Below are 72,089 nucleotides of genomic sequence, written 5' to 3'. Positions count from 1 at the left end.
ACTTAGCTTATACTTACACAGGAAAAGTGAAAAGTTCAAAAAGACTGAAATGATCCTTAACCCCATGACCTAGAAGACAGGGCATGTTTATTAAACGAGTCTCTTGAAGTTAAAAGTTTACAAAACATGGGCAGTGGGGAACAGGAGTGGTAAAAACCTCTGAACATGAAACATTTCACTCAGCTCTCCTGATGTATCTTGTTTTGACAAATTCACACCCAGTGGCCCATATTAATGAGGTGGCAATTAAACCACAAGCTATGTCAGAAGCTGAAGAATGACTTTAGGACAAATGTTTATCGTTCCAGGCCATGTGCACACCTTTGAACCTTTGTGAAGTTCAAACATGCAGAACGCACCAGGCCTTTCGCCAGTGTAGGACTCAATGCAAAATAAATAAATGAGAAAAGAAAAGCAATAGCTGACCAAGTATAATGTCATTATACAGTTGTAGCTTCAGAATTGCAGATTATCTTAGTATTTAAATATAAACACACTACGTCTATAAAGACATCTATTCACACAAATTAGAAGTGCTTGTCATATTGGATTAGAAAAAGAAACCTATCATTTCTCATCAAAGGTCAAAGATAGAGTGTAATTATTCTACTTTTTGCCATCTTTATGGTGAAGAAGCTGACATCTTTGAAGGTGACCCAGAAACTGTATTTGGTGATTGCGTACCTCTAGTTAATTGTAGGGTAGGTGGCAGCAAAAGATTCTGGAGCCAATTCACAAATACTTCCAGGAGATGTTAGAAGTGAGTCTACTCACTAATGCTAAAAAGTACCTGCATTTCCCAAATCATCTCTTTATCAACTTTACTATCTCTTTGCCATCTCCAAAAGAGAAGAATCCAGCTTTTAGCATTTTTTAAAATTTATTTTTGTACTTTTTCAAAGTAAGCCTTATTTTAGTTTCAATTTGCATTAAACACTAGGGGCAGAGAACACTATATTTCCCCCTGGGTCTCATATAATCTTGGCATTTTTGCCACTTCAGGAAATGTAGTGAAGAAATAGAGGTATTTTCAGTGCCAAGGACTGCAATGAGTTGATTTACAGGATTTAAAAATAAAGGATATGATTAAACAAATGTGAGGTTAGGTCAGTAAACTATGCATGTTTGATTGCCACATATGAACATACCCCAGACACCAATAAAAAAAATATATGGGAGTAATCTTAGGGCTGGAAAGCTGAAATATGATTGAGACTCGATGAATCAATACGGTGATAGACAAAAGCCCAATCAATTTTGTCATACACATTTTTGGAGAGAGGTAGTTGGTTGAGAAAAGCAAAGAAAAAGGTAACGCAGAAAATAAACATTTTATTGCCCACACTGGTCACAGCGACTAAAGCAGTATTGTTTTCTTGGCAAGGCCAGCCTGGTAGAGGTGGAAATGTTAAAACCATCTTAATTGGAAGACAGAAATTAAGATCAACTCCTTCCCATTGTTTTAAAGCCATATTCTCTTGCAACTTTCAGAAAATGTGGCATCCCATGTCACTAATCTACAGGGAGACAATAAATTTATCAGGCCAACTCAACATTCTCATCAGACAAATGCATTTCTCATTATAAATTGATAACTTGGCATTCTGATTACAATTTGGATCCCCATGTTGCTTCTCTGTGGGGAGAGGAGTCTGTGAATTGTTGTTGACTTGCGTGCCATGGCCCATTTAACAGTTATATTGCTCACTGTAAATAAAAAACTTGGCATTCTGGTTTGTATTTAATACAATATGTGAACTATGTTAACATGAACCTGATTCTGAGGAATGAATCCGCTCCTACCTAGTCTGCTAGCAAAGACACAGTTCTCAGCCTGCAATACTGAGGGAATAAGACCCAGTATCATATCACCAAGGAAAACACCGCCAAGGGGGCTCTATCTGGGTAGCCAGTCCCCGTTCAAGTCTTCCAGTCTCTGAGTATACCTCTGAGTTAAAAGATATAAGAAAGACATGTTATTTTAAAGTGGTGAGTAAGAACACAGCTATTGAAAGCAAAAAAAAAAAAAAAAAGTGTCAAAATATGTAGTATACCTTCCTATAGGCTTTGTGACAAGGGAGGAGGGAGAGAAGAGAAAAAAAATGAACTCAGATTATATAATTTGCCAAATGTCATTATAGTAACTTTAGGTTCTATATTCGTCTTCTGAGAAATGCTTTGCCTTACTGTAATCTCTAAAACAGCAGCTAGATTTTCAATGGAATTACATTTGAAGAAATAGTGTGGAGAAGAGAGCTTAGACAAGGCCCATAAGCATATAATAAATCTATTATATTAATTCCCAGAAGGAAATGACTTCATTCTGAATGAAAATGATCAATGTCAATCAGAAAATTCTTGCAACTGGAACATTAAATAGAAATTGAAATGTGTTATATAGAAAGATATATTATTATCCTCAGAGCTCAAATGTTACACACAAAAAGTCACCTAAAGCTATCACATATTATGTCTTTATCCTCAAATGTTTGAGGAAGAATAACAACACTCAGCTAGTGCAAAAGCTGGAGTTTCTCTCTGTAATCCCAGCACTTTGGGAGGCCAAGGCAAGGGGATCATCTGAGGTCAGGAGTTCGAGACCAGCCTGGCCAACATAGTGAAACCCCATCTCTACTAAAAACACAAAAAAAATTAGCCAGGCATGGTGGCATATGCCTGTAGACCCAGCAACTCGGGAGGCTGAGGCAGGAGAATCGCTTGAACCTGGGAGGCAGAGGTTGCAGTGAGCCAAGATCGTGCCACTGGACTCCAGCCTGGGTGACAGAGTGAGACTTCTCAAAAAAAAAAAAAAGAAAAAAAAAGAAAGAAATCTGCTTTTCAAGGGAAATGCTTGCTTTTGAGGCAGTAAACACCCAAGTTTAGGTAAACCTGAGATGGAGATTATGCTGAAGAGGCAGAGAAGCCTCTGCGTAGGTGATACTAATTCCTTGATATGTCAGAGTGTTTCTAATTACTTTTTGCCTTCATTACCCAGTTAATTACTACAGTGTAGAACTGATCTATAAAACAGCAATAGCCCTAACACCATAACAGCAGAAAAAGCAAACAGAAAGGAACTTCCAAAACTTGGTCAAATTTTTCTTGGTTTTGCACACAACTTCCAAATATCATCATCTAAATGTTTTAACAATAACACATGATTAACATAGGCATTAGGGTAGCCTTGGAGTTTAAAGCTTCTGTTGGTGACTGCAGGCCACACTTGTCTTTCTCTTGACTAATTCTTACCGCATTTATTGTCACATGTAATTGACTCTTTACTCAATAAGCATTCACTCATTCAAAGTGCTAACTGAACATTTTAGCCAACACCCTTGGGGATACAAAGATAAAGATATTGACCACTGCCCTCAAAAAGGCAGAGTCATGTGATATGCCCTAATTACCACCACTGCACAGCATGGTATTAGCCTGCTGGACAAGAGTTATGCCGTGAGAGTTCCCCTTATGTTTATTTATCATTTCCATGTCTGTATTGGGAATTTCTGTATATACCACAGTATACAATGCAGTGGTGGGCAAAAAGGAAGTTTTCTAACAGTTCTTTGTGTCTGATTAAGGGATAAAATGCCACCTTCAATTGTAACTGCAGGAATGTACAGCTAACAATGTCATATTTAGGCAATTACATTATAGCACCTTTTAACTGTCTATATATTTTTTTCATTCATTTATTTTTGATAATGAGCCAATACTACTTCTGTAATCAGGAAAATATAACCAATGAAAATTAGAAAAATGGAAGTTAATGAGAAAGAACTGCTGAATGTTCCAAATATGTTTGTGCTGTCCCACAAACAGCACAGATATGTAGTAACATTTATAGCATTTAAAGAATATTTAGCTCAATGTGGGGGAAATAATTCCTGCTTTGCCTGAGAAGAGAGCTTCTGCTCACCATGACTCCTCATGATTCTTTTTGCTCATGTATTCAACCTACTAGAAACTGTTATAACAACAGAGATGCAGTAAAAAGCCCTTTGCAATTCACCTTTAATCTTTGACCCTTGTTATGTCTGTCACTTTTAATACATGTGTTCTCTCCATGGTATTAGCTGACATGTTTGATAACTAAACATATCATGTCCGAGGCCACCCAGTAGCTTTCATGATGAAAAGAGGTTTGATCCCCAAAACATGACCCCCTCATCCTGGTTGTTAAGTTCATTTCTAGTGCTGCAAATTATTCCACAAAGCCAAGCAGAAGAGTGTCCCAGAGCATAAAGCTCAATCCAGACTTCCTGGGGGCTATTCTTATTAATTTTATCCTCAATCCATGGCTACTAGTGAAAATATTATTCTATTCATTTTCTCATTCACTCATCCAATACATGCTTGTGAAGCGTGTATCTGCCCGGTATTCTGACTAGCCCTGAGGACTCATGGCAAGTGATGAAATGGACACAGCCCTCACACACTTTTGGTCAAATACGGAGACTTGGCGGCCACAGAGCATCATTTCTAGAGTCAATTCAGCCAGCCAGGCAATTCATGTCCCCTGGCAGTTAAGGCGTCTCCAAAATAGATCTGCATCAATCAGTTCTTCCATCAGCATTTCTACCAATGTTTTCATCATTCATTCTTATTCTTTCGTACCTTAGCCAAAGAATGGTTTTCTACTTTTAAGGAAGTTCATTCTGTGTTTACTCCCACAGTTTTCTGAGTGTGTGTGGTGGTAGGAGACACAGTATAGCTAACGACATTGGCCAGATCAAACGTTGAGCTGAAAAGGGCAGCAGAAGCAGTAACCTTACCTTCTCCACATTCAACATAAATATGTAGGAAGAACCCTGGTTCTCCTCAGTTTCAGACTGTCTATAATGAGCATGTCATCCATAGAACTATGAGAGAACATAACTATTAAAAATTATGGCAAAGTGACTGTGATTTAGGATTTTGCCTTTTTGTGCTAACCCACTACAACTAGCACTCTGCCGTGCATAAAAGCAAGGTAAACTAAGGGTTCTCATTCTTCCACATTTCTCAATGAGATGAAACTTGCTTTGATTTTGTTTGCCTACTCAAAATTTGATTTCTGGCCTTTACAGCTTGCTAAAATAGAAACTCTTAAATCTCTAAGGTGAATAAGTCCTAAACTATTTTTTTAGATTTGAAAACGTAGAGGTGGGAGGATCACTTGAGGCCAGGAGTTTGAGACCAGTCTGGCCAGCACAGTGAGACACCTGTCTTTAAAAAAAATACAAATAAAAAATTAGTGGGGCATGGTGGCACATGCTTGTAGTCCCAGCTACTCAGTTGGCTGAGGTGGGAGGATCACTTGAGCCCAGGAGTTTGAGGCTGCAGTGAGCTATGATCACACCACTGGACTCCAGCCTGGGTAACAGAGCAAGATCTTGTTTCCAAAAAAAAAAAAAAAAAAAAAAAAAAAAAAAAATGGGGAAAGAAAATGTAAAGAACTTCAAATAGTTGTATAGCACAAAGCAAACCAACTACCCAACCAAACCAACTATTACAGAGATGGAAGCTTAATATCCCTTTTGGGATTCTCTCCTGTATCTCAGACCTGTTTGTATCTTACTAATGACTCTGCTATCTACCTGTATATCCCATAGAAACCCCAACTCAACATTTCAGTCATTTGCATTCTCCTGATAATAACCGCTCTTCCTCCTACCTGTCATGTGGCCTCAACTCACTGGGATGCCAGAAATCAAGGTACTAAGTTACCAAGTCCAGTGCTAAGTCTTCCAAGTCCAGTAAATTCTACTATTTTAATGTCTCAACAATCACTTATCCACCTCCCTGCTGCAAATACGAACTTATCTCTCTTTAACTTAAAATACTATGTTGTAAGGATCAAGTCAACATTATGTAGTAGGTCACAAACCAGCTCATGTGTGCTGGTTTTTTATTTGAATCCCCCTGCCCTCCGACAAATCTCCCATCATTCCCCCCTCACATCTTGTGGTCCAGGAATATTTGATTTGTTGTTGTTTTCGTTGTTGTAGTTCCCAAACACTGCATTCTCTATCTCCCTGGAGGCTCTCATGCAAGTGTTTCTCTTTGCCCTTCACCTGGCTGAGGTTGCTGGCATGCCATAATTCTGCTCAGATGTAATTCTTTGAGGAAACTTCCTTACCCTTTCTTCTCCACAACTGGCAAACTGTTGGAGCTAAATGTCCCTCCTTTGAGCTCCCACATTTACATACCCTGTCTTTACCAGTATCACAGCATGTAACACATAGAAATGACAGATAGTCAAAGTAGTGGACATGTCAAATACCCTGACTTAATCACTACACATTCTATGCATGTAACAAAATCTGACATGTGCCCCATAAATATGCTTCGTTATCTGTCTCCTAACATAAGACTGTGAGCCCTTCCAAGTTGGGCCCCTGGATTCCAAGTGCATGCACTGGACCTAGCATTGAGTCTAGCAGAGGTTGTTATACATCATTGGTAGTCAATACATATTTTAAATACATAAACGAATGAGGCATTCTTTTATATTCATTCTAGAAAATACACACATTCATTAAAAAAAATTTGGAACAAATGTTTGGGTGAAACACAAGGGCATCTCCTGCTCCTCTTGGCATCTTTGGTAAGTCATGAGGTTTCTGTGAATTTTATGATGGAGAACATGGAAGGATTCCATATTCTACTTTATATTAAACTCTCTACCTACACAGAAATCGATTCCAGTCTCTTATCTCTCCCCTTTGGCTTTTTCATTTTCTAATCTGTAATACTTTCTCTATGTTATAAATCATCTGTCTTTATGTTATACATTACACTTATTCATAGTCATACTTTCTACTTTCCCACAATTTCAGCTTAAATCATTCCCCATGATGGCTATCTCAGTCTCTGTCACATAAACTTTCATCTCCACTGCTCATTGCTTTGTTCCTTCATACCAAATTCCCCAAAGATAACCTCTTATCTTTTCAAACAAGGCCATGCCAAAGGTGCCTGGACAGCTTACAAATGACTGGCCACCATAGTCTCAGCTTTGGGCATGGAAGAGAGTGAAAGTGAGGTGAGGTCATGTGGTCTGTATACAGTTTTCTTCTTAGCAGAGAGAACACTATGTATGGTTGGGTATGTGTGGAGGGGGTATTCACAAGAAGCTGTCTGTGGAGGGGTGGAAACGGGAAGGTGGCAGGCATTTATGGTACACCTGCTAAAGACTTTCTAACCACTTTTGATCACATGTTTGGTCAATAAGCGCAATTCTTACTTTCTATGATTAAAAAAAATACTAGTTGTCAATTTTCTATCATGAAAAGAAATCCCCAGAGTTTCAGAAGTGACAGAACACCACATTCAGTGGAGGATCCCAAGGAACAATAAAATAATAACTCATTGAAGGTGTGATATCCTAGAAGTCAGACACGATGTTGCCTTCCAGCTGCTTCCTAACCTATTTACTGGCAGAAAAGAGAAAAAATATTTTGTTTGTTTACTTGCCAAAAACAGATACAACTGACGTAATGTCTTTAAAATTTTTCCTTCAGTATTTCTTTCCTTCCTGCCATTATGAAGCACTTTACTATATACCTTGCTATATGCTAACTTCTTTATACAAATAACCTTATTTTTTGTTACCACATATGACACAGATATTATCTCAGCTTTCAGGATAAGGAGGCTCTTCATAATCTATATTCCTAACCAAATGCAAGCTTTTTCTTCCTCTATTTCTATGAAGGATATTCTCTCTAGGATGAATGTAATAGAATCATCTTACTCATGTTAGGGTGGGTAAGCTTGGGATCCCAACCCACCTCTGCCTGATGTAAATATTCATAGTACTGAGAAGGCTCAGAGCTCATCAGGAGTGTTGCAAGACAGATCAGGCTAATTGGAGGGTCTGCAATGACAATTTCAGAAATTCTCCACTTCAGGCCATGACCTACATTGAAAATCATAATCTTCCCTTTCATTAGCAAAGGCTTGTAGAATACAGAACTGTCATTCAGAATCTTGCCTTAAATTTGTTTCCTCTGATGTTCTATACACACCCAATTTCCTTTTAAAGAAAACAATATTGTATTTCCTATACTACAAGTATCTGGAATACACCAATTACAAATATTTGCTATTAGATATCATTTCACGCAGTCAAAATGAAGCTTTAAGGTTTCTTTCTAATGGTAATGAAAAGAAGATAGTATTTCTCAATCTTCTGTTTAAACTAAAACTGATTAAATCTGTGACACCTTATCAAAAATTAGCCAGAGGCTCAATGAAAAATAAAGAAAACAACATGTGTTCCTGGGCTTTTCTATCTGCCTTCACCAGGGCTTTCAATTCTCACTGAAAGGGCAGAAATCTTACACTCAGGTGACTGGACTCTGATCATAACTGGATGGAATATACTTAGTATACATCACAAATTTTTCATAAGCTTAGAATGTTAATTCTTAGGGAAAGATTAAATACAAGCAATGCCTGATACCAAGCTCTGCAGAGTCGCATGAATAATCCATTTCTCAGGGTTTCCTTAGCTTTGGAGAGGCTTTTATAGCATCAAAGCTGAGCAAATATTTTGCAAATGAAACTGGCTTTAAGTGATCCAGTGTTAAATTCAGATCATTAGTGGAGGAGAAGCTCCTTCTCATCTCAAGAGAAGAAGCTTTGCAGTCTTCAAGTTCTTTAAATATTGACCTGGAAAAGAGCATCCTGAAAAAAGCATGCCAGAATCCACCATGGAGCCACAGAATGCTCTTTTTTTAAGCTTTCCATTAGGCCTCCCTTAAACCATCCCAAATGGTTAAAAATCTATCCTGTGGGAAAACATATTTGTAAAATATACATTTGATAAGGGGTTCATATCCAAAATATATAAGGAACTCAAACAACTCAATAGCAACAAAACAACCCGATTAAAAAACGAGCAAAATATCTGAATAGACACTTCTCAAAAAAAGACATACAAGTGGCCATCGGGTATATGAAAAAGGCTCAGCATCACTCATCATTGGATAAATGCAAATTAACATCACAGTGCGATATCACCTCACACCTATTAGAATGGCTTTTACCAAAAAGACAAAAGATAACAAGCGCTAGTGAGAATGTGGAGGAAAGGGGACTCTTGCGCATTGCTGGTGGGAATGGAAATTAGTGTAACCATTATGGAAAACAGCGTGAAGGTTTCTGAGAAAATTAAAAACAGAACTACCATATGATCCAGCAATCCCACCACCAGATATATATATACGTATGTTTATATGTATATATATACGTACACATATATACATGTATATATGTATACATATATGCATACATGTATATATGTGTGTATATATGTATACATAGATGCACACATATATGTATTCATACATAGATGTACATATATGTATATATGTATATATGTATACATATATACGTATATATACACGTATACACATACATATATATGAAATAAGTATGTCAAAGAGATATTTTACACTTCCGTGTTTACTGCAGCACCATTCACAACAGTCAAGATATGACATTAACCTCAGTGTCCATCAGTGGATGAATGGATATTTTTTATTTACGGATATTTACGGATATGACGTTAACCCCAGTGTCCATCAGCAGATGAACGGATATTTTTTTATTATGGTTGAATAGTGTTTTATTTTGTTACATATATAAAATACTATTCAACCGTAATAAAGAAGGAAATCCTCTCATTTGCAATTAAGATGGATGAGCCTGGAAGACATTATGATAAGTGAAATAATCCAAGCACAGAAAGACAAATATTGCATGATCTCACTCATACTCAGAATCAAAAAAAGCTGATCTCATAGAGAATAGAATGGTGGACTGACCTGGTTGGAGGTGTTAGGAAGATGTGGGTTAAAGGATACATAATTTCAGTTAGATAGGAGGAATAAATTCAAGATATTTATTGTACACCATGGTGACTATCATTAATGATGTATTCTTAAAAAATAAAACAGTAAATGTATTACATTTAATGTAATACACATGTTAATTTGATAAAATTTAGTCATTTCATAATGTATATATATTTGAAAACATCATGTTGTACACAATAAGTAAATAAAATTTAATCTGTCCGTTAAAAAATAAAAAGGAATATATGAATATATCCTTAAAGACATCTAGAGAATAACTGTGTGACCAACCTCAGCCACACTTTTCAGGAAGGTAAACAAATTTCCTTAATAGGAAATTTTTCTATACAGCATGATTAATCTATCATGGTATAATTGATGCATACTTCCTTTTTTTGTATCCTTAGTTAAGATGACAAATACTTATTTACCATTTATGTGAATGGTTTATATTCTCCTTTCAACCATATTTCTTCTAGAGTAAGTACTCCCAGCTGCCTTTATCTTTTCACAGGGGTATTGGAATCATGAAAAAATGTTCAGGTTGTCAGTAGAATGAAATTAATCCTCACCTACAAAAGTCTTAAAAGCTCACAGATGAGAACATTGATCCCTTTTCAAGTCTTTGAAAACCAAATGTGTCTTGGGTGAATTAGGTAAAGTTCCAACCAATCACATCTGCCAGTTAACCAGCTCCAGATATGCTGCTGGTCTCAAATAATCAGCATTGGTGAGGTTGTATATTATAACTCAGATCTTTAGGGAATAAAGAAAAACTAAAGTGAGTGAGACACTGAGAATAGATTCACAACAATGGTGGGCAAAAAAATACGTTGGGAAAATGAGTGTAGCCAGAGTATGGAAGCCATTCATCGCCTGCTATGGAGTTTGGAAGATAATCTAAAAGCAACTGTCAAGCATTGGGAAGACTTTTTTCTTCTAGTTTTATTTTTAAAATTAATTTATCGTCATAGAAATTATAGTTTTATGAATTATATCACATGCATAGATTTATATAATCACCATGAGAATCAAGATGTGGAACAGCTCCATTAGTTCTCCCAAAACCTCTCACGCTATCTCACTGTAGTCACATTCTTCTCCCACCCCAACCCCTGGCACTCACTGATTTGGTTCCACCATAACTCTGCCTTGTTGAAATTCTATATGTTATGATAGGTAAACTTTTTGAAGTTGACTTCTTTCATTCTGTATAATGCCTTTGAAATTCATCCAACGTGTTGCACATATCAATAATTCATTCCTTTTAATTGACAAGAAGTAGTCAGATACCACAGTTTTTCTATTCACCTGTTGAATGGCATTTTGATGATTGTCAATTTCTGACAAATATGAATAAAGCTACTATAACTATTCATATATGGTTTTTTGTGAACATAAATTTAAAGTTTGCTAGCATAAATACTAAGGAATGGCATGTATGGATCATATGATAAGCATTTGTTTACCTTTCTAAGAAATTGCCAACCAGTTTTTCAAGCAGCTTTGCCATTTTGTATCCCTATACTCAATGTGTAAGAATTCTAGTTGCTCCATATCTTACCAGGAGTTGGTAGTGAAAGGGTCTTTCGTTTCGTTTTCTTTTTATAATTATCATTCTAGTGCTATGACATTATTATTTTAGTTGCATTTCCCTAAGTTAAACTAATGATGTTGCACATAGTTCTGTTTGATTACCTTCCCCATATCTACTTTGGTCAACAATCTGTTCAAGACTTTTGCCCACTTTTAAATAGTGTTCTTTGTATTTTTGCCATTGATTTTTAAGAGTTTTCAAATATATCTTGAATGCAAACCCTTTGAAGAATATGAAATTTGAAAAGATTTTATTTCTGTCTATAGCTTATCTTTTCACTCTCTTATAGTGTCTTTTACAGAGCACAAGTTTTAAATTTGTATAAAGGCTGATTTAAATGATCAAATGTATACATATATTTTCTTCTTAGATATGCCCAAACTCACTGCCTAACTGTAAGTCATGAAGATTTTCTTCTAAACATTTTATAATTTTGTGTTTTACATTTACATCTATGATCCATTTTGAGCTTCTTTTGCATAATATGTGAGGATTAGGGTGCATTTTCTTCTGTATACCAATTGTTTCCTATTATTCCATTACTATTTGTTAGAAACATTACCCTGTCTGCAGTAAGTTGCTTTTGCAACTTTGTTAAAGATGAGTTGGCATATTTGTGCAGGTCTATTTATGTCCCATTGATCTATGGGACCCATTGATCCCATCTCTGATACCAGACTCTTGATTACTGAAGCTTTTTAATAATTCTTAAAATTGAGCATATAATTTCTCCATTTCTTTCAAGAAGTGCTTTGGCTGTTCTAGTTCCTCTGTCTTTTCATATGAATTTTAGTATTAGCTTGTCTATATCTACAAAATATTCTACTGTGACTTTGACTGGAGTTGCATTAAATCTATAGATCAACTCAGTAGAATTAACATGTTTAACAAGTTTAGTGTTTTAAAGCATGAACAAGGTACATGTCTCCATTCATTTAGGTCATCTATGATTTCCTTGTACATGTTTTGTACGTGTTTTGTACATGTTTTGTTATCTTGTACATGTTTTGTTAGGTTTATGTCTAAGTGCTTCACATTTTGAAAGCTATTTTAAGTGAAATTACTAATTAAATTGTGCTTGCTAATTATTTATTGCTACTATACATAAATACACACATAACCTTCTTATGCTTTTAATGCTATGGTGTCAGTAGTGGTGATTCTTCCATTTCTGATATTGTGTATTTTATCTTTGTTCCTGTCAGTCTTGTGAGAGGTTTATCAATTTGATTAATCTCTTTCAAGAACCAACTGTTGGTTTCATTAATTTGTTCTACTGTTTTTCTGATTTCAGTTTTATTGATGTATGCTCTTTATTATTTTTACTTCTGATTGCTTCGTGGTATTTTTTTTTGCTTTTCTTTATGTAAGTTCTTAAGGTGGCTGCTTATGTTATTGATTTGAGAACTTATTTTCTCATAACATGAGCATTTTACTTAATAAATTTTATTCCAAATATTGCTTTGCAGACATTCCACAAATTTGATATGCTGTACTTTCATTTCTATGCAGTTTGAAATAATTTATTATTTTCTTTGACACTTCTTCTTTGACTGTAGAGTATTTAGAAGTGTATTGTTGAATTTCAAACTGTTTGGAATTTTTTTTCCCCTGGCATCTGTCATTTCTTTCTAATTTAATTCCACTATGGACAAAAAACATATTTTGTGTGACTTCAATTCCATGAAACTTGCCATAAATTTGTTTTATTATTTAGAATGAGGTCTATCTTCATAAATGTAATAATTATTCCACGTGCACTTGAAAAGAATGCCTATTCTATTGTTTTGGAGTAGAGTGAGAAAAACATAAATTATATTCAGTCAATTGGTCTTTTCCTTCAGCTTTTCTATATCAAGGCATATTTTCTGTTTACTAGTTCTGTCAATTTTCTAGAAAGTATTGTTGAATCTTCAAAGTGTAATTGTGAATATATCTGTTTGTCCTTTCATTTTTGTTAGTTTCTGCTTCACATATTTTGATGCTATGCTGTTTGCTACAGATGTCGTTAAGGTTGTTATGTCTTCTCAGTAAATTGTTCTTTTTCTTATTATTTAATGTCATCTTTATTCCCAGTCATTTTCCTTGCTTTGAAGTCTGTTTTGTCTAATACTGATATAGCAACCTGAGTATTGTTTTATTTAATGTTTGCATGGTTTATAGTTCCCATCTTTTTACTTTGGGCATACCTTTATCATTATTTTAAAGTGATTTTTTGTACATAGCATATTGCTGCATCATATATTTTTCTTTATTTATTCTGGTAATCATTAGCCTTTAAATTGGCCCTTTAGACCATTTACATTTAATGCAAGTATAGATATGCTTGGATTTAAGTCTACCATTTCATTATTTGTTTTCTGCTGGTTGTTTCTGATTTTTATTCCTCTGTTTTAGCTTTTCTGTCTTATTTTGTGTTATTGGATTATTTTTAGTATTCCATCTAAGTATATCAGGTTTTTTACTGTATCTCTTTGTGTATATAAAAAAATATTTTGGTGGTTGCTCCAGGGATTACAATATACATGCTTAATTTTCATGTTATATTTAGAATCGATACTTTACTTTTTCAAGTAGAATGTAGGAATCCTACTACCATCATATAGGTCCTTTTATATTATAGTAGATATTTAAATTAAATCTGCATACTGGATAAAAACTATCAGCCAATGTCATATTTTTGCATTTGACTGTCATGTGTTTTAAATAACTCAAGAAAAGGATGATATGTACTATATTTATTTATATAGTTACCATTTCTGTTGTTCTTTCATGAAACTTGCTCTTCAGTTTATTTTCTTGTGTGTGAAGAATTTCTTCAGCAAACTTTTTAGAGGGTGTCTTTGGGTTTTTGTTTTGTTTTGTTTTGTCTTATTTTGTTTTTAATCTGAGAATGTCTTTATTTTGCTTTAATTCCTGAGGAGGTTTTTGTTGGATATAATATTTTTACTTGACAGTTCTTTTCCTCCAGCATTTAAAAAATGTTGGTTGATTTCTTTTTAGCTTCTGTGAAATCTGACAAGAAATTTGAAGTTATTTAAATAGATTTTTCTCCACAAGGAATACATCACTTTTTTTCAGGCTTTTTTCAAGGTTTCTCTTTGTCTTTAGTTTTCAGCAGTTTGATTATGATGTCTTTGGGCGTGGATTTATTTGTGTTTATTCTGAGTTTTCTGAGGTCCTTGAATCTGTAGGTTTATGTGATTTGGCTAATTTGGGATGTTTCAGCCATTATTTCTTCAAACATAAGGTTGTTTATATATGTTTGTGTACATGTTCATACACACACACACACACACACACACACACATATACTGCACTCTTTCTACCTTCCTGGGTTTTCAAAGCCATAAATATCAGACATTTTTATGTTGTCCTTCAGCCTCCTGAAGCTATGTTCATTTTTTTTTGAAGTCATGTTTCTCTGTGTTGTTCATAAGAAATAATTTCTATCAATCTATCTTCAAATTCACCGATTCTTCCTCTGTCACTTTCATGGAGCCTTCCAATGAGTTTTTTTTTAATTGAGTTATTGTGTTTTTTAGTTCTAAAGTTACCATAAAATGTCTGTATTTCTCTTATTTCTTTGTTGAGACCTTCTTCCTTTCAATTCATTTAAAGAGATTTGCCCTTACTCATTGGAACATTTTAATAACAGCTGCTTTAGAGTCAGTCAGGTAATTCCAAGATCTGTCATCTCAGTGTTAATGTAGGTTGGATTTCCCACGCAAGTTGAAATTTTCCTAGTTCTTCATATGCTGAGCAATTTTTCATTGTATGCTAGACCTACTGATTATTATGAGACTCTAAGTCTTGTTTGTTTTGTTTTTTTTAATTTTTAGGTCTTGCTCTATCACCCAAGCTGGAGTGCAGTGACGTGCTCACTGCAGCCTTGACATCCTCAGCTCAAGTAATTCTCCTACCTAAGCCTCCCAAGTAGCTGTGACTACAGGCACATGCCACTATGCCCAGCTTTTTATTTTTTTCTTTTTTCTTTTTCCTAGCAACCTGGTCTCACTGTTGGCCAAGCTGGTCTCAAACTCCTGGCCGCAAGCAATTCTCCTGCCTTGCCCTCCCAAAGTGCTTGGATTACAAGAATGAGCTACCATGCTCAGTCTCTACATCTTGTTTTAATTCAGTCAAGAATATCAACTATTTTTTAATCAGGCAATGGATCCAGAAGGGTTATGTCCACAAGTTCTGACCAGCTTTCTCTTTTTCATTTTCATCTTTATTTTAGTATCATTTCCATTTTCAAAGTCTTTTGAGCACTATTTAGATATATCCTGTACGTTCTGTCACGCAATAGCCAGTCTGGAATCTGGGCAATGAAAAGTGAATCAAAATTCACTTTTCAAAGTCTTCGGTACCCTATCTAGGACCAGATATATTCACGTACAATTTGGATTTGAGCCCAGGCATTAATAAATACCACTTATGAGGTTGGTCTCCTGAAGTTTTCCTTCTCTGCCATCTCCCTGGTACTTTTTGGTTACCTGTGGATTCTCTTTCCAATTCTTTATCCAGAAAATGGTAGGTTTATTCCTTCTTCTCTGTTACATGCTCTTGTGACTGTACCCATGTTGGAGGCCAAGAAGGAATACACAGAAAGAAAAAAGCCCTTTAGGCTCCTTATCTTGGGACCAACTTTCTCGTCCTGAGAGCTTTAGAAACCTGGGGACCCTCGGCTGCTGTCACTGTCACTGCCAGGTGAAGCTCTTCCTGTCTGTGTTGATGTCTACTTCTGAGCTTCCCAAGTCAAAGCTGGGTTCCTCCAGAGGAAAAACATGGTAAACTCACTCCTGGTTTTGTTTTATTTTCAGGTCTGATCTTTCTCAGTCCATCTGCTACAATTTACTTTTCATAGTCCTTGAAAATATAATTCATGTGTTTTGTCTAGGTTTGATAGTTGTATTCAGTAGGACAGACAGGGCGCAGTATGTTTACTCCATCTTATTCAAAGCTGGAACCTCACTAAAGCTTTTCGAACAGGGTAAATACCATAATAAATGTAGTAATTAAGAAGGAGAAATCTTGTTGTGTGTAAGTTGTCTTTGACTGAAGAGAAAAAGACTGAAGAGAGACAAATAAATTTTAGCGTTTTGTTGTTAACTTCACCCATGATAAGCTTCTACTTGCCATTTTTCTATAAAAATAATTACAAATTAGATAGTCAACTTCTAAATAACAAAGTTATCCATATAGTAAAATGATTTTTAACATTTGGAAATTAATTTGGCATGTTACACATCATCAGATGTCAGAAATTTCTTCAAATAATCATTCATGTAGATACCAAAATAATATAAGAACATTAACACTAAGAAGGGAATTCAATTTTTAAGGCTCCTGTTTTTAATCAATTTTTTTTTTTGCATTCATCTTCTATCACTGAGTATTTCCTAAATAAAGCTCAGCAATACTGAAGGCTCGGAAGAACTTTTAGTGCTAAAATAATCCATCTCTGAAAAAAATATCTTGGTACTTTAAGCCTAAACTTTAAAATCTAGTTCTGAATTTTAGGCATATATATATATGTATATGTATATATATGTATATATATATATACATATTATATACATGTATATATATATGTGTATATATATAATATGTATATATATATTATATATATGTATATATATAATATGTATATATATGTATATATATAATATGTATATATATAAATGTGTGTGTGTGTACACACACACACACATGCACACACGACCAGACAAACACGTTTTTAAAAGCCTACCAAATGAAATTAATCTTTTGTTTCCAACCTGACAAAGGACATAACATATAACGACTAACAGCAAGAAAAACAGTGGGCATTGTGCATACAGCCAATGTCTCCTTCAATTGCAGAGACATTCACATTCCAGGCTTACCTAAGTCATGAGTTGGCAACATTTGACTTTTTAAAACACAATAATGTGCTTTGACTTTCACTAAATAAAAGTAATTTTTGAATTCACATTAATCAATTCCTTGAGTAGCTGTTTATGAGAATTTAAATTAAAATACATATAGGCAAATGGTTGCTCAGGTAATCAACTAGGATCTAGAACTTCTAAGGTCATTTGTAAAGTCTTTAGGCTCTTTTTTGGAATTTATTGGCATTATGAGAATGATGATAGAGATTCTTTAAAGTTGCTTTCTTCCCAGGCCAGAATCCCTTTATTGTGAACTCTGAGGGCAAGGACCAGGTGGTAAGCACTGGAATAAAGTTATGACTAGAGAGAGTCTGTTTTTTGTCTGTTTGTTTTGTTGTTATTTGGTTCTGAGACAGGATCTGGCTCTGTCACCTAGGCTGGAGTGCAGTGGCGTGATAATGGCTCACTGCAGGCTCAAACTCTTAGGCTCAAGCAATCCTCCCACCTCAGCCCCAAGTAGCTCGGACTACATTCACACACCACCATTCCTGGCTAATTTTTTTTTTTTTTCTATTTTGTAGCGATAAGGTCTTGGTTTATGGCCCAGGCTGGTCTCAAACTCCTGGTCTCAAGCGATCGTTCTGCCTTGGCTTCCCAAAGCACTGGAATAACAGGCATGAACCACCATGCCTAGCATTGACTGAGTCTATTTTCTACCCTTGATGAGGAGTTGAGGTTAAGATCCGTGCCTGGGCCAGAGAAGGTACTTGATAATGTTTGTTAAATTCAATTACTCTCTTAAAAGTTTAATTTCTGACAAGCCCCCATATTGACAATGTTTATCAGTATAGCCTCTCTTTTCCATCTTTTATCATAAACCCTAGAAATAATAGTAAACATTCACATTTACTATAAGAAGTGTGCTCAAAAACAAAACACAAAACAACATTTCTGTGTTTCCATTTTTCCAAGTCTCTGAGAGTTGTGTGCTAAAGCATCTGAGAGACTAAGCAAACATACTTAGTGATTTTTCCATTGCCTCCTCCTCTACTGGCCCTATGAATTAAAGCAAAAATCTAATGACAGTTTAAGTTATTTGAGACCAACACTAGAATAACAATCATAGGCTAACATAGACAAGAGGAAGGAAAGATTAAGCATCTGCTGAATGAATACTATATGCCAACAAATATCCTATTTGTTTTATGTACAGTATCTGATTTATTCCTCATAGTAAGCCTGTGGATTATTATTAACACGATTCTACAAATAAAAATACTGAGACTTAGATATGATAAAAAGAAATTAAATGAGAAAGCAATTTGTTCACTTTTAGTTTCATAGCTGCAATTATAACACAAAGCCAAAAAAAATCCCAGAATTTGAGAATGCTTTGTGAATATAACTATACAGTTCCAGCTTACTTGCCCGGTCAGTGTTCAATGTAATGACATCGAACATTTTTAGATGTGATTTTTTTTTTTCCTTTTTCTGAGAGGATCCAGATCACTTTTGCAGTGCTGCCCAGAACAGAAAAAGCAAACAGTTGGACAGAGGTTTCCAGGGACAGCATTCCCCTTTCACGCAAGCAAAATGAATTTGAACAACAGGTGGGGCTAGCTTCCTTTACAAAAAACCGTGGCAGGACACAAATTCTCTCTGCAAGCCTGACTGCTTGGAGGAACACCAAGCCCTCTTACAGCCCCCAGTCTTAGTAACAGCAATACGTGCTCCCAAATTTCACATTCTTTCAAAGTCCATATTGAATCAGAATTTCAAAACTTGGGGACATATTTTTTAAAATAGAGAACTATACAGGAATAATTGATGGTAAATATAAACACTTTCTAAATACTTCCTATTTCCTCCAATTCAATTAGAAAGCAAAATAAAACAAAATAAGAAATAAACAGAAACAGTTATTGCCATGATACATACTTTCATATCTCTTGTTCATTCGGTTCTGTTTCTTGCAGTGTCTGCAACAGAAACTCAAACTGAACCTTGAGCCAAGATGGCCAAATAGAAACAGCTCCAGTCTGCAGCTCCCACCAAGAAGAACAAAAAGAGCGAGTAAATTCTGCATCTTCAATTGAGGTACCCAGGTTCTCCAATTGGGACCGACCAGATGGTTGGCGCAACCCACAGACAGTGAGGAAAAGCAGGATGGAGCGAGGGCCCACCCGGAGCCTGCATGCGGCAAAAGGTGCTCCCTCCCTGAGCCGAGGAAGCTAGTGAGGAATTGTGCTACCTCGCTTGGAAAACCACGCTTTTCCCATGGATCTCTGCAACCCGCGCCCTTGCGAGCCCACACCACCAAGGGCCTTGGGTCCAAAACACAGAGCTGTGCAGGCTCACAGCGGCTGCTCAGGTGGGCGACCACTTGGGCAGACACTGAGACATAAGAGGTTTTGCATACTGTAGCTCTGGGAAAACTGAGGAGGCAGGAGATCCGTCCAATCCCGTGGGAAGGGGGCTGAAGCTAGGGAGCCAAGCGGCCTTGCTCAGCGAGCCTTGCTTCCATGGAACCCTGCAAACTGAAACCCACTTTGGAATCCCTGCCAGCCAGTGTAGCAGGTTGGAGACAGCCTAAGAAGATCGAGTTCGGTGGGGGAAGGGGTGGCTACCACCACTGCTGCTCCAGTCAGCCGTTTTCCCCTGCTGCGGGTGCCAGCGAGACTGGGCAGTTTGGAAAGGGAGCAATTCCCCACAGCGCAGCACAGCAGCTGTGACAGTTCCTGGCCAGGCCGCTTCTTTAAGCAGGACCTTGACGCATTCCTCCTACCTGCGTGGGGCCTCCCTGTGGGATTTTCAGCATCCCCAGCCAGGGGTTTATGAACAGAACTTTGATCTCTCTGAGAGGAGCCCCTAGGAGGAGGGGCGGCCGCGGTATCGTGGATCAACAATCTTACTTTTTTCTGCCTGCCAGCTCTGGAGAGTCAGGGCAGCCCTGATGAGGCGGATTTTCCTGAGTGCAGGACACCCTCTCCGCCAAGAGGAAGCCAGGCTGTTTATTTAAGCGGGTCCGTGATCCTGTTCCTACTGACTGGGTGAGACTTCCCAATAGGGGTCTCCATACATCTCATACAGGAGCATTCTAGCCAGCATCAGCTTGGTGCCCCTCTGGGGGAAAAGGAGCAGGCTGCCATCTTTGCTGTTCTGCAGCCTCCACTGGTGATTCCTCCAGGTGTGGGAGGACCCCAGGTGAATAGGGTCTGAAGCGGACCCCCAGCAAATGGCAGCAGCCCTATGTAAGAAGGTCCTGACTGCCAAAAGAAAAACAAGCAGAAAGCCAGGACAGCAATATCAATTAAAAAGACCTTATAAAAACCTCATCCAAAGGTCAGCAGCCTCAAAGATCAAAGGTAGATAAACCCATGCAGATGAGAAAGAATCAATACAAAAATATTGAAAACTCAAAAAGCCAGAGTGCCTCTTCTCCTTTAAATGATCATATCTCCAGTAAGGGCCCTGAACTGGGCTGAGGCTGAGATGGATGAATTGACAGCAGTAGACTTCAGAAGATGGGTAATAACAAACTTCACTGAGCTAAAGAAGTATGTCCTAATCCATTGCAAAGAAGCTAAGAACCATGATAAAATATTACAGGAGCTGTTAACCAAAATCACCAGCTCAGAGAGGAGAGAAATGACCTGATAGAGCTGAAAAAAACATAACATGAGAACTTCACAATGCAACCATAAGTATCAATAACTGAATAGACCAAGTGGAAAAAAAGGATATCAGAGCTTGAAGACTATCTTGCTGAAATAAAGCAGGCAGGCAAGATTAGAGAAAAAAGAATGAAAAGAAATGAACAAAACCTCTGTGAACTATGATATATGTTAAAAGACTGAACCTGTGGCTGATTGGGATACCTGAGACAGGGAGAACAGAATCAAGTTGGAAAATATACTTTAGGGTATTACCCAGGAGAACTTCCCCAACCTAGCAAGAAAGGGCAACATTCAAACTCAGGAGATCCAGAGAACCCCAGTAAGATACTCCATGAGAAGAACAACCCCAAGACACATAATCATTAGATTCTTCAATGTCGAAATGAAGAAAAATACGTCAAAGGTAGCCAGAGAAAAAGGCCAGGACACCTATGGCGAAAAGCCCATCAGACTAACAGCAGACCTCTCAGCAGAAACCCTAAAAGCCACAAGAGATTGGGGCAATAGTCAACATTCTTGAAGAAAAGAATTTCCAACCTACAATGTCCTATCTGGTCAAACTAAGCTTCATAAGTAAAGGAGAAATAAAATCCTTTTCAGATAAGCAAATGCTGAGGGAGTTTGTCACCACCAGGCCTGCCTTACAAGAGTTCTTGAAGGAAGCACTAAATATGGAAAGGAAAACCTGTTACCAGCCGCTATAAAAACACACTGGAGTACACAGACTAATGACACTATGAAGCAACTTCATCAAAAAAGTCTGCAAATAACCACCTAGCATCATAATGACAGGATCAAATTCACACATAACAATATTAATCTTAAATGTAAATGGGCTAAATGCCCCAATTAAAAGAATAGAAAGCTGGATAAAGAGTCAAGATTCATCAGTGTGCTGTATTAAAGACACCCATCTCACATGCAAAGAGACCCAAAATAAAGGGATGGAGGAAAATTTACCAAGCAAGTGGAAAACAGAAAAAAGCAGGGGTTGCAATCCTAATTTCTGACAAAACAGACTTTAAACCAACAAAGATCAAAAAAGACAAATAAGGGCAGGCATTACATAATGGTGAAGGAGACAACAAGAAAAGTTAACTATCCTAAATATTTATGCACCCAATACAGGAGCACCCAGACTCATATAACAAGTTCTTTGAGATGTACAAAGAGACTTAGACTCCCACACAATAATTGTGGGGATACTTTAACACCCCACTGTCAATATTAGGCAGATCATCAAGACAGAAAATTAACAAAGATAATCAGAACTTGAACTCAGCTCTGGATCAAGTGGACTTGATAGATATCGATAGAACTCTCCACCCCAAAACAACAGAATATGCATTCTTCTCAGTGCCACATGGCACTTACTCTAAAAATGATCAGATAATTGAAAGTAAATCACTACTCAGCAAATGCACAAGAACTGAAATAACAACAGTCTCTTAGACCACAACACAATCAAATCAGAACTCAAGAAACTCACTGGAAACCACACAACTACGTCGAAATTGAACAACCTGCTCCTTAATGACACCTGGGTAAATAATGAAATTAAGGCAGAAATCAGGAAGTTCTTTGAAACGAGTGAGAACAAACAGACAACATACCAGAATATCTGGGACACAGCTAAAGCAGTGTTAAGAGGGAAATGTATACCACTAAATGCCCACATTGAAAAGCTAGAAAAATCTCAAATCGACATCCTAACATCACAACTAAAGGATCTAGAGAACCAAGAGTAAACAAACCACAAAGCTAGCAGAAGACAAGAAATAACCAAGCTCAGAGAAGAACTGAAGGCAATAAAGACACAAAAAACCTTTAAAAATAGTCAATGAATCCAGGAGCTGTTTTTTTGAAAAAAAAAAAAAAAAAAATTAAAAATAGACCACTAGCTAGACTAATAAAGAAGAAAAGAGAGAAAATCAAATAGACACAATAAAAAATGATAAAATGACCCCACAGAAATACAAACAACTATCAGAGGATACTATTAACACCTCTATGCAAATAAACTAGAAAATCTAGAAGAAATGAATAAATTCCTGGATACATACACCCTCCCAAGACTGAACCAGGAAGAAGTTGAATTCTTGAGTAGACCAATAACAAGCTCTGAAATTGAGGCAGTAATAAATAGCCTACCAACCAAATAATGCCCTGGAATAGACTGGTCTACAGCTGAATTTTATCAGAGGTACAAAGAGAAGCTGATACACTTTCTTCTATTCCAAACAATTGAAAGAGGGACTCCTCTCTAACTCATTTCATGAGGGCAACATCATCCCGATACCAAAACCCGGCAGAGATAACAACAAAAAAAGAAAACTTCAGGCCAATAACCCTGATGAACATCGATGCAAAAATTTTCAATAAAATACTGACAAACCGAATCCAGCAGCACATCAAAAAGTTTATCCACCATGATAAAGTTGGCTTAATTTTTGATACGCAAGGCTCGTTCAACATATGCAAATCAATAAACATAATTCATCACATAAACAGAACCAATGACAAAAACCACATGATTATTTCAATAGAAGCAGAAAAGGCCTTCAATAAAATTCAACATCCCTTCATGTGAAAAACTCTCAATAAACTAGGTTTTGAAGGAACATACCTCAAAATAATAAGAGCCATTTATGACAAACCTACAGCCAATATCATGCTGAATGGGCAAAAGCTGGAATCATTCCCCTTGAAAACCGACACAAGACAAGGAAGCCATCTCTCACCACTCCTATTCAACATAGTATTCAAAGTTATGGCCAGAGCAATCAGGCAAGAGAAAGAAATAAGTGGTATTCAAATAGGAAGAAAGGAAGTCAAATTGTCTTTGTCTGTAGATGACATGACCCTATATCTGGAAAACCGCATTGTCTCAGCCCAAAAGCTTCTTAAGCTGATAGGCAACTTCAGCAAAATCTCAGGATACAAAATCAATGTGCAAAAGTCACAAGCATTCTATACACCAACAATAACAAGCAGAGAGCCAAATAATGAATATGAGCTCCTATTCACAATTGCTATAAAGATAATAAAATATCTAGGAATACAGCTAACAAGGGAAGTGAAGGATCTCTTCAAGGACAACTACAAACCAATGTTCAAGGAAATAAGAGAGGACACAAACAAATGGAAAAACATTCCATAATCATGGATAGGAAGAATCAATACTGTGAAAATAGCAATAACACCCAAAGTAATTTATAGATTCAATACTATTCCCATTAAAATACAATTGACATTCTTCATAGAATTAAAAGAAACTACTTCAAAATTTATACAAAACTACAAAAGAGCTCATATAGCCAAGACTATCCTAAGCAAAAAGAGCAAACCTGGAGGCATCATGCTATACAACTTCAAACTATACTACAAAGCTACTGTAACTAAATCAGCATGATACTGGTACAACAGACACATAGACCAATGGAACAGAATGAAGAACTCAGAAATAAGACTGCACATCTCCAGGCATGGTGGCGGGCGCCTGTAGTCCCAGCTACTCGGGAGGCTGAGGCAGGAGAATGGCGTGAACCCAGGAGGTAGAGCTTGCACTGAGCCAAGATCCTGCCACTGCACTCCAGCCTGGGCGAAAGAGCAAGACTCTGTCGCAAAAAAAAAAAAAAAAAAAAAAAAAAAAAAAAAAATAGACTGCACATCCACAACCATCTGATCTTTGACAAACCTGATAAAAACAAGCAATGGGGAAAGGATACCCTATTTAATAAATGGTGCTAGAAGAACTGGCTAGCCATATGCAGAAAATTGAAACTGTATCCCTTCCTTATACCTTATACAAAAATTAACTCAAGATGGAATAAAGACTTAAATTAAAACCTAAAACTATAAAAACCCTAGAAGAAAATCTAGGCAATACCATTTAGGACATGGGCACAAAGATTTCATGACAAAATTGCCAACAGCAATTGCAACAAAAGCAGAAATTAAAAAATGGGATCTAATTAAAGTGCTTCTGGACAGCAAAAGAAATTTTCATTAGAGTGAACAGGTAACCTACAGAGTGGGAGAAAATTTTTTCTATCTATCCATCTGACAAAGGTCTAATACCCAGAATCTACAAGGAACTTAAACACATTTACAAGAAAAAAACTAACAATCCAATTGTGGGCAAAGGACATGAACAGACACTTCTCAAAAGAAGATATTCATGGCTGAGTGAGGCGGCTCATGCCTGTAATCCCAGCAATTTGGGAGGCTGAGGTGGGCGGATCACCTGAGGTCAGGAGCTTGAGATCAGCCTAGCTAATATGGTGAAACCCCGTCTCTACTAAAAATACAAAAAAAGCATCTGGGCATAGTGGCAGGTGCCTATAATCCCAGCTACTTTGGAGGCTGAGGCAGGAGAATTGCTTGAAGCTGGCAGGCAGAGGTTGCGGTGAGCTGAGATGGTGCCACTGTACCACTCCAGCCTAAACGACACTGTGAGACTCTGTCTCAAAAAAAGAAAAAAAAAAAAAAGAGAAAAGAAGACATTCATGCAACTAACATATGAAAAAAGTTCAACCTCACTGATCACTAGAGAAATGCAAATCAAAACCACAATGAGATACTATCTCATGCCAATTAGAATGGCGATTATTAAAAAGTCAAGAAATGGCAGGTGCTGGCAAGTTGGGGAGAAATAGGAATGCTTTCACAATGTTGGTGAGAATGTAAACTAGTTCAATCATTGTGGAATATGGTGTGGTGATATCTAAAACCAGAAATACCATTTGACCCAGCAATCCCATTACTGGGTATATACCCCCAAAAATATAAATCATTTTATTACAAAGATATATGCACGCGTATGTTCACTGCAGCACTAGTCACAATAGCAAAGACGTGGAATCAACCCAAATGCCCATCAGTGATAGGCTGGATAAAGAAAATGTGCTACATATACACCATGGACTACATATACACCATATACTACGCAGCCATTAAAAGGAATGAGATCATGTCCTTTGCAGGGACGTGGATGGAGCTGGAAGCCATTATCCTCAGCAAACTAATGCAGGAACAGAAAACCGAATACCACACGTTCTCACTTATAAGTGGGAGCTGAACAATGAGAACACATGGACACAGGGAGGGGAACAACACACACTGGGGCCTGTCACGGGGGGCCAAGAGGAGGGAGATCATCAGGATAAATAGCTAATGTAGGTTGCTGCCTAGTTATAAATGAAAATCCCACAAAATAGACCACAGAGACTGGCCTGCCATCTTTAGACATGTGGCTACAAAAAGCAGAAAGGGGGAAATAGGCAGTGTGGGAGGGGCAGCTGCCAGTGCGGGGAAGGCAGATGGCACCCGTTGTGTGCAGTGAGCTGCAGCGGCCAAACAACAAAGTGAAGAGTAAGTCTGGAGTGACTGTGCAGCAGCTGCCTGCATCATCGCAGGAGAAGTTTCAGTTATACAAAGTCAAAAACTAAAGAATGGGAAAAGGCCACCTACCTACCTTTGGAAAGAGAGATGGGCCTGAGGTCCTGGGGTGGCCTGGGCACAGAGGCTGCTGCCCATGGAGACAGAGCTTGGTGATGGATGGTAGCCACGGTAGCAGAAAGCTTATGACAATGTGATGCTAGCACCAGCGGCCTGTGCTGATGGCCTAACCCCAAAAAGACCATGGCACCACCTCCCCAAAGAGACAGCTGCCATCAGGGAACCACTGAAATGACTTGAAAGCCAGAAAGCAGTTCTTGATGTAGCCTTTAGGGTCTTCTATGATCCTGCTGGAGGGGCAATGCAGCAACGCAAAACAACTCATCCTACCAGATGGGTTCACCTGAGGAAATAGCTTTCATCGAGTTGTTAGTATTATATGCTGGCTGTTTATTTATGTCTTGGGGGCTTGCATTTTATTTAAAAATAATTCCCTGACTAGAATTTTGTTTTTTAAAAGGAGAGAAGCTCTCAACATTTTGTTTGACCCATCTCCCTGCCTTTGCTCCACGCTTCTAATCTGAAATGATGCTAAAGCATGGCAGACGTATGCTGGGGACTTATTCCTTTAGTACTGCCAACTCTCATTTGTTTGAGCCACAAACTTTGTGAAGGGGATTAATCAGAGGCAAAGGGACAAGAATAATTCTGCATATGATCATCCCCAACAGAGTCTCTAAAGGATATGGTTCCCTCTGTAGCTATGGAGTATTCTTTAGTAGGTTTAAAAAAATCATCCTCAGTAGTAAGTGAATATTTTATTTCACATATGAAAGAGGCTGCGGAAAGGGATAGAGTTGAAAAGGTGAAAAGGTTGCCAAAAATAAGGTAATTTATACTTTAGAAGCAAAGACAGCATCGGGGTGACTTCAGCATCAGTGTCTGGCCAAAATCTGCTCTTTGTCTTCAAGTTTATTCTTAGCCTATGAAGAGCAGAATAGCCATATTCCTATACTGATGGCATTTCTGAGATTCCCAAACCCGAATTGTCATCATATGATTACACAGATCCTCATCCTATCAAATCAACCACATAACATTAACATGCAAGGCTGCCCTTAGGATTCACTGCCACTACAAATGTTAACTTTCACATATGTAGTATGACAGATATAGAGAATGAAGATCTTCTTATGTGCATTGTATTTTGAAATGTATCAATGAGTCACAGTATAGACATATATTTATTACTCAAATAGTATAAACTGTAATAAGTAATGATGATTGTGAAAGCTGTTAAGTTATTGTAAAAATATTAAGGACTTTCAATATAAATAAGTAGGAAAATAGATTAATAGTTATAATGAATATAAAGAGAGTGTTTTACATAACTTCAAAAAGAAAAATATTTGGAGTCCAGAGACGTTCATTAAATTTTAAAATAATAATACAAAGCTGAATACCAGATATTAGATTATATCATAATTTTAAAATTTGTGGCTTTTTTTTACAAACCAGCATTCATCATTTTAAACATAATTATTATTGAGACAAATTCAATTGTTAAGTATTTAATACCATTTAGGTCATGAGGCTTTCAAAATGTTTCTTAGTAATTCTTCACATAGGTAATGTTAAATCATATCAGATGTGGGCTTTGGAAGCCTCGATATGAGTCCTACGCAACAAAGTACAACCTAACTTAGTACTTAAACAATTTGAATACTTAAATTAGGAATTTGCCTTTGTAACAAATAGTAAAGTATCAGCCAATCACAGCAGCCTAGCTTCAGTCAATCAACTGTTCCAACCATGTTCAAATGAGGCAAAGGCTGAGCTGTAATCAACCAGCTATCTCTGAATCTCACTTCCAGTTTCTGTACCTCATTTCCATTTTCTGTCCATAAAACATTTCACACCACACTGCAGCCTGGGAATTCCTCAGAACCATTTTTGTTCTAAGGGCTGCCCAATTCTGGAATTGCAAGTAAAAGCCAATTGAGATCTTTAAACAAAATGTGTTGAAATTTTGTCTTTTAATAGTAAGAGTATATTAGCAATGGCAGAATGTTAACTTTGCAACTCAAAATTTCATTAGTAGGAAAAACTACAAAATTATGCATAACATTTAAATCATCTTTGATCCACACATAATCCAGAATATGGGAAATGCAAAGAAAAACGTGTTCGAGAAAAATGAGGTACCCAAATAATACTTTGCTTTCTTTAATCAAATTTGAAAGCAACAGACTTTGATAGAATGACTTAGAAGACACTTTCCTAAAGTGTGTTAATGAAGGGGAAGGTTTTAATAAAAACCTAGTTAAAATGACTACCCAAAGAGATGAATGCTACTTTCAGGAAATAATGATATTCTTAAATCAGTGTACACAAATAATGAACCCTGATGCAAAATTATTTCTGTTCCAGTAAAAAATGTTTACTAAAAAACTTTTTCATCGCTCATTTCACTATGAACAGGAAGGTTAGTGATGTTATTAAATGTATTGATTGAAAGTAAGTATCTACTTAATACTGCAAATATCTCATGTTCCCCTTTCCATTGCAGGAAGAATCTAGCAATTTATAATCTTGAAAAAATATTCTTCTTGCAGTTTTTGAACGGCTAACTTTTGAAAGTTAATGAATGAAATCATTAATTAAAATCTATAGTTATCAATTTTAGCTATTGTTCCAAAACTTCAACTTCACCAACCCAATATTTATTTTAGCAAGACATTTAGCATTCAGTTATTCAGTACACTACTATAAGATGACCTGAATGCTAATTCCGAATGAAAATAAAATAATGCAAAACTCTGAAATGGTCTTAGAAAAATACGTAGGGAAAGCTCTTATTATACAGATGAGGAAACTAAGTCCAAAATCAAATACTAAATGGCTGAGCTGATGCCATCATTCAGTTCTGTAATATTTCTGTCCTGCCATTTTAACATTAGGTCACACTCATCCTTACAATCAGAAAATTATTTGAAAAATTCTTATAAACATTTTTTCCATTGAACCATAAACCATACATATCAGAAATACCATTTTAATTCTGAGATGCACAGTCGTAGTCCCCTAAAGTTTGCTCATTAGAAGAAAGAAACCACATTCAGGAACAGTGAGGCCAAAAAAACCGTAGGGACACAACACAAGTCATTTGCTCAGTTTTCTTTCCCTAACCATGACAGCCATGTTCTTAAAGATTTGGGTGAAAATTAATGAATTAGTAATATAAAAATAGTAGTACAAAAGCTGATTATATTTTTTGAATGTTAGACAAACTATAAACTCTAGTTGATTGAGAACCACAATTTAGAAGTCACTGCTCCCTAAAAGTCATGGCAATGAAATAGAGGGAAAAATAAATGAAACTTTACCCAAGCAAGAAAAATGTCGTTTGTTTTTTAAGCCACCGTAATTTGTAGCTTTTCTGTTAGTTTAGCTTAGCTGCTCCTACTCTGAATGAAACAGTGGCTTAAGTCTCTTTGAAGAGAGTAAAGATTCAAGAATACACAGCAAATTTGAGAAATTATTCATTTAGAGTATTTCCCAGGGGATTGGACAAAAACCCCTCTCCCATTGCACAGAAAAATATCTTAGGAGACAGAGAAAAGGCTGTAGAGTATCTAAGACTAGCTCCCTGCCTTCATCACCCAGTATTCCCATAGATTACAGACAAACAGATAATCCATGAAAGTAAATTCAGTTCTCAGACTGTATATTAAGTAAAGAAAACAAACAGTATGGTAAGAAGAGAGTCAAGAGGCCACCTACAATATATCCCAGCTAACTTGGCATCTTAGGGACACATAAGCATGAGCAAAAAGAAAAGAAAATGCTATGGCAACTATAAAATCCTGCTAGATTAGGGAAGGAAGGAAGGAATGAGGGAGGGAAGGAGGGAAGGAAGGAAGGAAGGAAGGAAGGAAGGAAGGAAGGAAGGAAGGAAGGAAGGAAGGAAGGAAGGAAGGAAGGAAGGAAGGAAGGAAGGAAGGAAATTTATAAAAAACATACAGATTTAGCAAATTAAAACATAGAGACACCCAGCTCAATTTGAACTTCATACAAGCAACAAATAAATTTTAGCATATACATGTCCTAAATATTCCATGAGACATCTTTATACTAAAAAGAAATATTCATTGTTTGACAAAATTATCTCAAGAAACATAAAACTACTACTCAACCCTACTTGAAACTACCCTACTCACAAACTCATGAACCAACCTACTCAAAACTGCTCATTCTAATATAATGTAATATAACAGAGGAATGTAAGTTCATTAAAACAAAATTCAAAGACAAAATGATAGAATAACAGAATTAGATAATAAAGTACTGATATGAGGGGGAAAAAAACTCAAAACAATAGCTTTATGAAACTAATACATAAATTAGAAAAAGAATGGATGCAACTGAAAATTAAGTTACTGATACAGAGAAATGGGGATTAAGATATAGTGAAGGCAGATGAACAGATAAGGAGATAAAAGCAATTAGAGAAAAGTGAACACTTTAAACAAAAAAAATCCAACATAATGTTAACAGATATTCCTGAAGCAGAGAATTTAACAAATGAAAAGAAATACTTATTCTAAGATCTAATCCAAGAAATTTCCTGAAAAAAAGCTAAGTAAATCTTTAGGTTGAAGGATCACTCTTTCTAGAAAATGTGGTACAAAACAGACCTCAATTTCTAGACCTAACTAAGTTAAGCTATTATGAGTTAAGGGTAACTTATTTTTAGGCATCTTGGCACTAAAAAGCCAATCGCCTATACGGTAGAAACATTAATTTTACTTCAGATTTGTTTTCAGTAAAGTTGACTGCAATAATAAAATGGAAAATTCTCCACAAATTCAAGGAAAGAAAATGTGAAGGGAGGGTATTATATGCGCCCAAGGTATGATGAAAGTAAAAAAGTAACAAGTAAATATTGTCAAGTAGGAAAATAATTCATAGAAAAAGACCCACGTAAGCCCTTCTTGGGGGAAAAAATAAGCAAAAAACTACTTTACCACAAAATCCAGCCAAAGAGATGAATTCAGCTAAAAATTCAAGAATGGAAAGTAGCCCAAAGACTGAAGAGTTGTGAGCATTGAATCCATTTGATTTTATTACCGGTAGTAGACAACTGGGAAATGTGGTTACCACAGATATTGCACAGGCGCCTGTAGTCCCAGCTACTCCGGAGTCTGAGGCAGGAGAATGGCGTGAACCCGGGAGGCGGAGCTTGCAGTGAGCTGAGATCGCGCCACTGCACTCCAGCCTGGGTGACCCAGCGAGACTCCATCTCAAAAAAAAAAAAAGAAAGAAAGAAAAAAAGATTGTATACGCTCTAAACTTGGTAAATGTAAACGTAACTGATAAAACTAATAGAAAGTGAAGCAGAGAAAGAGGACCTGCGACTTGTGGCAATATCTTCACTTTTTTTTTTTTTTAGACGGAGTCTCGCTCTGTCGCCCAAACTGGAGTGCAGTGGCGCGATCCCGGCTCACTGCAAGCTCCGCCTCCCAGGTTCACGCCATTCTCCTGCCTCAGCCCCGAGTAGCTGGGACTACAGGCGCCCGCCACCAGGCCCGGCTAATTTTTTGTATTTTTTAGTAGAGACGGGATTTCACCTTGTTAGCCAGGATGGTCTCGATCTCCTGACCTCGTGATCCGCCCGCCTCGGCCTCCCAGAGTGCTGGGATTATAGGCGTGAGCTACTGTGCCTTCACTTTTATAAGAGGGAGTCAACTGAGCTTGATAGGTTAAAATAAAATTTTAAAAAAAAGAATCGACTTCCATGTTTTTCAAGTTAACTTTGGATCTTTTAGAAAAAGATACGTCTTAAGGTGAAAATAAAACATTTATTTGAGGTCAATAGTTCCTCTAAAAGCAAAATTTCAGTTTTATCCTTCTGTTAAATTAAAATATCAATTATACTATGATCTTACTGTCTTCCTACATCGATGCATGTCTATATATCCATCTATCCATCAGTACATCCATCTTGCCATTATTTGCTCCAGAAATGTACAAAGAAATATATCATAGAATTTTATGTATCTAATGGTAATTGTGACTCTTTCTCTGTGGTTTGAGACTTTTTTTGTTTTTACTAGTTTGATGCATTGTTTTAATTGTTTTTAGCAAAACAACATAATGAGTTTTGCAAAAGAAAAAATGTAGGCAAGCAAAAATGACCAGCTGGGAAGTCAGATTAATTCTGAAAAATAGGAATGTAGATTAATTACATTTTAACCTATATATTTCAGCATTTTTAATATTTACAAAGTAAAATGCTCCCTTGATCTCACCAGAGAAATGTAAAATGAAAAGTGATAGATCTGTCTCCTCCAACATCCCATTCCCATTCTTCAGAAGTAACCACTATTAATTGTGTACTCTTCCTTCTAGAAATTTTGTTTGTATGTATTAATACATATGTAGACATACAGATACATCTTTTTTATATAATCAGGATCAAACAATTCTCAAATTCTAAACAGGTTAAAAAACAGTATATAAACTGAATTAATTTGCTTACTGTTCTTTATTTTCTCTATACTTTTGGGATCAGTTTCACTCACAGGTTCAATGAAATGGTGGAAAGTTCCTTTTGATCTGTAGGAGACAATACATAATTAAAGAATATTTTACTTCTTTTGTGACTGGCTTTCCATTCAGATTTTCAGTTCTTTCTTGATTTCATGTTTCTGAATTTTTGATTCCAGCTTTCTGGCTCCCACAGGAGTCTCAGAGATGCCAATTTACTATGGTGCTTGGTAAAGATGAAAAATCAAGCTTGAGGTAATTTTTATTTAATAAATCTCCATTGGCTCCCAAGGCTATTTCCCAGCCATCTTCCAAAATATACATAGTGTTATGTAACATTAGTTCCACTCATGATAACTCCATGCCAGAGCACATTAGAACACAGCCAAACACTGTAGCCTTGCTTCCTTCCTCTGCCCTTCCGCTCCCCTTTGCATGCTACGTGGTTTCCCACCCTGTCCACCACTCAAAACTTAGAACTGTAGTTCCAAGGCTTGGGCTCATTTTCATCTGTTTTCCTGAACTCAAAGGTTCACTTTGCAACTTTCCACTCACTTCCGTTTAATACAGCAGTGATGCTCTTACAGTTTTGCAGAGGAACAAAGTATAAAGCTTTAACTCTCCCAATTCAAGAAATGTATGTAATGGAAGTTTTCAACTGGAATCAAATTACCGCATTAGGCAGGATCACAGAATGTAACAGGAACTGCCTGAGAAACTGCTTGGAAACCACAGTTTAGGCAGGGCAATGAAGCCCAGGATCGCTCCCAAAAAGGACCTGAAAGACCCATTGATGAGAGGCAGCAGCCAATGCAACCTCTTGGCCGCATAATGTTAGGTGCTCTCTTCTGCCTCCTGCTAGGAGTTACTTTTATGTTTGGGATCCAAACTAACCCAGCGGTATTCCAATGCAAGCAGGGGAACAGGTGAATGTCAAATCAGTGCTTGCTGCACGGTCACTCCCTCACAGCTCAAGTTCTTTTAGCGAGAGGTTACTGTGAATCTGCAGCTACGCTCTTCTCAGTCTCTATTTGATAGTAATTAAATGAAGCTTGAGAATCCTGCCTCAAGTCTCTTCTTTCTTCCAGAGAAGGCTGAGTGCTGGTTTCTCCACTGCCAGGCATTCTCTCTCCTGGTGTTTTTGAAATCTCAGGACCAATGGGCGTCTGTCTGGGACAAGGCACCGCTTCCCTCTCCTTAACCTTTCCCCTCACAATCTGGAAGGACTGGAGCTGCTTCTGATTTTCAGTCCCAGCAGCTGGCCACCAGTGGGTTCACCTCAGCCATTAAAATGCCAAGTTGAGTTTCTGCAAAAAAGCTGGTGACACTTTGGCCTGCAGCTGCAAGTGGAACAGATGAACTGCTAGCCCAATGCAGAGTCGTCCATCATACTTACTTGCAGCTGTTCCCAAGTTCGTTCACTTCCTTTCCTGCACCTTCCAGGATTTTTCTTTGCGGCACTATAAATCAAGTTTCATTCCACTTTTGTGGAATTTGCACTTTTTATATTTTAAAGGAAAACTAGGAAACTCGATGTCTTATAACATCCTTCTACTCTTGGCCATTTCTTGAACTGTGTGGCCAGGAAACCAGAACAGTGTGATTCAGAAGGAATTTGAAGGGAAATGTAAGGTAACGTGTGTAAAATTACATTACATAGCTAAAATCAGTTATATGTTCCAAATGCAAGCTCTAACGATTCCCTGAGATGGGGTGCAGTTAAATATCCAAATCACTTCATATACATGATTATGAATTAATTTCCAACACTGAATATACGCACATAAATATATTGCATATGCATCTGTCTCAGTAGAGTGAAAGGTACAAATATATGATAATCCAAAAGGTTGTACTGAAACAAATTTTGAAAGCTATGCTCCCATGCACATTAAACTGTGAGTCTGTTAAATCTCCTTATTGTTGAGTTGTAGAGATAATAGCATTTAGCATAGACTCCACGGTTCAATGATTAAGTGAATTAAAACAAAATGTTCAAATATTGAGGTATTGTGGACTCATTCATTTCATACATGAAATGATTGTACCAGGTACAGTGAAAAAAAGATATACAATGATGAGGTCTTGAGCTACAATTATTTTTTTATCTAAGGACTAACATTAAACAGGTCCAGTTGATTGTGTATGTCATATAAAATGGAGTTGTCAATTAATGTGTCAATAAAATTTCAGATAAACAATGTCCTATTTACTCTGAATAGTTCCCTCTCTTTTGCTGTTAGTAGATTGCATTAGATTTTAGAATAAGTTGCATGTCTTGTAATTTGAATATACTTTAGACCACTTAATAGAGCTCTCTGATACTAGATTTACCTTTAAGTATCAAAATTTCAGCATTACAGGTCTATTTGCATGTGTGGCTTATGTAAAATAAATCATCTGATTTTTTAAGCTTGGCACAGAGGAAGAAATAAAGGCTCTGGTAACATGACTGACAGACTCACTGGAGGCAGTCCCCTCTATGTATTAGGCACATTGATTAATAAATACTTTCAAGTGAATTAAATTAAGACTTAGAAGATTCAGAGAACGCTCCGACTTAAGCAATAAGTCAAGCAAAAAGCTCTCTCTTTACCTAATGTCTACCTCTGAAATTCACAGGGACAATTTTACCCTTTGCATAGAAGATTTAAAGCCCATAAATAACAGTTGTGAGATTAAATGCCCTTTAGTATATATGACTAAGAATTTATAAAGGTATAGTTTAAGACCTGATATAACAACAACAACAACAACAAAATACCTGGAAAGTTTCACTTATAAAAGTGCTCAGACCAAAATCTAGAAGAATAAATAGAAAAACACCAACCACTCCTGCCTCTGAGAGCCTCCAAATTGTCATTGCTAACTACAGATACCTGGCAACTAAGTTAATTTACAGGTAAGAAAAAAAGCAAAAGAGAAGAAGGAAGAAGGAAAGGAAAAAAATGTTAACATTATTTTCACTGTGTTGTGCAATTAATGAAAATAATACTAGTGCATATTTGCATTCTATTTTAAATTTAGGGTAAATGTTGTATATCCACGTAGCCAGGTAAAAATAATTTGAGTTAATAAAATATTAAGATTGAGAGATACATTTTTTTATGATTCTGAAGGCTTTTATGTGTCGTGCTATGTCTCAAAGTTATATATGTTCACATGTCTGGTTACATATTAGTAGAGCTTTTTCAACTTTTTACAATGTTTTGGATATGGTTGGTTTGTTCTCATCAAAACTCATATTGAAATTTGATCCCCAATGTGGAGATAGGGCCTATTGGGAGGTGTTTGGATTATGAGGGCAGATCCTTCATGAATGGCTTGGTGTTGTTCTCCTGGTAGTAAGTTCTCACTCTTGCAAGACTAAATTAGTTCTTGAGAAAATGGTTTAGTTTCCACCAGAGTGGGTTGTTACAGGGCTAAGATGCCCCGCAAACTTTCCCCTCTTTGCACATGTCTGCATCCTCCTTGACCTTCTCTGTCATGTTATGATACAGAATAAAAGCCCCTGCCAGAAGCCAGGGTCATGCCCTTGAACTTCTCAGCCTGCAGAACTGTGAGCTAAACAAACTTCTTTTCTTACAAATTACTCAGTCTCAGGTGTTCTTTTGTCGCAATACCAAACAGTCTAAGGCATTTTTTCTGGAAAAAAAAAAAAAAATCAACCTTGAATATACTTGGAATGTTAACTATAGCAAAATTATGGCAAAATGTAGTGCTGTTTAAATGGCAGCTTAAACATACAACGCACTTTCAAGTTTGAAAATAGTAACGGACTTGTTTTCTCTAAAGCAATAAACATATATTTATTGAGACAAGGCATTATGCTAGTTGCCTTAAGAGATTCAAAGAAATTTAATACAAATACATGCTACCTTTGAATTTGTGTTCATAGTGTAGAGTAGAAGCAATTCATATAAAAATTGCTTAAAATTTAAAGCAATACATGGTAAATCCCAAATAAATGAATAGAAACTAAAGCATTATAACCATTCATAAATTATACTTTCCTAACAAATATTTTATAGAGTTGAAAGTGAAACACAAAGATATTCTGAAATGCAAGTGTTTGCTTTACAAGCAATGGAATATTTGTTATAAATTATCCTTTTCAGCAAGGAAGAATCATGTAGAGGCCAAAGAAATTCAATTAAGCTTGAAATAGCCAAATGTACATTGTCGTTTTTACTAAACTACGGTTTGACTAGAGAATTAATAACATGATACCATAGACTGAGTGCATTTCTGATGGTGGGAACAAGACAAGGGTGTCTATTATCACCAATTCCACATTTTACTGGAATGAAGCATTGCAATAAAGCAAGGAAAGGAAATAAAATGTACAAAAATTGGCAAGAAAAAATAAAACTATCATTATTTACACATGACATGGTCATAAACAATACTAAAGAAACTATGACTAATAAGGGAAATTAGTAAGGTTGCTGGCTAGGCCAACATACAAAAATTAATTGTATTTCATATCTATGAATTTCATATAATAACAATAAAAATCACAGTGAGATAAAAATGCCACTTAGCATAGCATCAAAAACAAATACTTAGGAATAAATCTAATGAAACATGCATAATACATCTATTCCAAAGTAGAACACATTAGTGAAAGAAATGAACTAACTAAATGCAGATGTTATTCCAAGTTAATAGACTGCAGAACTTGATATATTGTTAACATGTCAATTTCCAACAAACTTAAAGTCATCCACGGGTTTAATGCAATAGCATTCAAAACCCCAGCAGATTTATTTTGGGGGGTAGGCATGGGGAGGAGGTTGTCAAGCTGATTCCAAATTTATTTAAAAATGGAAATAATGTACAATAACAAAGACAATCTTAAACATGTACAAGAAGCTGGAGGAGTTTAATAATGAGTAAGATAACAGAATAAACCAAACGAGCATAATAGACTACAGAAATAGACCCGTAGACCCACAGGTATATGGTTTATGATATAGTCACCACTACAAATCAATGGGAGAAAAGGATAGTCTTTTCAATAAATGGTACTATAGCACTGGTTATCTGGTACTGTAGCAACCGTGTGGAAATAAAAACCTTGATCCCTGTTGCATATCAGAATTAAAAGTAAATACCAGGTGGATACAGATCTAAACACAGAACTAAAACACTGACCATCTAGAAGAGTAGAAAAATACCTTTGTGATTTGGCAGGTAAGCAAAGTTTCAACAAACACAAAGAACTAAACACAAAAAAGGAAATTATAAATTGGGCTCTATCCAAATAAAGAACTTCTGTGCATCAAAAGACATCATTAATACAGTGAGTAGGCAAGCCATAGAGTGGAAAAACATGTTACACAATACCTGTACACATACATTACAAAGCACCTGTAAGCAGAATATAAAAAGAACTCCTCCAGGCCAAGCACGCTGGCTCATGCCTGTAATCCCTGCTCTTTGGGAGGCCAAGGCAAGCAGATCACGAGGTCAGGAGATCGAGACTATCCTGACTAACACGGTGAAAACCTATCTCTAATAAAAATACAAAAAATTAGCAGGGTATGGTGGCAGGCGCCTGTAGTCCCAGCTACTCGGAGAGGCTGAGGCAGGAGAATGGTGTGAACCCGGGAGGCGGAGCTTGCAGTGAGCCAAGATTGCACCACTGCACTCCAGCCTGGGCAACAGAGTGAGACTCTGTCTCAAAAAAAAAAAAAAAAAACTCCCCCAAATCAAAAAAAAAAAAAAAAAAAAAAAAATGAACAAACCAATTTTTCAAAGGGCAAAAAATCGAAAGAACATCTTCACTAAAAAGATATTCAAACAGCTGAGGCCTATGAAAATGTCCCAAACATCATTAGTCATCAAGAATATGCAAATTAAAAACCACAATATGATACCAACTTACATCCACCAGAATGGCTAAAATTAAAAATACTGACAATATTAAATGTGGAGTACCTGGAACTCTCATATATTGTCAGTGAGAATATAAACCAGATCAACCATTTTGCAAGAGTCTGGCAGTATCAACTAAAGCTAAATATACATCTGCCTATAGCAATTCCACTTCCATCAGTATGAATGCCCACGAAAAGATATATACAAGAATGCTTATATCAACTTTATTTGTAACAGCCCTTGGCTGGAATCATCCTGTATCTCCATCAACATGACAGTGAAAAAACAACATACACATCATACATTTAGTGGAACATAACAGAACAATAAAGTACTGCTACTTGAAAGAAAATAGATGAAAATAAAAAGCATTTTACTCAGAGAAAGAAATAAGATACAAAGAGTACATATTTTCTGCAACAATCTGTTTTTGGCTCATAAACAGACAAAATTAATATAGGGTAACAGAAGAAACAATAGCTATTACCTTTAAATATGTAAAACGTTTTCAAGATGTACTACTTAATATTGGTGTACTTTACTCAATATAAACAACAAACCAGTTAAGAAAAGGAATCCTCAAATGATGAGATAAAATAATCTACCTTTCAGTTGAACACTTGGGAAGTGAATAGTTCAGTTAATTCTCTGATCAAGTAGAAGTTGTTTCCCCTCAATGTTCTTCTGAATTACGTTAGACAGAAGTATAGGAAGGAACGATGTAAGGGAAGAATAGGGCAATTGGGGTTGAAATACTTTTTAACTTCACTTAGAAAAAATTGGACAACCCATGCATGTGTCTGTGATATTATAAAACATGTATCTGGTCTTTGACATCATTTCCTGGCATACAATCCTAAAATCAGGGTCTCCAAGATGATATCTTTTCATATTCTAATGATTTGACTGAGGACTGGCAACCCCTAGGTAGCTTTAGGATGGAGACTGGTCACCGAAAGATGACCAAGGCAGAATTAGAAGGTTGGGATTTTCAGTCCCACCCCCAACCTCCAGGGATGGGAGAGAGGCTGAAAGTTAAGTTGCTCACCAATGGCCAATGGTTTTGTCAGTCATGCTTTTGTAACGAAGCCTCTGTAAACACAGAAAAGACTAGGTTCAGACAACTTCTGGATAGCTGAATGTGTGGAGGTTCCTGGAGGGTGGTGTGCCCAGGAGGGAAGCTCCACATCCTTTGCCCCTTGTCTTTCCTTACGTATCTTTTCATCTGTACTCTGTAACATCCTTTACAACAAACTGAGTCACGTCTTTTCCTGAGTTCTCTTAGCTACTCTAGCAAATTCATTGAACGCAAGGAATGGGTCATAGGAAGCCTGATTTATAGCCAATTGGTCAGAAGCACAGGTAAAACAACCTAGAGCCTGTGACTGTCATGTAAAGCGAAGGGTGATCTTGTGGGACTGAGCCTTTAAGCTGTGGGATCTGATGATATCTCCATCCAGGTTGTGTTGGAATTAAACTGGAGGACACCCAGCTGGTGTTCCGCTGCAGAACTGATTGATTGCCTGTCGCTTGTTGGTGTGGAGAAGCCTCTACACATTTGGTCACAGAAGTCTTCTGTGTTGATTGTTCTGGTGTGAGAGCTGAGGGAAAACAGTTTGTGTTTTTTCCACTCCGAGTCTACAATACAGTTTTTCCACTCCGAGTCTACAATACAGAGTACGACTAAATGTATCAAGTTCTAATGTTGTTTCTATTTGTCCTTCCAAATTGCAAAAATATGCAGAGATAAGCCTTTTCTGGGTACTTTTAATGTACTTTTTCTGAATCTCAACTGTAAAATGAAGGAAATAGCTAAGATCTTCAGTGCAGAGAGCAGAAGCTAGTCATAAATAGTAACCATTCCAACATTTTCCTCTCTGTTTTGATGCTTTAACATCTTCTGAATTAACATGTTTCTTAGAGTTTGGAATCCTACAAATAGTATTTGTGCTTTTGATGGCATTTCTCTGGAAAATCTTGGAGAGAAATATAAAATGGCAAACGATGGTATGACTGTTGGAGTGGCTCTGCTGCTGAAGTGTCACTACTAATTGTACAGGCTGTGCTCACACAATAGCCTCTGATTGGGATCATTTTATTGTTATTACCAAGTTCAGTTACCTACCACCATCTCCCAAATCCTTTCTTAAATTTTTTTTCATGTTTTCTATTCATAGAATCGGGACTTTAATATGGCTGTTTATTATATCCAACATTTAAATTGGGAATGGAAATGACTGAGAATAAACAATGAAAAACTGTAGATTTGATAGCACAAAGAAAGATAAATTCTGAAATTTTTTTTCTATTATCATCCTAAGAAAGTATTAACAAATGAAAGAACAAAATTCATTGTGTAACATATGCCTGCTATGTTTTTAATATAAAAAATAATTCAGGCAATCTCTTGTAATTTTTTGAAGTAGAATCTGAATTATATTGGTCAAAACAGCTTGATAATTATTTTCTGATTATCTTCCTTAAAATGGCTTAGTGACATAGATATATATATTTAAAGCACTAAATAAATTATTCCATGTGGCTCCTGCAGACAGAATTAAGAAGTTACAGGTCGGGCGCGGTGGCTCACGCCTGTAATCCCAGCACTTTGGGAGGCCAAGGCGGGCGGATCATGAGGTCAGGAGATCAAGACCATCCTGATCAACACGGTGAAACCCCATCTCTACTAAAAATACAAAAAATTAGCCGGGCGCAGTGGCGGGCACCTGTAGTCCCAGCTACTCGGGGGGCTGAGGCAGGAGAATGGCGTGAACCCAGGAGGCGGAGCTTGCAGTGAGCCGAGATTGCGCCACTGAACTCCGGGCTGGGCGAAAGAGCGAGACCCCATCTCAAAAAAAAAAAAAAAAAAAAAAAAAAAAAAGAAGTTACAGAGGCCAGTCACAGTGGCACACACCCATAATCCCAGTACTTTGGCAGACTGAGGCAGGAGGGTTGCTTGAGGTGAGGAATTCGAGAACAGCCTGGGCAACATAGCAAGACCCCATCTCTACAAAAAATAAAAATAAATAAAAGAAGTTGCAGGAATATATATATATATATCTTTTTTCTAAATAGACTTTGAGAGATTTATTTATACCTGAAACAGGCTGCCCCTCAAAGCAAGACCTCCATCACTGGACATCTGAATGTTATGCCTACCTATCTGAATGTTTCATATTTTGAATTGGTTTTTCCGAAGAATACAGAAGGCTAAGTGTTTCATTTCAGACTGACCTCAATACGTGCCTTTGCATGTTGTACTACAATGTCAAATACAGAATTGTAGAGCTGCTATCAGTGAAGCATTGTTTTTAATTAAATTCTTATATTGTATTTAAAAACATAATGCAAGTTTAGATTAAAATTGACTGATATATTCAAAGTAACACAGAATAAAAAAAAAAAAAAAAAAAAAAAACAAGAGAAAACTTCTACATTGAGGAAACACCTGGGGTATCTAACCAGATTCCATTAGGCTTTTGAAGATAGACGTAAAGTGGCAAAGGACTTACATGAAAACTAGATCAAATAGAGTCAGGACATCACTTATGAAAATGAGACATAGCTGTTTGTAATTTTTTGTGATGCTTATGTAGCTTTCTTATGTTTATAAGATTTGATTTGACATCTCTAAGAAATAGAGATTTACGTGTGCACAAGTGTCACCTTCAGGTTGGGGGTTGCACTACCATGTTATACATACACATCAGTGTATGGATAATTCACCAAATTTGCCAAGGAAATATCATTAAGTGCATTGTTTACTGAGCAATTCAGCACTGCCTGTAGAATTTAGTGCTAAGAAAAAGTTTTTGCTTCCCCTAAAGAACTATAATGCTATTTCCTTTGTAATAGTAAAACTTTTCTGACCAAACAGTTACCTCCTTTCACTTTGGTTTCCAGGAAGCTCAGAGATAAGCTGAAAGCTCAACTGCATCTAATGGACTTTCTTATTTTTTCCTGCTACGATGTTTCTGTTTATATTCATATACACCATGGCTACTACACTATTTAGCCATTTCATCACAGTTTTATTGTTTGGGGGCTTGGTGCAAGCTGTCTAAAATCTTTTATGGTACGAGTTAGGGAGAAATAATTAATTTACTGATGAGAAATAATTGAGAGGCTGTATTTGTTTGCTGGGGCTGCCATTACAAGCACTACAGACTGGGTGGCCTAAACAACAGAAATTTATCATCCTGCAGCTCTAGAGGTCAGAAGTCTGAAATCAAGGTGTTGGCAGGGTTCGTTCCTTTTGCATGCTGTGAGGGAGAATCTGTTCAGCCCTCTCTCCTGGCTTCTGTTGATTTGCTGGCAATCTTTGGAGTTCCTTGGCTTGTAGCTGGATCACCTTGATCACTGCCTTCATCTTCTTATGGATGTGTCTGTCTCTGTGTTCAGATTTCCCCTTTATATACAGATACATTCATGTGGGATTAGGATATATCCTAATCACCTCATCTTAAGTTGATCATCTGCAAAGACCTTATTTCCAATTAAGGTCACATTCACAGGTGTTGAGATTTAAGACTTCAACATCTTTTTGTTTGTGGGGGGAGTTAGGGGGCTCAAAATTCAACCCATAATAGAGGTTATACAAAGAGTGAGAGGACAAACTGGAAAAAAATCAAGTCCTTGTGAGTTCAAAGTCTATATTTTTTCCTAATCCAATGTGCAAGCTTCTTTGCATCTCCTCCTTTCAATTCAGCTTGGGTATTCTTCTGTTATCTCACCCTACCTACGTGTTCCTTGGCTCTTCTAGTCTCTCTAGCACTTGGCTTACCAGATCAAGCATTTTTAGCAGGATGAATTTTTCATCTCAGACCAAAATCTCCTTAAGCTGATAAGCAACTTTAGCAAAGTCTCAGGATACAAAATCAATGTGCAAAAATCACAAGCATTCCTATACACCAACAAGAGACAAACAGAGAGCCAAATCATGAGTGAGTTCCCATTCACAATTGCTTCAAAGAGAATAAAATACCTAGGAATACAACTTACAAGGGATGTGAAGGACCTCTTCAAGGAGAACTACAAACCACTGCTCAAGGAAATAAAAGAGGATACAAACAAATGGAAAAACATCCCGTGCTCATGGATAGGAAGAATCAATATCATGAAAAGGGCCCAAAGTAATTTATAGATTCAATGCTATCCCCATCAAGCTACCATTGACTTTCTTCACAGAATTAGAAAAAGACTACTTTAAATTTCAAAAAATTTGTAAAAGAAAAGGTGATGTGAGGCCTGAGAAATACAGCCATCATCTCGATTTTATTATGACAGCTGTAATAGTTGTCATCACAGGGTCACAATTATTCCTACTTCGAGTTGGTGAAGACACAGCTTTTTTCTTTTTATGTACAATGCACTGTGTCTTTCTCATGACTCCCACCTTCTGTGTGGCATTGGTGATGACAGTGGTGAATAGGGAGGGAATAGGATTAGGATTAGTCTATCATGTCAGTTTAGCTTAATCCCATCATTTCCCATTTTCACTCTTTTCTCTGTTCCCCTCAAAGATTGCATTGAGTGTACGAATGTAGTGAGTTTGGAGATGACAGGGTAGTGGACAGACAGGGTTTCCAAATCTATGGGAGTCTGAGATCATGCCAGTAATCAGGGCTGGTGGTTCTCTGTGGAGGCCTTGGCCTGCCTTCGTTTCATACTGGCACAGCTTAGCAGTTATCACCTTTGTATTTTATTTACGCAACCCAGGATCTTTTCAGTTCCATCCATGCCAGTTATTAGCAGGCATGCTCAAGAAAGCTAAGCACCAACATTTTCTCTGTGCCTATCTACATGACATCACTGGGATCACTTTGATGCTCTGTCTCCCTTTACCCAGTGGGTATAGGGTCAGTCAGCAAAGTGGTTCCTCTTCCTGCTGCTGGTATTTCATTTTACTAATTTAAAATTTCTTTCCAGTCTTGGACACAGTCTGGAAAGGAAGACTGTCCTGTCCTTCCTACCTTCCTGTCCTCCTCTCACATTCCTCAGAGTGGAAGAGATGACCTTCTGCCTCCTTACTTTGTCCATCCCAGCAAGTCCTCCTGCAGGACCTGTGGTCTAGTTTATCCATCAGGCATCTTGATAATTGATTGAATAAAGACTTTTCCCTGTTGACAGTTTGGCTTTTATGCCTACTGTCTAGCCATTCACTGAAAATTCCCGTTAGGGATGTTAAAAAATGGTTTCATCTCTTTCTTGTTCAATTTCTCTGGTAACAGTCCTGAAGCACCTCTCTCCATGGTGGATGCTTCAGCTGAGTTGGGAGAAAGTTATACATTCACAAAAATGCGGAAAGAAAAACAGTTATCTTTCTCCCTCTCACTCACAAATACACATAGCCCACCAAATATTGTCTCCATTATGTAATAATAATTGATACCACTTCTGGAGCATGTGCTAAGGTGCCAAACATTGAACTAGGCACTTGACATATATTATCTCATTTAATCCTGTTAACAACTCTAACGTATGGTTCATTTTTAGTCCAATTTTCCAGTTGAGGAAGCTGAGCCTTAGAAGGAAGCTACGTTTTCCCCCATGTTCAATTAGCTATAAATGATGGAGACAAAATGTAAACCCTGGTAATTCTCCACTTTTGCTTATTTCCATCTAGAAAAAAACCTCTAAGTACTGAAAAGCATTGTATAATGATCTCATAATTCTTAAGAAGCTGCCATTCTTGTAAAGCAATTCCACATAGTCTCTCCTATCCTCTCCTGATATTTTTAGTATGCCTAAAACTATTTATAGCCAGCAGTTCCATGGGCTACCCTCTCCCTTGATGTCACTGTGTTCCTAAATATCCTCTGCAACCCTCCACATCTAATTCAGCCACTGATGCTCATCTTCTCTCTACAAAGATTAACTGTCATGCATGCCCTGTTGTCCAAGCATTTTTCATGCCTGGCAAATTAAACCATCATCAATAACCTATTAGCATTCAGCAGCTTCAGTGAAACAAAAATAAGGGACGAACTGTTTTATCCCCAAAATTTATAGAACCTCAAATGCAAAGAAACTCACAAAGAGGGGTTTGCTTGCTTCCAATAGAAAGCTCTTGCTTTCCTCCCGAAGCTGATCCACCTGTAATATGGCATCTTAGGCTTAAGACCTACAAGTGAGACTGGTCGAGAAAGACTTTGTAGCCTTCTATGAATTTCTGTTTGCCCATTAAATTTTTCCCCAGTCTTTCTCACACTGGATATATGTAAATATTTTGTTTCCCGGAAACCTTATCTTTGACAGGTGGCGATTCTAGCTGCCACTGACTGTCAGGGTTTAATTCCAAAACAAAAGCTCACTTAAAAGTAAGCACAAGCTATGAATAAAATAGTGAAAAAGTCTCGTTTAATATCTTTTAGAGGTTCAGTTACTCGGAAGCCTCCAGGTAAATTTCCTAGGCTCCCAAGCCTAGCAGTGAAAAGACCAGGCATGCCTCAGCCCCACCCTATTCTCCTGATTTTCTATTGCTTCCATTTCAACTGTAAACTCTGGAGGAGAGGGAGAGTGGTGCTCAGGAGAACTGTCCACAAACAACATTTTGTAGCATCAGAGAGCAATTTGGACAACAAGCCATTTTGATTGCAAGTTACAATTTTTTGACCAAAAACAATAATTGTCAGCTGCAAAAGTGACAGGACGTGACTACAGAAAAGAGCGGATTAAAGTCCAGTGTCTGATAAAAGGGCTTTTAGATTTGTACTGTAATCATTCTGACATTTTGATGAATGCCTAACCTTACAAAATGGGCTGGAGGTTGAAGTGTTAATCATGGGATATGTAAAGGCTGCTGCTGTTGCTTTGCGACTTGAACATGAACGTGCAAATGGAACGTACCTCTTGAAGGATGCTCTAAAACCTTGGGCTTGCTAAATTGGCTGTCATTGTAAGAAAACTTAATACTTGAATGTTTGTGGTCCTAGTTTGAAAACTACCTGCAGATTCCATAACGTGCAAAAGAAAACAAGTTCATGGGCTCAGCAGGAGATGCATACATTTTTCTTTCAAACTTCCATAATGACATCGTGGTGAGAAGCCATAGAGATTTGCCATAACAAAACAATGTTTATGTGTAATGTGTCTGCCATTTCCCGCCATTCATTTCACTTTTGTATCTTATTATCATGGTTTGGCCCACCAATGATTTCAAAGATTGCTTCCACATTGCTAATCTGATATTACTTTTTAAAGCAAACACCTAAAAAAATTAATTGAATAAGGGAGAATTCTTGTGACAAGGCTGAATATTCAGCTTCTAGTTGCAAATGATTTGTATCATCCCTCTGAAACCTTATAGGACATCGGATTTGGTACATTAAGTTCTGCAAGATAAAACACTGTATATATTTCCTCTTACTCTGATGACTGTAACTCTCTAAAGGTAACACCAGGCCCACCTAACAATATCAGAAAAATGCATCAATGTTAAGCAGTAAATTATTTTCAGATAAAACAAATCCTCTGGAGAACAGGTAATGAAGGGTAATGCTGGGAGAACCAAATCATTAAAATGAAGAAGATAACAGAGTAATAACCCATTTCAATTTGACTGATTGACACTTTAAGCAATAAAGAAAGGAATCACATTAATGGCATGATAAAAATTACCATTCTCTTCTATTATGCAATACGGGGATTAAAAAAAAAGTAATATACCAAGTATGTGTTCCACTTGCCTGAAGTTAATAGTTGATTTCAGAGAAAGCAGGAACTGTACACTGTAGTTTTCTTTATTGTCCTATTTCTAGATATAAGAAAAATTAATGGATAGAGGATGGAGAGAATGAAGTGAGAGGAAGGATATATTGTAAATCTAATCTACCAGGATCACCTACATGGGTTTGCAAAACAACCTAATGTCGTATTCCATGTATATTATAAAATACATAAATTGTTTACTTTGTTTTCTTTTAGGATACTGCATGTTGGAACCTATGAGGACATTTGTTTTACACTAATTATGATGTGCTTTCCATTCTGTGATAACAAAAAGATATTTAGCCCACCTAACATGGGGTATGAAGTAATTAAGAATAAGACCCAAGCTATTGTGGCAAGAAGCTTGTGTGCCAAAGGTGCCCAGGAAATGCAGTCATACCCATCAATGAGAGAACCTGCTTTTAGCTCAGCCTGCAAGCAGCAGGTGACCACCCTCCAAAGAGAGATTACATCACTTTCTCTACGATGAATGTCAAGAAAATGTTGATCCTTGCCATAATACACAGCTGACAAAGGAACCCCAAAAAGAGTGTGGGAGGGGAGGGTAGGCAGAGGAGGACGGGAGGGATGGGAGGGCTGGGAGGAGAGAAAGTGCATAAACTGGAGTAGTCATTGTCCCTCAAAAGCCAGTCAGGCCTCTGACATTGGTAGAGCATACTGGTCATTAGGAACAATAAACTCCAACATAATCAGCTGAAAAAGAATTAGACTTTTAAGCAAATCTATAAACAATGACTAAAATCTAGTCTGAAGAGTCTAAACTAAGAGCTGACATCCTGATTCAAAGAGTAAAGCTCTTTCACCTTCACAATTTTGCTCAAAGGTCACTGTCTCAATGTGCCATACCTAGACCATTAGAACTTTATTAACAAACTCTTCCCCCCAAAACCCTACCCTCTTTCCTGCTTTTTTTTCTCATTCATATATATTACCTTATATTATATACTTATTTATTTCCTTATTTTATGTCTCCCCCCACTAGAATTTTACTTCCAGCACAGCAATGGCCTGTTTTGTTCACTGCTGGCCCCCTAGCACCTAAAACGGCATCTGACGTAGAGTACATACTCAAATCTTGACTGACCGATTGCATGAATGTAAAGTTAACCATTGTGTATCCAACTGGGAATGAAATATACCTTAAAATCAGCAGACTATGTTTTATTCACTAGAAACAGAAGAGGTCTTCTGTTGGAGTGGGAGAATCATGGAAGCCAGGAGAGGTGATACTTACTGCGGTTCCTATCAAGTTCTAGACAACTACTGGGATCATATACGATCATATTATACAACACAAATTTCCCAAGAATCTTACAGGTAGATTGCATTTATCTTCTTGAGTTTATAAGAGAGTCAGAGGAAGCACCCTAAAAATAACCAGTGTGACTAAGGTCACCATATTTAGACCTGGAAGTCATCAACAGGTTCACCTGTGCTGAAGTGAGTACACCTTCAAAAATATCCCACCTGTGACCTTCTGGATATTTGGATGTATGTGGATATACCTGGATAAGGGTGAAGAAGGAGAGATGAGTGATGTGCAGATTTTCCCAGTGCTTCTCTGACATTATGACAGTGATAGAAAATAACTATGACACAAGATTAGCAGGCACAAATGATATTCAACTTTGTAGATTTTTCTGGAGCTTTGAGTCACAGAAAGAGAAGACATTTCTTCAGGCTTATGCAGCTCTTCAGAAAACTAGCAGAGGGTTCCCCTTTCCAATTTATCCTAAGGATAATTTAGTATCATACCAATAATGAACTTGACATAATCTGGTAAACTGTTCTCAAATAAAAATGTCACTTCTGTATTAGGAGTCATTGAAAACTTTTCAAGTTTTTGGAAAACACTCCAGTCTTCTTAATTGTCTAACACACACATGGATACTAGTGTAAAATATGTACTATACATATATATGTATATATATTCACTATTTATATAAATACATAATATTTTAATCAGGAAAATACTTAATATTTGAAATATTCATGCTGAGAAAGCGAACTAGGCAGATTAAAGCTTACAATGAATTGATTTCCAAGCAAAGCTATTTTTTTTTCCTAGCAGTGGCAAAGAAGAAGTGCTTTCTTTTGTTTCTCTTATAATTAAACTTGTTTGAAACTCCTGAAGAGGTATGAATGGAATAGTTGTACATGTGTAACAGCTCCTTGGTGTCTGGGCCTCAGTGGATCTCAGATTCAGTGGGGGAAAGTCTGAGTTCAAACTAGCTTCAATAAAGTCATGCAATCGACACTCTGGGAAAGCGTACTCTAATAAATATGTGAAAGAACAAAAGTGAGCCGACACTCATCTTCACTAAGCAGCCTATTCGCTGCAGAAATAGGATATGTCTTAATGCTTCAGAAGACTCCATCAACAGACTCATTTTTTATAAGAACTGCAAAATGGATAATGAAATAGCAAAAGAAATATACCAGTCCCACCTATACTGAATCAAGCGTGGTGTTCCCTGAGCCTTTTTAAGCTTTCATGATGTAGCATTTCTTCCAGTAGTTTTTCCTAAATCCTGTAGGGCTTTGGAGTGGGGGATGGGCACTGAGTAGGGAATAAATCACAGTGCAGTCACTCATAGCAGGGCTGGGTACAGTCATTTTGGGCACCCTAGATTTGCCTTCTAGCCAATTTTAAAATGGCTCTTAAAAATTTATAGTCCCAGAGAATATCACAGCTTGGAACCAAGTCATAGATATCCCAGCTGGTAGTACACTGAAAACACAGAGGCTGTGAATATACTTTATTTCTCAAACTAATCCGAGGGCAATCCCTATAGAATTGACATATTGACATAGCTCAGTTTAAAAAAAGAATTGGAAATCAAGAGATGTGGATTGCTGTTCTATCTCTGCCATGAACTGGCCGAGGACATTTGAATGAATAATTACACCTATTCAAGGCTCAGTTTTCTCAATTGCAAAGAGTAACCTTGGGCAAGCTAGTTATTTCCTCTGGACTTCATTTAATTATCCATTAAAAACAACCTTGCTGTGGTATTTTATGGTATTATTAGACAGAGTCTTACTATAATATTGCTTTTCAAATTCAGTTAATGTCCCTGCCTCCAGTGGATATTTAGAGAGGATTCTGAGCAGAATTAGCCAAATAATCAAACAAAGTTGGAGGATTTGAGATTATTTGCCTGATCAATTAAAATATGAAGGTCAGAGCCAGTATGGCTTTTGAGTAGAAAGGTCACTAGGTTGAAAATCCTTCATGTTGGCTTCTAGTTCCAGATTTGCTTCCTACAACCTATGTTACCTTAGCAAATGGTTAGATTTACAAGATCCATTATAGTATACAATTTTATGCTACATATCTTAACAACTGAAACTTTTAAGGAAAGAGACTTATAATCCTGTCTGGGACATCTAAGGGAGACTATTCATTTAAATCAAAACAAGAGGAATATCAGTGGCATGTGAGGAAAAACGGCCTGGCACTCTGAAATATCAAACACCGGAATGGGATCCTCTTTGACATCTCAAAATAAACAGCTACTGATTTTAGATGCTATATTTATTGTCTACCTCTGTGTTACTGATTACCAGACCTCAATGGCTTAAAACAACACCCATGTATTATTTCACAGTTCTGTAGGTCAGAAGTCCTGGCCAGCTTAGCTAGGTCTGGTCAAGGTATCACGAGGTCAAAGTCAAGATGATAGCTTACTGGGCTCTAATCTGGAGAATGTGGGGGAAGAAACCACTTTCAAGATCTTTCGGGTTGTTGGCAGAATGCAGTTCGTTGTGGCTCTAGGTCTGAGCTCCAGGTTCCTTTGCTGATGCTCAGCTGTGAATCTCTCTCTCAGCAACCCATGGCTACCCACCTTCCTTCTCATGTGGCTCCTCTGTATTCAAACCAGCAACAGCTCAAGTCCTTTATACACTTTGAATTCCTCTGACTTTTCCTAATGCTTTCTTCTTCTGTCACTAGCAGGAGAAATTTCTCTGCTTTGAACAGCTTCTGTGATTAGATTAGGTCTACCAGGAATACCCTACCCTTTCAGGGTCAACTATGTCATATCACATAAGAGAATCATGGGAATGAAAAGACATCACATTCACAGATTCTGGATATTAGCCCTGTGAAATTGGGGGTGGTGGGGTATTTCTGGAAATTCTGCCCAATACATCTGTTTTAGTCATACCCTTTCTGGAAGGCAGAAGGCCTAAACAATTATGACCTTTTGGCCAGGCTGTTAAAGATAACGTAAAGTTTTTACAACCAGTAAATAGTGTTTATATCTACAAATCATGATTCAAAGGCAATCTGATCTATGTCCACACAACCAAAAACAACTTAGGTGGTTCTGTGAATATTGGAGAAATATGACCCATTCAAGTGACCAAGTTAGATCATATAGAATAGAGCCATTATTCTCTAGATAGTTATTGAATAATGCCTCAAAACTCCCTATGTTTTGTCTTTGTCCATGCTTCCAGAGTATGAAAAGACAAACGTCTAGGCTTAGGTAGTAAATTGGACAAATAGTGAGAAAGTGAGAGAAATTCACTATGCTAAGGAAAATAACTAGAACAAAGAAACTTCTAATGAACCAAAAGTTAAATAAAAATTCTTTTTTAGGCTTCCATTAGTGACCTCTATTGTATTGAAAGTTCAAGCACAAATACAAACAACAAAATGGAACTGATACCAGATTATGGATTATGTAACAGCAACCAAAGAAAATAGTTCCGGTCATTTTCCCACTAAATAATAATAATTTAACACTCATCTCACTGAACGTTTTGTTTCTGTTCATCCACTTTGAAGAGGCATTTGAATTATTATAGAAAACTTTTACTGTCAGTCAAGTGTCTAAAGCATAACACCAGTTGCCTCTGAAATATTTTAAGATAAATTAAATAAAAATTCTGGATGTGCAAAATTGCTTTTTTCAATAACTGGATGGTAATATTTTAAACTAGTAGTTATACGAGGTTCTTAAGACAACTATTTTTCAGCAATTATTATTTTGAAAAATTTAATTTATTGCCTTTTTTTTCCACCTGCAAGTCTCTTTTTCTTTCATTCTTGACCAATCTAACCATTTTTATAGGAATGGCTCACATATAATTATCTATGTACTACAAGACACATTCACAAAATAGACCAGGGAAGTTCTACGATGTCTTCCACTGGCTCTCAATATATAACTTCAGGGAAAATGTAAGAACATGTGAGGAGACTTGACTCTTTAGCATATGGAGCTGATGTTAAGTCCCACCACTTCCTTCCCCTTAACTCACACCATCTACAGAACAGCTACACATGCTTCTCATCATTCCTCACCTGTTTTGGCTTTCCCTCCCTCCCTCCTCCCTCCTTCCTTCCTCTCTTCCATTCTCCCTCCCTTTCTTTCTTCCTCCCTTCCCTTTTTCCTTTATTTCTTCCTCTTTCCCTTTCTATTCCTTCTCTATATGTTTTCTTCCTTTCTTTTTTTCCTTCTTTTCTTTTCTTCCTTTCATTGGTCATACCAAATTTTCTTCTTCTGGTTTGAGAATATTCTCAAATTCTATTTTTCCTTAGTTATTCCCACTGTATTAAATAAACACTTGTATTAATTACCCTTAAATTATATACATGATTTTATATTGCCCCCAAGACAAGTATCCTAGCACATTTTTGCCTCTCTGAGGTCTCATCATGCCTTTCTTCACACTCTCCATCCCATTTTTCCCACAACACCATATTTCTATCTTTGAGAATTGTTAGTCTGGATTCTTTTGTATACGCTTTTTCTCTTTTGTTTCTTGTTTATTTATAAGTAATATACCTTACTGATAGCTTTTATAGTTTTCTCATCTATACTTCCCATATTTTCCTGTGTTCTCCTGGATTTATTTTCTTTCTGGGGTGTAATGTTTTTTAATCAACAGACTTTATTTTTTTAAACAGTATTAGATTTATAGAAAAGTTGAACCAAAAGCACAGAGTTCTCGTGTATTCCTTCTGCACCTTCCCCCAGCCCCCACCCCCCCGAGTTTTTCGCTATTATTCACAACTTGCATTAGTGTGGTGCACTTGTGACAAGTGCTGAACCAACACTGATACATTATTACTAACTAAAGGTCATAGTTTACATTAGATTTCACTCTCGGTGTTGTGCACTTTTATGAGTTTTCACAATGCATGATGCCATGTATCCACCATAACAGTCTAATACAAAATAGTTTCACTGCCCTCAATATGCCCTGTGTTCCACGCATTTCCCTCCCTATCCACTGCCCTCTCCATCCTCATCCAGTCCCTGAATCCTTGACAACCACTGATCTTTTTTATTGTCTCTGTGGTCTTCCCTTTCCCAGAAGGTCATGGGGCTGCAATCATGCAGCCTTTTCAGACTAGCTTCTGCCACTTAGGAATGTATATTTAAGGTTCCTCCATGTTTCTTGTGGCTTCATAACTCATGAGTTTTTATTGCTGAATAGTATCCCATTTTATGGATGTCCCATCTTCAATGGTATTTTCAAAGCACATCTTAAGTGGTCAAACTAAAAATAAATTTGTTTCATTTTCACATTTACATAATATTTTATATTTTAATAAAATATAAATTCCCAGGTTTAAAGCACTTTTCCTTTAGTAACGTATTATCTTCATGTATCCAGCATAACTGGTGAGAAATGTAACAATTGAATACTTGTTTCTTTTTCCCTCCTTGAATATTTTGTTTTGTTCTCTTTGCCTTTTATGTCCTAAAATTTGCAATAATTTAGCTAGGTATAGGATTATTTTCTTTATTCTCTTTACCATTTATGAAACCCTCAAATTTGGGTTCTTAATGCTTATATAATTTCAAAAATTATAAGATATATTTGAATACAATATTCTTCAAATATTTTCTATCCTTGATTTATTTATTTTTTAATGCTTCTTGTATTTCTATTTTATGGACATTAACATTACAATGTCTTCTCTTTATTTCACTTTTTCTATTATTTCTATGTTTCATTTGTTTATTCTTTCCTTATACCCTCTGGAAAAGTTCCTCAAAGTGATTGCCATGCTTTTGAATTTGTTAAGATAAAAGTTATGGCCCAGAATATGGTCTACTTGATGAATGTTCCAGGTGAGGTTGAGAAGAATGTGTATACTGCTGTTGTTGGATGGAATAGTCTATACATGTCAATTAGAACAAATTGATTGATAGTGCTGTTCAGGTCACATTACTGATTTTATATCCTTACTGATTTCCTGCATCACTGCATCTTTAATCTTCTTTTTAGTTATTTTAAAAAGGTTTCTTTAGAGTTTGCAATACATATTTATCACAGGATGGAATGCAGGCTGTGCCAAAAGAATATAACTATATCACAAATGTACACTACAACCTCACTGAAGGAGGAGGTTAGGGTAAAAGTGGTTAACAGTAATTTTGGAAATGAGTGGAGTCTGTAAGCCTAAAAGGAAGAGGAACTGCACATAAACTCAAACTCTCTAGTTGATAAAGTGTCTTTCCTACAGTAATATGGGTTAAAAATTTTGTTCAGCTACAAGCATACAATAGAATTTAATAATTATGTGAATGGATAGAGGAAGGTAGAAGCCATGTTTCTCACTTTGGCGTAGGATTTTACAGAAAAAAACAAGGAGAATAGGCTAGACTAACCAGGTGGTAATAGACTAGACTTGGAAACACCAAAATGAACTCATGTTTAGCTTAATGTAGACACAGAAGTTTACATATAGAAATATTTATAGATAGGTGTGCAGGCACAAGTTAGTATACACACATATATTTCTTTACTTTGTCAGCTGAGAAGCTCTAGAAGCAAGGGCACCCCTATAGTAACAATCACACTTAGCACTCAGGTCTTGGCTTTTGTTCTGTTCACCAATTAAGAGTCAGAGCTCCTTGAAGAACTGGTTGCTTAATGCTGAAGCACAAAATATGCAAGATAAGCCTGGAGAATCGAGTAGTTCCAGAAAGTAAGGAAGTGCTTAAAAAAAAATCCCACACTGATGGGAAATGTCAGAGGGACACAGAAGTCAGTGGCCAAAGCTGGAACAATTTAAGCAACAAAGTGAAGTCATATTGGATGGTAACCCAAAGTATAAAGTGAATATCCATAAGCCTATATTGATGTAAATAAATGAGTTAATAAATAAATAAATGGCATAGAAGAAATAGATTTCCCATACAAAAGAATTCCAGCCAGGCATGGTGGCTCACATCTGTAATCCCAGCACTTTGGGAGGCTGAGGTGGGAGGATCACTTGAGGAAGTCATATTGGATAGTAACCCAAAGTATGAAATGAATATCCATGAGCCTATATTGATGTAAATAAATGAGTTAATAAATAAATAAATGGGATAGAAGGAATAGATCTCCCATACAAAAGAATTCCATCCAGGCGTGGTGGCTCACGCCTGTAATCCCAGCACTTTGGTAGGCTGAGGTGGGAGGATCACTTGAGGTCAGGAGTTCGAGACCAGCCTTGCCAACATGGTGACACCCTGTCTCTACTAAAAATATAAAAATTAGCTGGGCGTGGTGGCATGTGCCTGTAATCGCAGCTACTCATGAGACTGAGGCAGGAGAATCGCTTGAACCTGGGAGGCAGAGGTTGTAGTGAGCTGAGATTGCGCTACTGCATTCCAGCCTGGCCCACAGAGTAAGACTTCGTCTCAAGAAAAAAAAAAAAAATCCAATTCATTTATGTAGATATTTCACCCTCCAGTGGGTGGATGGTAATTCCTGACTCCTTAAGTGTGAACTGTGTATAATGAGCTCCTCCCAAATAGTACAGTATGGAAAGGGGAAAAGTCAATGATGTTCAGGTGGAGTAATCTGACAACACTACTTCAGCTCAGTGATCAAGGTCAACATCAACAGTGTAAAGTAATGTTGATAATATGTATACTTGATATCATGCATAGCACTTCACCTCTGTGATCTTCCTTACTAAACCTAGAAAGCCAGTCTAGTATTTAGGAAAACATCAGTATCCCTGCTAGTATTACTCAAAGTTGACAAGGTTGTCAAAAACAAAGGAAGTCTGAGAAAACATTACAGCTAAGTGGAGCCTAAGGAGCCATAATGAATAAATGTAATGTGGTATCCAGGATGGGCTCCTGGAAGACAAAGGTGAAAACTAAAAAAATCTGAATAAATTGTGTTAAAAATAATTGATATCAATATTTATTGATATTGTATTAGTCCTTTCTCATGCTGCCAATAAAGACATACCCAAGACTGGGTAATTTATAAAGGAAAGAGGTCTAATGGACTCACAATTCCACATGGCTCTGGAGGCCTCACAATCGTGGCAGAAGGCAAAGGGGGAACAAAGTCATGTCTTACATGGTGGCAGGCAAGAAAGCGTGTGCAGGGGAACTCCCCTTTATAAAACCATCAAATCTCATGAGACGTATTCACTATCACTAGAACAGCAGGGGAAAAACCCACCCCCATGATTAAATTATCTTCCACTGGGTCCCTCCCATGACATGTGGGGATTATTACAATTCAAGGTGAGATTTAGGTGGGGACAGAGCCAAATAATATATCAATAAAAAATAATTAGTATTCATATTTACTAATTTATTGTAACAAATCTACCACACTAATATAAGATGTTCATAATAGGGGGAACATGGTAAGGGGAAATGAGAATTCTCTGTAGTATCTTCACAATTTTTCTGTATATCTGAAATGGTTTTTAAAATCAACGTTTATTTTCTTAAAAAGCCAAGGCAAAAATGGTATTTTGATTTTGTATGTGTAATAGGGGTATTTATAAGATTGAAAACAATGAAGGCAACCCAATATCCAAAAAAATAAACAAATGATGGTTCATCCATATGAAAGACAAAACAAAAATGAAGTTTTATATTAGGTAGGTGCAAAAGTAATTGCAGTTTTTGCCATTACTTTCAATGACAAAACTTCAATCACTTTTGCACCAACCTAATATATTTTGAGAAAATGAATATAAATGATGTATTGGTTTGATAATCAAATATAGTTTCCTCTGAGAGGGGAAGCAAAATAAACAAAGTAGGAGAGGAGATTTTTGCTTTTCAGCTTATGTCTGGTTGTACCATTTCTTCTTAATCTTACTCATATGAATTTGTTGAAAACAAAATTTTTTAAGAGAGGGATAAGTCTGTGCATGGTGGCTCATGCATGTAATCCCAGTACTTTGGGGAGCTGAGGTGGAAGGATTGCTTGAGGCCAGGAGTTTGGGATCAGCCTGGGCAAGAGAGCGAGGTCCCATCTTTAAAAATATATAAAAAATTAGCCAGGCATGGTGGTGCATGCCTGTAGATAGAGTAAGACACTGCCTCTTAAAAAAAAAGAACGAGGTGAAGATGTTGAGGTTCTATTTCAAGGACAAGGTGTTTAAGGCACATCACTGAGACACTGACCTTGCAAAGGTAGGGAACAACTCTGGATACATGTAAATAAAAATCCACAGTTCAGTTACTGTAACCTAAAATGCCTGCTCTGAATAGCTTATCCCAGACCACTACATCATTACAGTTCAAAACCTTTACTGTTTGCCACTGTTTAGACAATAAAGTGTACACATTTAGCAGGCTTTGAAAGAGGCTGACAATCTGACTTCTGCAAACCTTTCATAGCTACCTTCTGCCCCATCAGCTGTGTACCTGTCCTCTAGCCATGCTGACATCCATCTGCCTTTCCAAATCTCTGTTCCTTTGTTCATACAGTTCTATTTGCCACCAGTGTTCCCTTCAAATCTCCAGTTTTAAAAATAATGCATGTAGTTCAATTTCAGGCTTAAATACAAACTGCTCCTCCACAATCCCATTTAGATTTTGCCAATTAGAAAAAAAAAAGATGCGCATTTTTTTCTTCCCATAGCTTTTTATTTACAGAATGTATGGCCTTTAATTTTTCTATATTAAATTATATTGTACATATCTTTTTTTAACAGTTTTTACATATCTGTTTCTTTACATGATTATAAGTTCCCAGAGGAGAGAGACTATCCTGTTCATTTTGATATTTTTACATCTTTAACTCAGTGCTTTATATTTAATACAAAGTAGAGACTACAAAACATCTGAATAAATTGAAGCAAATTTCTTTGAAGAAATTACTAATGAACGTGTTTTTTGAATTTTACTAAGATAAATTCCAGAAGTCAAACATACAGGCTACAATCCCTCTTGTCTAAATTCCACGAGGTTGAATGCCAGGCATATTACGTGAACTAAAGTTTTCAGTTAGTACATTTTTCGGGTACTGAGCTACACTTCATCTTTGGTATGTGTCAAAATATATACATCTACTGCTAAATGAAACTAGTGGACCACTTGATTCTGACCACAAGAAACTTTATAGAGAAGACATATTTAGATAAATAATTTAAGCTAAGTATGATGAGGGCATGTAATGAGAAGGGATTGTAAACAAAAATCATTAAATCCTTAATAATAATATTGAGGATCTGGAATTTAAACATATTAAATATGTACAATGTTTTCTTCTTAACAGTGTCATCATGATTCTTGCCAATCTAACAATATTCCTTCATTATTGATTTCTTTATTAGTGAATTTCCATTGGAAAACACTTCCAGTGTTATTTTTTACAGAAGGGCAGTGCATTTCAGCAAAGAAATCCTCATGGTGATGTCACCAAAAAAAGAAAAGAAAAGAAAAAAAAAAAGAACTATATACCAAGTATCTGATTTTACCAAGTATACCCAATCTGCTTTGGGTCTTCTTAAAGAGCCACTGACCAAAAATTCTCTCAAAGGAAGAATCTGAAATTTTCATCTGCATTGCCCTTGAGTCTCCAACTTAATAAGCAAAGTAAAAGTCAGAGAAATTCATTCAGAATTTATACTGATTTAACAATAATAAAATGAATATTGCATGTTCACAAAAGTAGATATAAATAACTATCAAAATCAATTCTTTGGGACAGGGAATACTTGTCCTTCCTAAGGTGCCTAATTGGCACCCAAGGAGGGTAGAGTGGGGAGAACCCAGGAGAACCTTTCTTCAACAAATGTCGATGTGGTGATTACTCTCATGCAATGGATGGTGTGCTTTGAAAGGATGCGCTTTATTCTCACCATTGTGTAAAGTTCCTATTGACTCATGAAGTGAGTTCTGAAAAGTTTGCACTCAATGAGCTATCTCCAAAGAACTTATATACAGTTATAGCACGCACTACAATTTGTCTTTTCCTCTTCTTTACCCAAAGATTAGCTCTAATGTTACTACTTTTAGTAAACCTTCCTTGATTTCTCCAGATTAAAGAAATTTCATGTGTCCATGAAGCTTTGTGCATTTTAGAGATTTTACCAAGTATCTGTATTCAAATGTATTTTTGATAGATTTTCAGCTTCATGTGAATATTATTCAGATACTTAGCACAGCATTTGAACATAAAACATGTTCAGTAATATTTGTATAGTTGATTGAATGACTGGACCTCTCCAGTGTTTGTCTCAAGACTTATATCTTTATGGCAACAGCATTATTCTTGATACCTCCCTAGGTTGGAATCAAAGATTTCTAACAGAATACACATTTCAGCTTGTGTTACCCAATGGGGAGCCATCCTTTTTGGAACACACACCAAGATTATGATTGCTGAAATTCGTATTGCCGTAAGTGATATTGAGAAACCCACCCCAGGCCCTATTATTCCTGAGAAAAGTCATTTATAAAATCTTTACGGGCTTTGGTTATTTAAGAGGCAATAGAGGATGGTGGTTAAGCACGCATTTCTCAAGACAGACTGTCCAGATGTGAGACTTACTTATTCCATTTATTGGCTATGCCTTCCTGAGCAAGCTATTTGAATTCTATGTTTCCTTATTTGCAAAATGGAGATAATAATATTACCTATCATACATGGGTTGCAAGGATTGAATTAGGTAACACATGTCAGTTCTTAAGACAGGGTTTGGCATACAGTAGGCATTCAGTAAGTCTTAGCTATTCTAAGGTAGTATGCTAAAGACACTTGCTAGTTAGTTCAGCAGGTTAGAGCAAAGCACAGTGGAAGGAGACAGTGAGACAGTGTGAGATGTGGGAAGGACCCTGGAGTGAGTGAGAAGACATAGATTAAAGTCTTGGCACTGACACTCACTTTGTGTCCTCAGCCAAATCATTGCTTCCTTGAGCAGCAATGTTCTCACACTTAAATGTGAAAAATAATATCCAGTTTGCAGAATTGTTTTTGATGATTAAATGAAGTGATGAATGTGAAAGAGCTTTATGAAATATAATGTGTTATAAAATGTGAAGTGTTATTTCTATTTCACCATCAAAAGCACAGCAAGGAACATTTGCACCCTACTGCTTAGCCAGAAGAAGGACAGGACAAATTTGTGCCAGGCAATCCTGCTATTACTTCTACTATTAATATCTAATGATAGCATAGACATTTTAAGTCAAAAGGAAATATATTATTTCCTTTGAAACTAATAAGTCTAAAGGACACTTTGAAAAGTGAACTGGAAGCAAGCACTAAAAATAAAACAAAATTAATGCCTTCATAGTAAAAAAAAAAAGTTACACTATGTAGTATTTTCTTAAAATATTTTGGGCAAATGATAAAAAAATGCCCATATTATTCCCATTCAATTAAAAAAATTAAATCAACATTTACCATGGGAAATATAAAATATAAAATATAAAAATACCATATTTTTATATGGGAAACACTATCAGTTTCAATTTTTATTTAATCATGAAACTAGTCTAGAAACATTTGCCATAATAACTATGGTGTTTCAAATGCAATTAGAGATAATTACTGTACCTATTGTATAGAATTTAAAGAGAAGAACTCTTTTGACAGTTAATCCCCCCCTTAGTAGAGATGGGGCATGGGGTGGGTGAGGTTGTCCAAGCCAAAATATGGCTTTCACAGGTCTTTTTTACAATTGTCCAAATAGTAATACCTTACTCAACAAATCAATCCAACCAACCCTTTAGGCTGAAAGATGTTTATTTTTCATTTAGGCTTTTAGTCAATTGAGCTAAATGTATGGGTTTTCTTTTCTTTTCGTTTCTTTTCTTTTCTTTTCATTTCTTTGAAGACAGGGTCTTGCTCTGTCTCTCAGGTGCTGGAGTGCAATAGCATGATCACGGCTCCCTGCAGCATCGACCTCCCCAGCTCAAGCAATTTTCTTCCTTCAGCCTCCTGAGTAGCTGAGGCCACAGGCATGGGCATGGACTACCATGCCTGGCTAATTTTTTTAAATTATTTTTTGGTAGAGAAGAGGGTCTCACTTGTTGCTCAGGCTGGTCTTAGACTCCTGAGCTCAAGCGAGCCTCCCATCTCAGCCTCCCAAAGTGTTGGGATTACAGGAATGAGCCTCCATGCCTGGCCTGGGATTTCCAGTAAGTCATTAATCACATGCTTCCTCTTTATGTGTCATTTTGTTCTCACAAATGTCTTTTCCACTGGTAACAAAACCTACTTTCAGTCATTCATGTGTATTGAGACTTTTACTTCAGTGTGTTTATCAGGCTTCCAGACTTCAACTGGACATAGACTTTTGTTTAATTGGAGTGCCAATATAAAGAACATAGAAATAATACGGTCTCTACCTTCAAAGTGTTTGCACCTTAAAGACTGTATAAATTTTATGAATAGATTCCTAAGATAAAAGAAATGAGGCCTGTTAAATGGAAAGACAAAAAAATACAAGTTTGGAGGAAACAAAGATGGAAGGAGGTACATAACAGTGCAGATGAAGAAAGGACTGCACACTTGATGAGATGAAGAAGAAGAAATGGGCACCGTGAAAGAAGAGAAGAGGAGATGGACATGCTCACAGCACTGAGAAAAGAAACCCATCTTTCATGATAGCATTTCAAAGCGGCTTTGAAAGAAGACTACAGGGCATAGGGAATACGGAAATAGAAAAAAGGATAATTTTGTAGGTAAGTATACCAAGAATAAAAGCATGTGGGACAAGAGAAAGGTAAGTAAAATGAAAAGACAGGGTGAATGTGGCATGTACTACTATGCAATTGCAGTAACGGTAGTAATATTGGACTCTTCCTGAATCTGTTTCCTCTCCAACTCCACTGCTGAGAAAAAGGTACCTTTGTCTTCAGGAAAGCAGAGACACAGAAGGAAATAATTTATCTGGGAAACAAGACATGGAAATAGGGCACGTACAAAAATTAGAACCTTAAAGCCCCATCCCTGCCCAACAATCAGACATAACACAGGGGCCTCACTTTCAGAGACAGTCTCTAAAAGGAATAGCATCTGCCTATAAAGTAAGTGAAGAAGAGTGGCAGTCCAGTCCAGCTGACTTCGGGTGTTCTAACAGGCCACAAGGGTATCCCAGGAAAACAGCCGATTTTATACAATTTTCAGTGTGATCTTTCTTTTAGAGAAAAATAATGCCTAAATTCATTAGTGAAAAACTCTGCAGGATTATAGTCCTTCGGAGTAAAACAAAGGGGAGAATATAAGGGAGATTTATCTCAGACAGCAAAATTCCTTATAATAATATTATTACCTAAGTGCTACCATAGCAGTATATATAAATCACAGTATATACATAGACAAGTAAGGGATTAATTCTGCCCAGAGTAAAGGGCAGAGGGGAAAAGAGATTCTTCCTGTGCTATTTTTTATATTGACCTCTATAAAAAAGCTGAGGACAAAATGTTAAATTGTAACTCTGGGAAGGAAATTCTATGGGGATATAAAGTAAGATAGTCCGTGTACATGGCTCTCTGATAATATAATATAATATGGGAATAAACCTTAGAAAAACAAAAGATGTTATTAGAGAACCTGTTGCTTTGACATTCAGAAATTGCTCAGTTAAACCAATTCAATACTTGAAACACTAGATCCCTCTACTGTTGGTTAAAGAAAGAACTTTACGATTTTTTAAAAGCTAGAGATAATTTAATATTTTAACTTAAAACCAAGTATCTTAATTTATATTTTCAATCAAATAGAGGCCTTCCCAGCTGTAAACAAAGTTGAGTCACAGTACTTTACATTTTTTTACCCAAAAGAAATGACTCAAGTTCTCAACTGCAAGTTTAGGGTTATGTGTAAAAGCATAGAAGGGAAATTTAAGGTATTACCAATCAGCTTCTTCACAGGTAAGCTATTTGAAGTCTTTTTTTTTTTTTTTGAGACAGAGTATTGCTCTGTCACCCAGGCTGGAGTACAATGGCACAATCATAGTTCACTACAGCCTTGACCTCCTTGGCTCAAGACATTCTCCTGCCTCAGCCTCCTGAGTAGCTGGTACTATAGGCACATGCCGCCATGCCCAACTAATTTTTTAAATTTTGTGTAGAGACAGGATCTTATTATGTTACCCAGGCTGGTCTTGAACTCTTGTCCTCAAGTGATCCTCCCACCTCAGCTTCCCAAAGTGCTGGAATTGCAGGTATGAACCACTGCACCCACCCTAGGAGGCTTCTTCTAATCTGTCATTCCACTCCAGGCTACAGTTACCTAAGTGAACATCTAGCTTAAATTCATACCTAACTTTGCCCTTGACATTCATTCCCCAGTGTCCATCCATTGGATTCCTTCGTTACAGATTGCTCCCGCCTCCCAATCTGAAGCATTCCTCTCAAAAAACATGAATGCTTTGCAGACCCACATATTATAAATTTACTTTGTTCAATATCTTTGTATAAGAGCTATTAGAATTATCCTCAAACCTTGTCCTCTTTGTTGCTGCAAAGTGCTCTAAATAGCACCCTGTACCTCACTTTAAGATGGCAGCTAGGCCCTGCCAAAGTTGACCCATCCTGTCAGTACTGAATGTTGCAAAAATGAAACTAATCCATTAAATTGGAAACTCTATGTTTGGTGTGAACTCTAACTCTATCCAGATTATCCCACAATTGTCTCTTGTTTTAATGGAGCCAATTACTCAGTAGGGTTGGTTGTGGGGTGCATAGTATCCCTGTCATCAGGCTAGACTTCAAGATGAATCACAGTAAGGCAATTGCATGGGTGAGCAAACTGTTTACACCATTTAATGGAAGTAATAGGGCAGGTGCCTAGAGGTAAAGTCCTTAGCCCAAAGGTTTGTGATGGAGTCTGTATTAGTCCATTCTCATGCTGCTGATAAAGACATACCTGAGACTGGGCAATTTATAAAGGAAAGAGACTTAACGGACTCACAGTTCCACATTGGCTGGGGAGGCCTCACATTCAAAATGGAAGATGAAGGAAGAGCAAAGGGATGTCTTACACGGTGGTGGGGAAGAGAGCTTGTGCAGGGCAACTGCCTTTTGTAAAACCATCAGATCTAGTGAGACTTATTCACTCACCAGGAGAACAGTATGGGGGAAACTGCCCCCATTATTCAATCATCTCCACCTGGCCCCAGCCTTGACATGTGGGGATTGTTACAATTCAAGGTGAGATTCCAGAGAGGACACAGTCAAACCATATTAGAGTCCAAGAATGAAACAAGACAGAATAAGGGATTACAAATGAAGCTCCCTGGACCCCATGCTGCAGTAGGAAAATTCCTTAATTGGCTGTGTAGGATGCCTTTGGTCCTCTGCTGTTCTGGCCCCAGAGCTCCCCACTTTCTCTGGCCAGTCCTGCATTTATAGAATCTTACTCATTTTAATTTCATTCTACCTACACTGATCAACCACCCTCTACTCGAGTCAACCCCACACACTTTGTAACTAACTCATTCAATTTTAGCTTTTACGTGTTACTTTTGTCTCTCATACTAGAATGAAAACTCCATTAGGGAGGATATTAATTCTTACAATCCTTCTGTATCCCAGATCAGTTAGAAGAATGAGCCTTGATAAATATTTGTTAGCTGACTAATTGTTTGGGTAATTGAATTTATTTCAGGGTAATATGATCATAACTTGTTATTATTATTTTTTTGGAAGAGAGCCCACTTAGGCCCCTCGGAGTTTTTGGAGACTTTAAATGCTTCTCTACTCATTTATTCTGGGAAAAACATTTCATACTTGACAACACTGTACATTCAGTTTTAACCCTATTTTGCAATGGAGCTAATGCTTATATCTGCCCATAATTATGATAGATATACTGTCCTACACAATGTCTTTTGTTCATTAATAAAATCAGTAAAAGAATTGGTGATTTTGTGGCAACAGTACTTTCAAATGTGGAGCTAAAATAAGTGATATATGATTAGAAAGTTTTTCAGAAAAAGATGAGTCTTTCTAGTTGAATTAATTTTAAGTAGGAGTCAGGTATCAAAAATCTTTGTATTGCTTATGGAAAATTCCATCCTTTCAACTCTAGTTGCTCTCCTCCCACAGTATTCCCTGCCTGCATTTGGCTCCTAGTTTTAACATCAAACGCTGCTCTTCTCAATTATCCTCCATTCCCTCCCCTGTCTAGGATGTGATACACATGGTTAGAGTTCAGTATCAGGCAAGCAGAGGTTACATCACAGCAGTGCAGGCATCTTTAAACTGAACATCAGACATTTCTGCTCTTAAACACTACCTAATCAACAAATTCTCTGTTTTTTGGTACCCCCCTTTCCTTTCAGGAATCCAATACAATCTAATCAAAAGTTGAATTCCTCCCATTTTCTTTTTCTTTCTTTCTTGTTTTAAATAGACAGCTGGCTAATTTTTGATTTTTTTTTTTAAGAGATGGGATCTCACTATGTTGCTCAGGCTGGTCTTGAACTCCTGGCCTCAAGCAATCCTCTCACCTCAGCCTCTCAAAGTGCTTGGATTACAGGTATGAGCCACTGTGCCTGGCCTCATTTTCTTTTAAAAGCAAATTATCTCTCTCTTGTGCCTCTTTGAACATTTAGACGCCCTTGGATGAATTGCAGTGTGTCATAAACTTTAAATTTTATGCTTTATTTTCTTTCTATCAGGTTCTACAGGGAAAGGTAATAGTTAGTAAATGTTATTTTTCCCTTGATAAAAATTGTGTTAGACCAGGGCAGAAGCATAGAGATATTTTCAATAGTGTATTGCAGGTAAATATCATCTTAGGAAAAAAAAAATGAAAGAAAGAGAAGGAGAAAAGGGAAATTGGAGAAGGAGGAGGGGGAAGGAAAGAAATAAAGAGTGAGCTTAATTTAAAAAATAGGCAACCTATCCACAGGCAAAGGAGAAAACTTGATACACACCCACAGGATATGGCAGAGGGAAGAGTGTGGGCGTTGGAATCAGACAGCTCTGGTGTCAAATCCAGTTCCAGCAGAATGTGACCTTGAGCTTAGCTTCCCTCATCTCTAACTACTATATCCTAGCACTCATATCAAACATATTAACACACTTGTATTAAACTGGTGTGAAGATTAGGATAACATCTATGAAGACCACAGACAGTGCTTGGACGTGAAGGTGCTCACTAACTGGTCACTGAAATGATGATGATGATGAGATAATGATGATGAAGAAGGAGAAGAAGAAGAAGCAGAAGAAGAAGTAGCAGAATAAGAAGCAGAAGAAGCAGCAGAAGAAGCAGAAGAAGAAGAGGAGGAGGAGGAAAGAAAGAAAGAAGAAGAATAAAGAAGAAAGAAAGAAGGAAAGAGAAGGAAGTAAGGAAGGAAGGAAGGAAGGAAGGAAGGAAGGAAGGAAGGAAGGACGGAAGGAGAGAGAAGAAGAAGAAGGAGAAGGAGAAGGGGAAGGGGAAGAAGAAGAAGGAGAAGGAGAAGGAGAAGAAGAAGAAGTTGTCGTCATCAGGATGAGAAAACTCTTCTCATCTATGAGAAACAGTCACCGTGGAGGTAGGAAGGGGACTTTGTTTACTTGATCATTTAAAAAATTGTTCTCTAGTGTATAAAACAACACATTATGACAGACATTTACATTTACTGTCCTACTCCTTCTATTAAAACTACTGCAACATGTATTTCTTTTCTGAAACAACAGCTAACATGACAGTGATGGAGACTGTTAACATTTATAACTGACTTGTAAAACCATGAATCAAGATGATTTTTTAAAGTAACAACTTTCAAGTACCAATTCTTCCTTACCCAGAATTTTCACTTCTCAGTTAATATGAGTTTCATATTATCTGTATGAAATGGGTGAGAAGGAATTCCAGTTTCATCTGTGCCCAAGGGTCTCCATGTGAACATTGTCTCCTCATTGACTTGGCAACCAAGCATGACACTCATTTACAAGGACTGGAAGATGGGGCAATCCTGGAAAAGTTTGACCAGAACCAACTTCACTTCATGCTGATATTTCAACCTTGTCCAATCTGGGATCAAGGTTAGAATGGCCACAAAGGAAGAAAAGAGATGCCACTTGATGTCATATCGTTTAGCAGAGGAAAAGTGTCTAACACAAAATGCACTTTTTGGAAGATACAATTTTGCCTTCTTTTAAATATATCAAATAAAGAAAACAAAGAATCTTATTTTTTTCTTACACATTTGTGCTTGTCCACTGACTCTTTGCACCACAGTGTGACTATTCTGCAACTAGAAATGCCCTGCTAGTTCCTAAAGCTCAAGGTGCATTAGTCCTATTTGTGTTTATCAAAATAAATGGACTGGCCATTAATTTATCTTAGTCCTGTCTTGTCTGGGCATTTCTACCTACCACAGTGTAAAACTCTCTCTTCCATGTACTAATGAAAAAAATTTCAAAAGCATATTCTGTGATTGGGTACATAATAACTATTTGGTAATTGCAATCTAGAGTGGGTATTTCAAAATTGAATGCAACTTAGCTTGTTGAAACAGCATTACCTAGATCAGGAATCTGGAGATGTAGTTTCTACTAATTTCTCCACCAATCACTTACTAAAGACAAGTTAGCCAGGTTTCCATTTTCCCATATGTAAGACAACACAGAGTGTGATTTCAGAAAACCACATGGGCACAATGAAAATAAATGAGCTGTGTATTTGGTACCATTAACTTCTTGGAGGCACAGGGCTACACAAATCAGAACATCCCCTTGTTAGATAGCATTAGAATGAAAAACAAATCAAAGCCTAATCTGACTATATTTGCAATGCTTCCATAGAATAACTGTATGAATAAGAATTTATGAGAAATTGCTTGCGAGACATAATGCCTTTGAGATGTGGAGAATTCACATAAGCACAAAGTCCAACACGGAAAGTACATATATCAACAAGCAAGAGAAATTCCAACCACAAACCACTCTTGCAAGACCATTCAGATTCAGCCAACTTCATTGGCATGTCCTGGAATACCATGATTGCCAAAGGTAATGTAACAAAGAGAAAGGGTTCACAAAAGTCCTAAAAGAAATAGTAGGGCATGGAGGTTTTCAATGGCATGCTTATGTTGGATTACTGTTCCTTCCCAGTGCAAAAGCAAATTATTTTTTCATTGAGAAATAATCAGGTTCCAGATCTCCTTCCAAATATTTTGCCAAGAGTGGCCCAAGAGGACCGTATGCAAGGCAGACGCTTAAAGGTTAAAGGAAGTACTTGAGGCATAGCAGCTTTGGAAAGGTACTTGGAGATTACTGTAGAGATTATTTCTATCACTGTTGCCTTATGCTGTATGAAGATGATGCAAACTGAACTGGGACACAATAAAGGGTCTGCTCCTCAGGATCATGGTAAATATAACTGATACTCAGAAAATAGCAAGCATTTGGAATGTGATGTTCCTGCTAAAAAGCTATCAAGATGTTCTCCCATGGATCCTGTTGTATAATTTAGGTTTTTTTTTTTTGTTCTTTTTTTTTTTTTTTTTTTTTTTTGAGACAGTCTCTCTGTTACCCAGGCTGAAGTGTAACAGTAATCTCTGCTTCACTGCAACCTCTGCCTCCTGGGTTCAAGTGATTCTCCTGCCTCAGCCTCCTGAGTCTGGGACTACAGGCGCACACCACCATGCCCAGCTAATTTTTGTATTTTTAGTAGAGACAGGGTTTTACCATGTTGGATAGGCTGGTCTGAAACTCCTGACATCAGGTGATCTGCCCACCTCAGCCTCCTAAAGTGCTGGGATTACAGGCATGAGCCACTGTGCCCAGCTACTGGGGTCTTTTTATTGTAAGCAACAGAAAGTCATTTTCAACAAAAAGAGGGGTCAAGTTATTGTAGAATGAATAGTATGAAAAGAATTCTGGAACTTTGCTGGAATGGTACGTGCACTTGGGAAGCAGAACTGGAAAAGCATAGGATCTAAGGCACCTCAAGTATACAGGCTAACTTATTCCCTCAGAATCATGTGTTTATTATTTCTCCACTTGAGTGATATGCAGCAATTCAGTGGATCTCTGGCCTCACTGCAGCTGCTATATCTAGTCGATATCAACTTCTTTGCTATGTATGTATTACCTTCTCCACCTCATACCTTCTGCTTTCTCATCATTGTGACTTCTGTAAATTCTTATAACCCTTCCCACCTTGTGGTCTCAGATTTCCTCCTTTCTTTTGCATGTTTACAGTACCAGAGTAAAGAAGAATTCGGTTGGCCTAGATAATTGTTCATCATTCCTTTTTAGACAGAAATTTTGATGGTAAGCTTCCTTTTAGAGTTTTGGCCAATCCACAAAGTGGCTGAAATTGGGTCCATCATCAACTGGGTCAGTTAGGAGAAGCCACATGAGCAGTGTATTTGGGAGAAATTGAGGACCCAGTAGTTTTCACCAGAAGAGGACTAGGGGAGTGGGAAGCTCCTCAAGGAGCTCATCCCTCTTTAGTTATGGTTGAACTCTGGAAATTAAGTGTCAATCAATTAACCAATTACAACCATTAACCCAATTGTCTGTGGCACACCCTGTATGCAAAGCATTAAACTAGATATGCCAGTGAATACCATTTTGTCCCTAGAAAGAAAAGGAAAGTTTTCACAATCCCTGTATTTAGTAAGGAAATCTAAGAGAGAAACATCTGGACAAAAGGGTGTGAGTGCATCCTAAATGTCAGAACAAGGTACTATTACAGTTAGTGTCCTTTGGGGCAGTGTGGTATCGAACTGCCCCAAACGAACAAGCACCGAACTGAAAGAAATCTGGACTTTCGTCTTAGCTCAGAAATACACATACTGTACTTGTGTTTCAGATCACAGCATAATCCTTTATTAATTACTTTATCTCTTGATGCCTCAACCTATTCCTAAAATGAGGGTAAAGACCTGGTGATGGAACTCTACCATTCTCTAATTATTTTGGTATTACTATTACTTATCTAAGAAAGACATAGAGGTTATTTAAAATGCTGAGGTTGGAATAATCTAACATCTATCTTTTATTTTTCCTTCCAACTTTTAGGTTGGGGGCACATGTGCAGGTTTGTTACACGGGTAAATTGCATATTGCTGGGGTTTGGTTATACAAATTATTTCATCATGCAGGTAGAGAGCATAGCACCGGATAGGTAGCTTTTTTGATTCTCACCCTCCTCCCAACCTCCATCCTCAAGTAGGCCTCAGTGTCTATTATTCTCTTCTTTGTGTACATCCATACTCAGTTCAGCTCTCACTTATAAGTGAGAACATGTGGTACCTGGTTTTCTTTTTTCTGCCTCAATTTGCTGAGGATAATGGCCTCCAGTTGCATCCATGTTGCTACAAAGGACATGATTTCATTCTTTTTTATGGCCGTATAGTATTCCATGACACCTATCTTACAGGCAAATTATGTCATAATTTCACACACACACACACACACACACACATATATATATAGAGAGAAAGAGACAGAATCTCACTCTGTCGCGAGGCTGGAGTGCAGTGGCCTGATCTCATCTCACTACAACTTCTGCCTCCTGGATTCAAGCAATTCTTCTGCCTCAGCCTCCCAAGTAGCTGGGACTACAAGCACAGCCACCACCATGCCCAGCTAATTTTTGTATTTTTAGTAAAGGTCAGGTTTCACCATGCTGGCCAGGATAGTCTCAATCTCTCAACCTCATGATCTGGCCGCCTCAGCCTCCCAGAGTGCTGGGATTACAGGCATGAGCCACCATGCTCAGCCAACACTAATACATTTTAACTGCCAGACTTATTTTACAATCTATTCAAGTGGTCATAAGAAACAGTCACATTATAGCACTCTACCTGAATTGTTTCACTTATGGCTTTTGCCTTTTTTAGCTTAAAAGTCAACAAACTTATGTATGTTTCTCCTAATTTAGTAAACCATACCTCAGGTTGAAATGATCATGATTACCTCAGATTTAGACTCAACATAACAGAAGCATAAAAGAAACAGAGATTCTATTTGTCTCCCACAGTGAAACAGACATCAAGGTTTGATCTGCACCTGCAGTTTACTTCAGCCGTTCTGCCTTTAGAATGCCAAATCATATTAATAGCTGGCCAATTCGTACAAAACTCACAAATCTACTTTTCTTATTGTTGTTTAGAGTTTATCTTATTTGAGAAGAAAACTAAGTACAGATGATACTTCAACCCCTGAAACTAAGAAATATTTCAGGCTCCATTGTCTCCAATAACTTTGCAGAAAATGTATTAAGTTTAGGACACAGTCAAATTTGTGTCAAATGCCAATTCTACCCTTTACCGGTTGTATGAAGTGTCTAGAGCAAGTTTTTTGAGATCTCCGGCCTCTAATAACACCCAGATTTCAGAGTCATCTCAAAGTCTACA

This window comes from Hylobates moloch, unplaced genomic scaffold (genome assembly GCF_009828535.3).
Source record: "Hylobates moloch isolate HMO894 unplaced genomic scaffold, HMol_V3 SCAFFOLD_22, whole genome shotgun sequence".
NCBI lineage: Eukaryota > Metazoa > Chordata > Mammalia > Primates > Hylobatidae > Hylobates > Hylobates moloch.
The sequence above is the reverse complement of the archived record's forward strand: the minus strand, read 5'-3'. Positions refer to the sequence as shown.